A 72,089-nucleotide genomic window follows, 5' to 3' on the forward strand; every position below is an offset into this window, starting at 1 on the left:
TTACATGTAGCTGTCCAGTTTTCCCAGCACCACTTATTGAAGAGACTGTCTTTTCTCCATTGTATATCTTTGCCTCCTTTGTCATAGATTAGTTGACCATAGGTGCGTGGGTTAATGTCTGGGCTTTCTATCTTGTTCCATTGATCTATGTTTCTGTTTTTGTGCCAGTACCATATTGTCTTGATTACTGTAGCTTTGTAGTATAGTCTGAAGTCAGGGAGTCTGATTCCTCCAGCTCCATTTTTTTGCCTCAAGACTGCTTTGCCTATTCGGGGTCTTTTGTGTCTCCATACAAATTTTAAGATGATTTGTTCTAGCTCCGTAAAAAATGCCATTGGTAATTTGATAGGGATTGCATTGAATCTGTAGATTGCTTTGGGTAGTATACTCATTTTCACAATGTTGATTCTTCCAATCCAAGAACATGGTATATCTCTCCATCTGTTGGTATCATCTTTAATTTCTTTCATCAGTGTCTTATAGTTTTCTGCATACAGGTCTTTTGTCTCCCTAGGTAGGTTTATTCCTAGGTATTTTATTCTTTTTGTTGCAATGGTAAATGGGAGTGTTTCCATAATTTCTCTTTCAGATTTTTCATCATTAGTGTATAGGAATGCAAGAGATTTCTGTGCATTAATTTTGTATCCTGCAACTTTACCATATTCATTAATTAGCTCTAGCAGTTTTCTGGTGGCAGTTTTAGGATTCTCTATGTATAGTATCATGTCATCCGCAAACAGTGACAGTTTTACTTCTTCTTTTCCAATTTGTATTCCTTTTATTTCTTTTTCTTCTCTGATTGCCGTGGCTAGGACTTCCAAAACTATGTTGAATAATAGTGGTGAGAGTGGACATCCTTGTCTCGTTCCTGATCTTAGAGGAAATGCTTTCAGTTTTTCACCATTGAGAATGATGTTTGCTGTGGGTTTGTCATATATGGCCTTTATTATGTTGAGGTAGGTTCCCTCTATGCCCACTTTCTGGAGAGTTTTTATCAGAAATGGGTGTTGAATTTTGTCAAAAGCTTTTTCTGCATCTATTGAGATGATCATATGGTTTTTATTCTTCAATTTGTTAATATGGTGTATCACATTGATTGATTTGCGTATATTGAAGAATCCTTGCATCCCTGGGATAAATCCCACTTGATCGTGGTGTATGATCCTTTTAATGTGTTGTTGGATTCTGTTTGCTAGTATTTTGTTGAGGATTTTTGCATCTATATTCATCAGTGATATTGGTCTGTAATTTTCTTTTTTTGTAGTGTCTTTGTCTGGTTTTGGTATCAGGGTGATGGTGGCCTCATAGAATGAGTTTGGGAGTGTTCCTTCCTCTGCAATTTTTTGGAAGAGTTTGAGAAGGATGGGTGTTAGCTCTTCTCTAAATGTTTGATAGAATTCACCTGTGAAGCCATCTGGTCCTGGACTTTTGTTTGTTGGAAGATTTTTAATCACAGTTTCAATTTCATTACTTGTGATTGGTCTGTTCATATTTTCTATTTCTTCCTGGTTCAGTCTTGGAAGGTTATACCTTTCTAAGAATTTGTCCATTTCTTCCAGGTTGTCCATTTTATTGGCATAAAGTTGCTTGTAGTAGTCTCTTAGGATGCTTTGTATTTCTGCAGTGTCTGTTGTAACTTCTCCTTTTTCATTTCTGATTTTATTGATTTGAGTCCTCTCCCTCTTTTTCTTGATGAGTCTGGCTAATGGCTTATCAATTTTGTTTATCTTCTCAAAGAACCAACTTTTAGTTTTATTGATCTTTGCTATTGTTTTCTTTGTTTCTATTTCATTTATTTCTGCTCTGATCTTTATGATTTCTTTCCTTCTGCTAACTTCCTTCTGCTGATTCTCCAAGGAGGGAGATTGCTAGTAAAGCAGCTGGAATGGCGAACCCGAGCCCAAGGAGATGAGAAATGAGGTCCCTTTTAGAAACCTTTCCCGATCACACGGTGTACCATCTTCTGGGTTTCTCATGCATGTTTTCCATGTAGGAAGATGCCCTTGAACCTGGAGATTTGGGACCCATGGGATGGGAACAATGCAGTATTACTTTAAAGGGTCTGCGTTTGCTCACCCAACCTCACCAAACCTCTCAGCCCCAAGAGTGTCCACCCTTATGTCTCAATCAGCTGTGGGTCTAGGTATGGTCAATCCAAGTGGCATCACAGCCCCTGAGCGAATTTAGTAGGAATTTTTCTCTCTTTCACTGTCTTTGTTTCACGGGTTTTTAAAAGTGATTGATTTTTATAAAGGGGTTTAGCTGCTTTTCACTGCTGTGTTTATGCCGCTTTACACCCACTTGACTCACTTACAGAGAGATATCAATACATAGGTTTTAAGATTCTTACTAGTCAGATATATTCTTGGGCGGTGAATTGGGGGTGTTGAGTCCAGTTCAGTGAGCAAGGAGTAGGTCGTGTCTATTACATATTGGGTTTATGGAACGGTATCTGAGCTAATTTGAAACCCTTGTTTTATGCATCACCCCACCTCACCTTTCCCGTTAAGCAGCCATAGTGTGTTTTCTAAACGTGTGACTCTGTTCTGTTTTGTAATTCAGTTCAAGGGTAGCGGTTTTTACATTCCCTCTATAAGTGATATCTTATGATAAGTGTCTTTTTCTGTGTGACTTATTTCACTTAGAATCGTCGTACCTAAATCCACTCATCATGCTGCTACTAGCCTTATGACGTTGATTTCATGGCTGAGTGATATTCCATTGTACATAAGGACCACAACTTCTGTATCCATTTTTCTCTTTCCTGGGATATTTAAGGTGTAACGAAGTGGAGGTTCTTGTCAACAGAGCAGCCCTAAACTTTGGGGTGCCTGTGTCTTGCTGATTTTTAGTTTTCCCAATTTATACGCCCATGAGTGGAAATGCCCTATGCTCTCTAAGCTGAGTTTTTTAGTTGTTTCAGGACACACCGTACACTTCTCCAGAATGGCTGTTGGCAATTTACATCCCGCCCATCATCGTAGCAAGGCTCCCGTTTCTCCATGGCCTGTCCTGCATTTCTGGTTTTGACACTTTATTCAGCATGGCCCTTTTGACCGGTGGGAAGCGAGACTTCTTTGTAGCGCTGATTTGCCTTTCCAGGTTGCTTGGTTGGCCAAAAAGGGCGTATGCGTTTTTTCCTGAATATATTCAGGAAAAAACGCATACGCCCTTTTTGGCCAACGGCATCATTGTCGAGGTTTTGCCGCTTTTCCCGTGCTTTAAAGGCGATTCGAATCTACCTCCTGAAGTCTGTTTCCTGCAATTCTGCCTTGCTTTCAAATCCTCTTCGTTGTCTTCCCTCAATATATTTGTGGACGAGAGTTATCATTTATAACTCTGCAGGTTTGTGAATTGCAGTGCCCCTGAGCTCCATTTTTCAACTCGCTTTCCTGGGACTTGGACGCAAAGGCGCAGGATTGCTTCAGGCCCTATTCTGGTTCCGGGCGGCAGGCTGAGCCTGTGGTTAATTCTTCTTTCTGATGGGAAAATAGAGTGACCTGTGCCTCTCCCAACACCTAGAGCTAGTCTCTCATTGGTTCCCCCTCTTCCCGTTCATCCTCAGGACAAATTGCAACCTGTACGGAACAGGAGGTTAAAGGTGCTGATTCTCCAAGGAGGGAGATTGCTAGTAAAGCGGCTGGAATGGCGAACCCGAGCCCAAGGAGATGAGAAATGAGGTCCCTTTTAGAAACCTTTCCCGATCACACGGTGTACCATCTTCTGGGTTTCTCATGCATGTTTTCCATGTAGGAAGATGCCCTTGAACCTGGAGATTTGGGAACCATGGGATGGGAACAATGCAGTATTACTTTAAAGGGTCTGCGTTTGCTCACCCAACCTCACCAAACCTCTCAGCCCCAAGAGTGTCCACCCTTATGTCTCAATCAGCTGTGTGTCTAGGTATGGTCAATCCAAGTGGCATCACAGCCCCTGAGCGAATTTAGTAGGAATTTCTCTCTCTTTCACTGTCTTTGTTTCACGGGTTTTTAAAAGTGATTGATTTTTATAAAGGGGTTTAGCTGCTTTTCACTGCTGTGTTTATGCCGCTTTACACCCACTTGACTCACTTACAGAGAGATATCAATACATAGGTTTTAAGATTCTTACTAGTCAGATATATTCTTGGGCGGTGAATAGGGGGTGTTGAGTCCAGTTCACTGAGCAAGGAGTAGGTCGTGTCTATTACATATTGGGTTTATGGAACGGTATCTGAGCTAATTTGAAACCCTTGTTTTATGCATCACCCCACCTCACCTTTCCCGTTAAGCAGCCATAGTGTGTTTTCTAAACGTGTGACTCTGTTCTGTTTTGTAATTCAGTTCAAGGGTAGCGGTTTTTACATTCCCTCTATAAGTGATATCTTATGATAAGTGTCTTTTTCTGTGTGACTTATTTCACTTAGAATCGTCGTACCTAAATCCACTCATCATGCTGCTACTAGCCTTATGACGTTGATTTCATGGCTGAGTGATATTCCATTGTACATAAGGACCACAAGTTCTTTATCCATTTTTCTCTTTCCTGGGATGTTTAAGATGTAACGAAGTGGAGGTTCTTGTCAACACAGCAGCCCTAAACTTTGGGGTGCCTGTGTCTTGCTGATTTTTAGTTTTCCCAATTTATACGCCCATGAGTGGAAGTGCCCTATGCTCTCTAAGCTGAGTTTTTTAGATGTTTCAGGACACACCGTACACTTCTTCAGAGTGGCTGTTGGCAATTTACATCCCGCCCTTCAGCGTAGCAAGGCTCCCGTTTCTCCATGGCCTGTCCTGCATTTCTGGTTTTGAAACTTTATTCAGCATGGCCCTTTTGACCGATGGGAAGCGAGACTTCTTTGTAGCGCTGATTTGCCTTTCCAGGTTGCTTGGTTGGCCAAAAAGGGCGTATGCGTTTTTTCCTGAATATATTCAGGAAAAAACGCATACGCCCTTTTTGGCCAAGGGCATCATGGTCGAGGTTTTGCCGCTTTTCCTGTGCTTTAAAGGCGATTCGAATCTACCTCCTGAAATCTGTTTCCTGCAATTCTGCCTTGCTTTCAAGTCCTCTTCGTTGCCTTCCCTCAATATATTTGTGGACGAGAGTTATCATTTATAACTCTGCAGGTTTGTGAATTGCAGTGCCCCTGAGCTCCATTTTTCAACTCGCTTTCTTGGGAGCTGGCCGCAAAAGCGCAGGATTGCTTCAGGCTCTATTCTGGTCCCGAGCGGCAGGCTGAGCCTGTGGTTAATTCTTCTTCCTGATGGGAAAATAGAGTGACCTGTGCCTGCCCCAACACCTAGAGCTAGTGTCTCATTGGTTCCCCCTCTTCCCGTTCATCCTCAGGACAAATTGCAACCTGTACGGAACAGGAGGTTAAAGGTGCTGATTCTCCAAGGAGGGAGATTGCTAGTAAAGCGGCTGGAATGGAGAACCCGAGCACAAGGAGATGAGAAATGAGGTGCGTTTTAGAAACCTTTCCCGATCACACGGTGCACCATCTTCTGGGTTTCTCATGCATGTTTTCGAAGTGGGAAGATGCCCTTGAACCTGGAGATTTGGGACCCATGGGATGGGAACCACGCAGTATTACTTTAAAGGGTCTGCGTTTGCTCACCCAACCTCACCAAACCTCTCAGCCCCAAGAGTGTCCACCCTTATGTCTCAATCAGCTGTGGGTCTAGATATGGTCAATCCAGGTGGCATCACAGCCCCTGAACGAATTTAGTAAGAATTTCTTTCTCTTTCACTGTCTTTGTTTCACGGGTTTTTAAAAGTGAATGATTTTTATAAAGGGGTTTAGCTGCTTTTCACTGCTGTGTTTATGCCGCTTTACACCCACTTGACTCACTTTCAGAGAGATATCAATACATAGGTTTTAAGATTCTTACTAGTCAGATATATTCTTGGGCGGTGAATAGGGGGTGTTGAGTCCAGTTCACTGAGCAAGGAGTAGGTCGTGTCTATTACATATTGCGTTTATGGAACGGTATCTGAGCTAATTTGAACCCCTTGTTTTATGCATCACCCCACCTCACCTTTCCCGTTAAGCAGCCATAGTGTGTTTTCTAAACGTGTGCCTCTGTTCTGTTTTGTAATTCAGTTCAAGGTCGCAGTTTTTACATTCCCTCTATAAGTGATATCTTATGATAAGTGTCTTTTTCTGTGTGACTTATTTCACTTAGAATCGTCGTACCTAAATCCACTCATTATGCTGCTACTAGACTTATGACGTTGATATCATGGCTGAGTGATATTCTATTATACATAAGGACTAATACTTCTTCATCCATTTTTTTCTTTCCTGGGATATTTACGTTGTAACAAAGTAGAGGTTCTTGTCAACACAGCAGCCCTAAACTTTGGGGTGCCTGTGTCTTGCTGATTTTTAGTTTTCCCAATTTATACGCCCATGAGTGGAAGTGCCCTATGCTCTCTAAGCTGAGTTTTTTAGATGTTTCAGGACACACCGTACACTTCTCCAGAGTGGCTGTTGGCAATTTACATCCCGCCCATCAGCGTAGCAAGGCTCCCGTTTCTCCATGGCCTGTCCTGCATTTCTGGTTTTGACACTTTATTCAGCATGGCCCTTTTGACCGGTGGGAAGCGAGACTTCTTTGTAGCGCTGATTTGCCTTTCCAGGTTGCTTGGTTGGCCAAAAAGGGCGTATGCGTTTTTTCCTGAATATATTCAGGAAAAAACGCATACGCCCTTTTTGGCCAAGGGCATCATTGTCGAGGTTTTGCCGCTTTTCCCGTGTTTTAAAGGCGATTCGAATCTACCTCCTGAAATCTGTTTCCTGCAATTCTGCCTTGCTTTCAAATTCTCTTCGTTGCCTTCCCTCAATATATTTGTGGACGAGAGTTATCATTTATAACTCTGCAGGTTTGTGAATTGCAGTGCCCCTGAGCTCCATTTTTCAACTCGCTTTCCTGGGACCTGGACGCAAAAGCGCAGGATTGCTTCAGGCCCTATTCTGGTTCCGGGCGGCAGGCTGAGCCTGTGGTTAATTCTTCTTCCTGATGGGAAAATAGAGTGACCTGTGCCTGTCCCAACACCTAGAGCTAGTCTCTCATTGGTTCCCCCTCTTCCCGTTCATCCTCAGGACAAATTGCAACCTGTACGGAACAGGAGGTTAAAGGTGCTGATTCTCCAAGGAGGGAGATTGCTAGTAAAGCGGCTGGAATGGAGAACCCGAGCACAAGGAGATGAGAAATGAGGTGCGTTTTAGAAACCTTTCCCGATCACACGGTGCACCATCTTCTGGGTTTCTCATGCATGTTTTCGAAGTGGGAAGATGCCCTTGAACCTGGAGATTTGGGACCCATGGGATGGGAACCACGCAGTATTACTTTAAAGGGTCTGCGTTTGCTCACCCAACCTCACGAAACCTCTCAGCCCCAAGAGTGTCCACCCTTATGTCTCAATCAGCTGTGGGTCTAGATATGGTCAATCCAGGTGGCATCACAGCCCCTGAACGAATTTAGTAAGAATTTCTTTCTCTTTCACTGTCTTTGTTTCACGGGTTTTTAAAAGTGATTGATTTTTATAAAGGGGTTTAGCTGCTTTTCACTGCTGTGTTTATGCCGCTTTACACCCACTTGACTCACTTTCAGAGAGATATCAATACATAGGTTTTAAGATTCTTACTAGTCAGATATATTCTTGGGCGGTGAATAGGGGGTGTTGAGTCCAGTTCACTGAGCAAGGAGTAGGTCGTGTCTATTACATATTGGGTTTATGGAACGGTATCTGAGCTAATTTGAAACCCTTGTTTTATGCATCACCCCACCTCACCTTTCCCGTTAAGCAGCCATAGTGTGTTTTCTAAACGTGTGACTCTGTTCTGTTTTGTAATTCAGTTCAAGGGTAGCGGTTTTTACATTCCCTCTATAAGTGATATCTTATGATAAGTGTCTTTTTCTGTGTGACTTATTTCACTTAGAATCGTCGTACCTAAATCCACTCATCATGCTGCTACTAGCCTTATGACGTTGATTTCATGGCTGAGTGATATTCCATTGTACATAAGGACCACAAGTTCTTTATCCATTTTTCTCTTTCCTGGGATGTTTAAGATGTAACGAAGTGGAGGTTCTTGTCAACACAGCAGCCCTAAACTTTGGGGTGCCTGTGTCTTGCTGATTTTTAGTTTTCCCAATTTATACGCCCATGAGTGGAAGTGCCCTATGCTCTCTAAGCTGAGTTTTTTAGATGTTTCAGGACACACCGTACACTTCTTCAGAGTGGCTGTTGGCAATTTACATCCCGCCCTTCAGCGTAGCAAGGCTCCCGTTTCTCCATGGCCTGTCCTGCATTTCTGGTTTTGAAACTTTATTCAGCATGGCCCTTTTGACCGATGGGAAGCGAGACTTCTTTGTAGCGCTGATTTGCCTTTCCAGGTTGCTTGGTTGGCCAAAAAGGGCGTATGCGTTTTTTCCTGAATATATTCAGGAAAAAACGCATACGCCCTTTTTGGCCAAGGGCATCATGGTCGAGGTTTTGCCGCTTTTCCTGTGCTTTAAAGGCGATTCGAATCTACCTCCTGAAATCTGTTTCCTGCAATTCTGCCTTGCTTTCAAATCCTCTTCGTTGCCTTCCCTCAATATATTTGTGGACGAGAGTTATCATTTATAACTCTGCAGGTTTGTGAATTGCAGTGCCCCTGAGCTCCATTTTTCAACTCGCTTTCTTGGGAGCTGGCCGCAAAAGCGCAGGATTGCTTCAGGCTCTATTCTGGTCCCGAGCGGCAGGCTGAGCCTGTGGTTAATTCTTCTTCCTGATGGGAAAATAGAGTGACCTGTGCCTGTCCCAACACCTAGAGCTAGTGTCTCATTGGTTCCCCCTCTTCCCGTTCATCCTCAGGACAAATTGCAACCTGTACGGAACAGGAGGTTAAAGGTGCTGATTCTCCAAGGAGGGAGATTGCTAGTAAAGCGGCTGGAATGGAGAACCCGAGCACAAGGAGATGAGAAATGAGGTGCGTTTTAGAAACCTTTCCCGATCACACGGTGCACCATCTTCTGGGTTTCTCATGCATGTTTTCGAAGTGGGAAGATGCCCTTGAACCTGGAGATTTGGGACCCATGGGATGGGAACCACGCAGTATTACTTTAAAGGGTCTGCGTTTGCTCACCCAACCTCACGAAACCTCTCAGCCCCAAGAGTGTCCACCCTTATGTCTCAATCAGCTGTGGGTCTAGATATGGTCAATCCAGGTGGCATCACAGCCCCTGAACGAATTTAGTAAGAATTTCTTTCTCTTTCACTGTCTTTGTTTCACGGGTTTTTGAAAATGATTGATTTTTATAAAGGGGTTTAGCTGCTTTTCACTGCTGTGTTTATGCCGCTTTACACCCACTTGACTCACTTTCAGAGAGATATCAATACATAGGTTTTAAGATTCTTACTAGTCAGATATATTCTTGGGCGGTGAATAGGGGGTGTTGAGTCCAGTTCACTGAGCAAGGAGTAGGTCGTGTCTATTACATATTGGGTTTATGGAACGGTATCTGAGCTAATTTGAAACCCTTGTTTTATGCATCACCCCACCTCACCTTTCCCGTTAAGCAGCCATAGTGTGTTTTCTAAACGTGTGCCTCTGTTCTGTTTTGTAATTCAGTTCAAGGTCGCAGTTTTTACATTCCCTCTATAAGTGATATCTTATGATAAGTGTCCTTTTCTGTGTGACTTATTTCACTTAGAATCGTCGTACCTAAATCCACTCATCATGCTGCTACTAGACTTATGACGTTGATATCATGGCTGAGTGATATTCTATTATACATAAGGACTAATACTTCTTCATCCATTTTTTTCTTTCCTGGGATATTTACGTTGTAACAAAGTAGAGGTTCTTGTCAACAGAGCAGCCCTAACCTTTGGGGTGCCTGTGTCTTGCTGATTTTTAGTTTTCCCAATTTATACGCCCATGAGTGGAAGTGCCCTATGCTCTCTAAGCTGAGTTTTTTAGATGTTTCAGGACACACCGTACACTTCTCCAGAGTGGCTGTTGGCAATTTACATCCCGCCCATCAGCGTAGCAAGGCTCCCGTTTCTCCATGGCCTGTCCTGCATTTCTGGTTTTGACACCTTATTCAGCATGACCCTTTTGACCGGTGGGAAGCGAGACTTCTTTGTAGCGCTGATTTGCCTTTCCAGGTTGCTTGGTTGGCCAAAAAGGGCGTATGCGTTTTTTCCTGAATATATTCAGGAAAAAACGCATACGCCCTTTTTGGCCAAGGGCATCATTGTCGAGGTTTTGCCGCTTTTCCCGTGCTTTAAAGGCGATTCGAATCTACCTCCTGAAATCTGTTTCCTGCAATTCTGCCTTGCTTTCAAATCCTCTTCGTTGCCTTCCCTCAATATATTTGTGGACGAGAGTTATCATTTATAACTCTGCAGGTTTGTGAATTGCAGTGCCCCTGAGCTCCATTTTTCAACTCGCTTTCCTGGGACCTGGACGCAAAAGCGCAGGATTGCTTCAGGCCCTATTTGGTTCCGGGCGGCAGGCTGAGCCTGTGGTTAATTCTTCTTCCTGATGGGAAAATAGAGTGACCTGTGCCTGTCCCAACACCTAGAGCTAGTCTCTCATTGGTTCCCCCTCTTCCCGTTCATCCTCAGGACAAATTGCAACCTGTACGGAACAGGAGGTTAAAGGTGCTGATTCTCCAAGGAGGGAGATTGCTAGTAAAGCGGCTGGAATGGAGAACCCGAGCACAAGGAGATGAGAAATGAGGTGCGTTTTAGAAACCTTTCCCGATCACACGGTGCACCATCTTCTGGGTTTCTCATGCATGTTTTCGAAGTGGGAAGATGCCCTTGAACCTGGAGATTTGGGACCCATGGGATGGGAACCACGCAGTATTACTTTAAAGGGTCTGCGTTTGCTCACCCAACCTCACGAAACCTCTCAGCCCCAAGAGTGTCCACCCTTATGTCTCAATCAGCTGTGGGTCTAGATATGGTCAATCCAGGTGGCATCACAGCCCCTGAAAGAATTTAGTAAGAATTTCTTTCTCTTTCACTGTCTTTGTTTCACGGGTTTTTAAAAGTGAATGATTTTTATAAAGGGGTTTAGCTGCTTTTCACTGCTGTGTTTATGCCGCTTTACACCCACTTGACTCACTTTCAGAGAGATATCAATACATAGGTTTTAAGATTCTTACTAGTCAGATATATTCTTGGGCGGTTAATAGGGGGTGTTGAGTCCAGTTCACTGAGCAAGGAGTAGGTCGTGTCTATTACATATTGGGTTTATGGAACGGTATCTGAGCTAATTTGAAACCCTTGTTTTATGCATCACCCCACCTCACCTTTCCCGTTAAGCCGCCATAGTGTGTTTTCTAAACGTGTGCCTCTGTTCTGTTTTGTAATTCAGTTCAAGGTCGCAGTTTTTACATTCCCTCTATAAGTGATATCTTATGATAAGTGTCCTTTTCTGTGTGACTTATTTCACTTAGAATCGTCGTACCTAAATCCACTCATCATGCTGCTACTAGACTTATGACGTTGATATCATGGCTGAGTGATATTCTATTATACATAAGGACTAATACTTCTTCATCCATTTTTTTCTTTCCTGGGATATTTACGTTGTAACAAAGTAGAGGTTCTTGTCAACAGAGCAGCCCTAAACTTTGGGGTGCCTGTGTCTTGCTGATTTTTAGTTTTCCCAATTTATACGCCCATGAGTGGAAGTGCCCTATGCTCTCTAAGCTGAGTTTTTTAGATGTTTCAGGACACACCGTACACTTCTCCAGAGTGGCTGTTGGCAATTTACATCCCGCCCATCAGCGTAGCAAGGCTCCCGTTTCTCCATGGCCTGTCCTGCATTTCTGGTTTTGAAACTTTATTCAGCATGGCCCTTTTGACCGGTGGGAAGCGAGACTTCTTTGTAGCGCTGATTTGCCTTTCCAGGTTGCTTGGTTGGCCAAAAAGGGCGTATGCGTTTTTTCCTGAATATATTCAGGAAAAAACGCATACGCCCTTTTTGGCCAAGGGCATCATTGTCGAGGTTTTGCCGCTTTTCCCGTGTTTTAAAGGCGATTCGAATCTACCTCCTGAAATCTGTTTCCTGCAATTCTGCCTTGCTTTCAAATCCTCTTCGTTGCCTTCCCTCAATATATTTGTGGACGAGAGTTATCATTTATAACTCTGCAGGTTTGTGAATTGCAGTGCCCCTGAGCTCCATTTTTCAACTCGCTTTCCTGGGACCTGGACGCAAAAGCGCAGGATTGCTTCAGGCCCTATTCTGGTTCCGGGCGGCAGGCTGAGCCTGTGGTTAATTCTTCTTCCTGATGGGAAAATAGAGTGACCTGTGCCTGTCCCAACACCTAGAGGTAGTCTCTCATTGGTTCCCCCTCTTCCCGTCCATCCTCAGGACAAATTGCAACCTGTACGGAACAGGAGGTTAAAGGTGCTGATTCTCCAAGGAGGGAGATTGCTAGTAAAGCGGCTGGAATGGAGAACCCGAGCACAAGGAGATGAGAAATGAGGTGCGTTTTAGAAACCTTTCCCGATCACACGGTGCACCATCTTCTGGGTTTCTCATGCATGTTTTCCATGTAGGAAGATGCCCTTGAACCTGGAGATTTGGGACCCATGGGATGGGAACCACGCAGTATTACTTTAAAGGGTCTGCGTTTGCTCACCCAACCTCACGAAACCTCTCAGCCCCAAGAGTGTCCACCCTTATGTCTCAATCAGCTGTGGGTCTAGATATGGTCAATCCAGGTGGCATCACAGCCCCTGAACGAATTTAGTAAGAATTTCTTTCTCTTTCACTGTCTTTGTTTCACGGGTTTTTAAAAGTGAATGATTTTTATAAAGGGGTTTAGCTGCTTTTCACTGCTGTGTTTATGCCGCTTTACACCCACTTGACTCACTTTCAGAGAGATATCAATACATAGGTTTTAAGATTCTTACTAGTCAGATATATTCTTGGGCGGTGAATAGGGGGTGTTGAGTCCAGTTCACTGAGCAAGGTGTAGGTCGTGTCTATTACATATTGCGTTTATGGAACGGTATCTGAGCTAATTTGAAACCCTTGTTTTATGCATCACCCCACCTCACCTTTCCCGTTAAGCAGCCATAGTGTGTTTTCTAAACGTGTGCCTCTGTTCTGTTTTGTAATTCAGTTCAAGGTCGCAGTTTTTACATTCCCTCTATAAGTGATATCTTATGATAAGTGTCTTTTTCTGTGTGACTTATTTCACTTAGAATCGTCGTACCTAAATTCACTCATCATGCTGCTACTAGACTTATGACGTTGATTTCATGGCTGAGTGATATTGTATTATACATAAGGACTAATACTTCTTCATCCATTTTTTTCTTTCCTGGGATATTTACGTTGTAACAAAGTAGAGGTTCTTGTCAACAGAGCAGCCCTAAACTTTGGGGTGCCTGTGTCTTGCTGATTTTTAGTTTTCCCAATTTATACGCCCATGAGTGGAAGTGCCCTATGCTCTCTAAGCTGAGTTTTTTAGATGTTTCAGGACACACCGTACACTTCTGCAGAGTGGCTGTTGGCAATTTACATCCCGCCCATCAGCGTAGCAAGGCTCCCGTTTCTCCATGGCCTGTCCTGCATTTCTGGTTTTGAAACCTTATTCAGCATGACCCTTTTGACCGGTCGGAAGCGAGACTTCTTTGTAGCGCTGATTTGCCTTTCCAGGTTGCTTGGTTGGCCAAAAAGGGCGTATGCGTTTTTTCCTGAATATATTCAGGAAAAAACGCATACGCCCTTTTTGGCCAAGGGCATCATTGTCGAGGTTTTGCCGCTTTTCCCGTGCTTTAAAGGCGATTCGAATCTACCTCCTGAAATCTGTTTCCTGCAATTCTGCCTTGCTTTCAAATCCTCTTCGTTGCCTTCCCTCAATATATTTGTGGACGAGAGTTATCATTTATAACTCTGCAGGTTTGTGAATTGCAGTGCCCCTGAGCTCCATTTTTCAACTCGCTTTCCTGGGACCTGGACGCAAAAGCGCAGGATTGCTTCAGGCCCTATTTGGTTCCGGGCGGCAGGCTGAGCCTGTGGTTAATTCTTCTTCCTGATGGGAAAATAGAGTGACCTGTGCCTGTCCCAACACCTAGAGCTAGTCTCTCATTGGTTCCCCCTCTTCCCGTTCATCCTCAGGACAAATTGCAACCTGTACGGAACAGGAGGTTAAAGGTGCTGATTCTCCAAGGAGGGAGATTGCTAGTAAAGCGGCTGGAATGGAGAACCCGAGCACAAGGAGATGAGAAATGAGGTGCGTTTTAGAAACCTTTCCCGATCACACGGTGCACCATCTTCTGGGTTTCTCATGCATGTTTTCGAAGTGGGAAGATGCCCTTGAACCTGGAGATTTCGGACCCATGGGATGGGAACCACGCAGTATTACTTTAAAGGGTCTGCGTTTGCTCACCCAACCTCACGAAACCTCTCAGCCCCAAGAGTGTCCACCCTTATGTCTCAATCAGCTGTGGGTCTAGATATGGTCAATCCAGGTGGCATCACAGCCCCTGAACGAATTTAGTAAGAATTTCTTTCTCTTTCACTGTCTTTGTTTCACGGGTTTTTAAAAGTGATTGATTTTTATAAAGGGGTTTAGCTGCTTTTCACTGCTGTGTTTATGCCGCTTTACACCCACTTGACTCACTTTCAGAGAGATATCAATACATAGGTTTTAAGATTCTTACTAGTCAGATATATTCTTGGGCGGTGAATAGGGGGTGTTGAGTCCAGTTCACTGAGCAAGGAGTAGGTCGTGTCTATTACATATTGGGTTTATGGAACGGTATCTGAGCTAATTTGAAACCCTTGTTTTATGCATCACCCCACCTCACCTTTCCCGTTAAGCAGCCATAGTGTGTTTTCTAAACGTGTGACTCTGTTCTGTTTTGTAATTCAGTTCAAGGGTAGCGGTTTTTACATTCCCTCTATAAGTGATATCTTATGATAAGTGTCTTTTTCTGTGTGACTTATTTCACTTAGAATCGTCGTACCTAAATCCACTCATCATGCTGCTACTAGCCTTATGACGTTGATTTCATGGCTGAGTGATATTCCATTGTACATAAGGACCACAAGTTCTTTATCCATTTTTCTCTTTCCTGGGATGTTTAAGATGTAACGAAGTGGAGGTTCTTGTCAACACAGCAGCCCTAAACTTTGGGGTGCCTGTGTCTTGCTGATTTTTAGTTTTCCCAATTTATACGCCCATGAGTGGAAGTGCCCTATGCTCTCTAAGCTGAGTTTTTTAGATGTTTCAGGACACACCGTACACTTCTTCAGAGTGGCTGTTGGCAATTTACATCCCGCCCTTCAGCGTAGCAAGGCTCCCGTTTCTCCATGGCCTGTCCTGCATTTCTGGTTTTGAAACTTTATTCAGCATGGCCCTTTTGACCGATGGGAAGCGAGACTTCTTTGTAGCGCTGATTTGCCTTTCCAGGTTGCTTGGTTGGCCAAAAAGGGCGTATGCGTTTTTTCCTGAATATATTCAGGAAAAAACGCATACGCCCTTTTTGGCCAAGGGCATCATGGTCGAGGTTTTGCCGCTTTTCCTGTGCTTTAAAGGCGATTCGAATCTACCTCCTGAAATCTGTTTCCTGCAATTCTGCCTTGCTTTCAAATCCTCTTCGTTGCCTTCCCTCAATATATTTGTGGACGAGAGTTATCATTTATAACTCTGCAGGTTTGTGAATTGCAGTGCCCCTGAGCTCCATTTTTCAACTCGCTTTCTTGGGAGCTGGCCGCAAAAGCGCAGGATTGCTTCAGGCTCTATTCTGGTCCCGAGCGGCAGGCTGAGCCTGTGGTTAATTCTTCTTCCTGATGGGAAAATAGAGTGACCTGTGCCTGTCCCAACACCTAGAGCTAGTGTCTCATTGGTTCCCCCTCTTCCCGTTCATCCTCAGGACAAATTGCAACCTGTACGGAACAGGAGGTTAAAGGTGCTGATTCTCCAAGGAGGGAGATTGCTAGTAAAGCGGCTGGAATGGAGAACCCGAGCACAAGGAGATGAGAAATGAGGTGCGTTTTAGAAACCTTTCCCGATCACACGGTGCACCATCTTCTGGGTTTCTCATGCATGTTTTCGAAGTGGGAAGATGCCCTTGAACCTGGAGATTTGGGACCCATGGGATGGGAACCACGCAGTATTACTTTAAAGGGTCTGCGTTTGCTCACCCAACCTCACGAAACCTCTCAGCCCCAAGAGTGTCCACCCTTATGTCTCAATCAGCTGTGGGTCTATATATGGTCAATCCAGGTGGCATCACAGCCCCTGAACGAATTTAGTAAGAATTTCTTTCTCTTTCACTGTCTTTGTTTCACGGGTTTTTAAAAGTGATTGATTTTTATAAAGGGGTTTAGCTGCTTTTCACTGCTGTGTTTATGCCGCTTTACACCCACTTGACTCACTTTCAGAGAGATATCAATACATAGGTTTTAAGATTCTTACTAGTCAGATATATTCTTGGGCGGTGAATAGGGGGTGTTGAGTCCAGTTCACTGAGCAAGGAGTAGGTCGTGTCTATTACATATTGGGTTTATGGAACGGTATCTGAGCTAATTTGAAACCCTTGTTTTATGCATCACCCCACCTCACCTTTCCCGTTAAGCAGCCATAGTGTGTTTTCTAAACGTGTGCCTCTGTTCTGTTTTGTAATTCAGTTCAAGGTCGCAGTTTTTACATTCCCTCTATAAGTGATATCTTATGATAAGTGTCCTTTTCTGTGTGACTTATTTCACTTAGAATCGTCGTACCTAAATCCACTCATCATGCTGCTACTAGACTTATGACGTTGATATCATGGCTGAGTGATATTCTATTATACATAAGGACTAATACTTCTTCATCCATTTTTTTCTTTCCTGGGATATTTACGTTGTAACAAAGTAGAGGTTCTTGTCAACAGAGCAGCCCTAACCTTTGGGGTGCCTGTGTCTTGCTGATTTTTAGTTTTCCCAATTTATACGCCCATGAGTGGAAGTGCCCTATGCTCTCTAAGCTGAGTTTTTTAGATGTTTCAGGACACACCGTACACTTCTCCAGAGTGGCTGTTGGCAATTTACATCCCGCCCATCAGCGTAGCAAGGCTCCCGTTTCTCCATGGCCTGTCCTGCATTTCTGGTTTTGAAACTTTATTCAGCATGGCCCTTTTGACCGGTGGGAAGCGAGACTTCTTTGTAGCGCTGATTTGCCTTTCCAGGTTGCTTGGTTGGCCAAAAAGGGCGTATGCGTTTTTTCCTGAATATATTCAGGAAAAAACGCATACGCCCTTTTTGGCCAAGGGCATCATTGTCGAGGTTTTGCCGCTTTTCCCGTGTTTTAAAGGCGATTCGAATCTACCTCCTGAAATCTGTTTCCTGCAATTCTGCCTTGCTTTCAAATCCTCTTCGTTGCCTTCCCTCAATATATTTGTGGACGAGAGTTATCATTTATAACTCTGCAGGTTTGTGAATTGCAGTGCCCCTGAGCTCCATTTTTCAACTCGCTTTCCTGGGACCTGGACGCAAAAGCGCAGGATTGCTTCAGGCCCTATTCTGGTTCCGGGCGGCAGGCTGAGCCTGTGGTTAATTCTTCTTCCTGATGGGAAAATAGAGTGACCTGTGCCTGTCCCAACACCTAGAGGTAGTCTCTCATTGTTTCCCCCTCTTCCCGTCCATCCTCAGGACAAATTGCAACCTGTACGGAACAGGAGGTTAAAGGTGCTGATTCTCCAAGGAGGGAGATTGCTAGTAAAGCGGCTGGAATGGAGAACCCGAGCACAAGGAGATGAGAAATGAGGTGCGTTTTAGAAACCTTTCCCGATCACACGGTGCACCATCTTCTGGGTTTCTCATGCATGTTTTCGAAGTGGGAAGATGCCCTTGAACCTGGAGATTTGGGACCCATGGGATGGGAACCACGCAGTATTACTTTAAAGGGTCTGCGTTTGCTCACCCAACCTCACGAAACCTCTCAGCCCCAAGAGTGTCCACCCTTATGTCTCAATCAGCTGTGGGTCTAGATATGGTCAATCCAGGTGGCATCACAGCCCCTGAACGAATTTAGTAAGAATTTCTTTCTCTTTCACTGTCTTTGTTTCACGGGTTTTTAAAAGTGATTGATTTTTATAAAGGGGTTTAGCTGCTTTTCACTGCTGTGTTTATGCCGCTTTACACCCACTTGACTCACTTTCAGAGAGATATCAATACATAGGTTTTAAGATTCTTACTAGTCAGATATATTCTTGGGCGGTGAATAGGGGGTGTTGAGTCCAGTTCACTGAGCAAGGAGTAGGTCGTGTCTATTACATATTGGGTTTATGGAACGGTATCTGAGCTAATTTGAAACCCTTGTTTTATGCATCACCCCACCTCACCTTTCCCGTTAAGCAGCCATAGTGTGTTTTCTAAACGTGTGACTCTGTTCTGTTTTGTAATTCAGTTCAAGGGTAGCGGTTTTTACATTCCCTCTATAAGTGATATCTTATGATAAGTGTCTTTTTCTGTGTGACTTATTTCACTTAGAATCGTCGTACCTAAATCCACTCATCATGCTGCTACTAGCCTTATGACGTTGATTTCATGGCTGAGTGATATTCCATTGTACATAAGGACCACAAGTTCTTTATCCATTTTTCTCTTTCCTGGGATGTTTAAGATGTAACGAAGTGGAGGTTCTTGTCAACACAGCAGCCCTAAACTTTGGGGTGCCTGTGTCTTGCTGATTTTTAGTTTTCCCAATTTATACGCCCATGAGTGGAAGTGCCCTATGCTCTCTAAGCTGAGTTTTTTAGATGTTTCAGGACACACCGTACACTTCTTCAGAGTGGCTGTTGGCAATTTACATCCCGCCCTTCAGCGTAGCAAGGCTCCCGTTTCTCCATGGCCTGTCCTGCATTTCTGGTTTTGAAACTTTATTCAGCATGGCCCTTTTGACCGATGGGAAGCGAGACTTCTTTGTAGCGCTGATTTGCCTTTCCAGGTTGCTTGGTTGGCCAAAAAGGGCGTATGCGTTTTTTCCTGAATATATTCAGGAAAAAACGCATACGCCCTTTTTGGCCAAGGGCATCATGGTCGAGGTTTTGCCGCTTTTCCTGTGCTTTAAAGGCGATTCGAATCTACCTCCTGAAATCTGTTTCCTGCAATTCTGCCTTGCTTTCAAATCCTCTTCGTTGCCTTCCCTCAATATATTTGTGGACGAGAGTTATCATTTATAACTCTGCAGGTTTGTGAATTGCAGTGCCCCTGAGCTCCATTTTTCAACTCGCTTTCTTGGGAGCTGGCCGCAAAAGCGCAGGATTGCTTCAGGCTCTATTCTGGTCCCGAGCGGCAGGCTGAGCCTGTGGTTAATTCTTCTTCCTGATGGGAAAATAGAGTGACCTGTGCCTGTCCCAACACCTAGAGCTAGTGTCTCATTGGTTCCCCCTCTTCCCGTTCATCCTCAGGACAAATTGCAACCTGTACGGAACAGGAGGTTAAAGGTGCTGATTCTCCAAGGAGGGAGATTGCTAGTAAAGCGGCTGGAATGGAGAACCCGAGCACAAGGAGATGAGAAATGAGGTGCGTTTTAGAAACCTTTCCCGATCACACGGTGCACCATCTTCTGGGTTTCTCATGCATGTTTTCGAAGTGGGAAGATGCCCTTGAACCTGGAGATTTGGGACCCATGGGATGGGAACCACGCAGTATTACTTTAAAGGGTCTGCGTTTGCTCACCCAACCTCACGAAACCTCTCAGCCCCAAGAGTGTCCACCCTTATGTCTCAATCAGCTGTGGGTCTAGATATGGTCAATCCAGGTGGCATCACAGCCCCTGAACGAATTTAGTAAGAATTTCTTTCTCTTTCACTGTCTTTGTTTCACGGGTTTTTAAAAGTGATTGATTTTTATAAAGGGGTTTAGCTGCTTTTCACTGCTGTGTTTATGCCGCTTTACACCCACTTGACTCACTTTCAGAGAGATATCAATACATAGGTTTTAAGATTCTTACTAGTCAGATATATTCTTGGGCGGTGAATAGGGGGTGTTGAGTCCAGTTCACTGAGCAAGGAGTAGGTCGTGTCTATTACATATTGGGTTTATGGAACGGTATCTGAGCTAATTTGAAACCCTTGTTTTATGCATCACCCCACCTCACCTTTCCCGTTAAGCAGCCATAGTGTGTTTTCTAAACGTGTGCCTCTGTTCTGTTTTGTAATTCAGTTCAAGGTCGCAGTTTTTACATTCCCTCTATAAGTGATATCTTATGATAAGTGTCCTTTTCTGTGTGACTTATTTCACTTAGAATCGTCGTACCTAAATCCACTCATCATGCTGCTACTAGACTTATGACGTTGATATCATGGCTGAGTGATATTCTATTATACATAAGGACTAATACTTCTTCATCCATTTTTTTCTTTCCTGGGATATTTACGTTGTAACAAAGTAGAGGTTCTTGTCAACAGAGCAGCCCTAACCTTTGGGGTGCCTGTGTCTTGCTGATTTTTAGTTTTCCCAATTTATACGCCCATGAGTGGAAGTGCCCTATGCTCTCTAAGCTGAGTTTTTTAGATGTTTCAGGACACACCGTACACTTCTCCAGAGTGGCTGTTGGCAATTTACATCCCGCCCATCAGCGTAGCAAGGCTCCCGTTTCTCCATGGCCTGTCCTGCATTTCTGGTTTTGACACCTTATTCAGCATGACCCTTTTGACCGGTCGGAAGCGAGACTTCTTTGTAGCGCTGATTTGCCTTTCCAGGTTGCTTGGTTGGCCAAAAAGGGCGTATGCGTTTTTTCCTGAATATATTCAGGAAAAAACGCATACGCCCTTTTTGGCCAAGGGCATCATTGTCGAGGTTTTGCCGCTTTTCCCGTGCTTTAAAGGCGATTCGAATCTACCTCCTGAAATCTGTTTCCTGCAATTCTGCCTTGCTTTCAAATCCTCTTCGTTGCCTTCCCTCAATATATTTGTGGACGAGAGTTATCATTTATAACTCTGCAGGTTTGTGAATTGCAGTGCCCCTGAGCTCCATTTTTCAACTCGCTTTCCTGGGACCTGGACGCAAAAGCGCAGGATTGCTTCAGGCCCTATTTGGTTCCGGGCGGCAGGCTGAGCCTGTGGTTAATTCTTCTTCCTGATGGGAAAATAGAGTGACCTGTGCCTGTCCCAACACCTAGAGGTAGTCTCTCATTGGTTCCCCCTCTTCCCGTCCATCCTTAGGACAAATTGCAACCTGTACGGAACAGGAGGTTAAAGGTGCTGATTCTCCAAGGAGGGAGATTGCTAGTAAAGCAGCTGGAATGGCGAACCCGAGCCCAAGGAGATGAGAAATGAGGTCCCTTTTAGAAACCTTTCCCGATCACACGGTGTACCATCTTCTGGGTTTCTCATGCATGTTTTCCATGTAGGAAGATGCCCTTGAACCTGGAGATTTGGGACCCATGGGATGGGAACCACGCAGTATTACTTTAAAGGGTCTGCGTTTGCTCACCCAACCTCACCAAACCTCTCAGCCCCAAGAGTGTCCACCCTTATGTCTCAATCAGCTGTGGGTCTAGATATGGTCAATCCAGGTGGCATCACAGCCCCTGAACGAATTTAGTAAGAATTTCTTTCTCTTTCACTGTCTTTGTTTCACGGGTTTTTAAAAGTGAATGATTTTTATAAAGGGGTTTAGCTGCTTTTCACTGCTGTGTTTATGCCGCTTTACACCCACTTGACTCACTTTCAGAGAGATATCAATACATAGGTTTTAAGATTCTTACTAGTCAGATATATTCTTGGGCGGTTAATAGGGGGTGTTGAGTCCAGTTCACTGAGCAAGGAGTAGGTCGTGTCTATTACATATTGGGTTTATGGAACGGTATCTGAGCTAATTTGAAACCCTTGTTTTATGCATCACCCCACCTCACCTTTCCCGTTAAGCCGCCATAGTGTGTTTTCTAAACGTGTGCCTCTGTTCTGTTTTGTAATTCAGTTCAAGGTCGCAGTTTTTACATTCCCTCTATAAGTGATATCTTATGATAAGTGTCCTTTTCTGTGTGACTTATTTCACTTAGAATCGTCGTACCTAAATCCACTCATCATGCTGCTACTAGACTTATGACGTTGATATCATGGCTGAGTGATATTCTATTATACATAAGGACTAATACTTCTTCATCCATTTTTTTCTTTCCTGGGATATTTACGTTGTAACAAAGTAGAGGTTCTTGTCAACAGAGCAGCCCTAAACTTTGGGGTGCCTGTGTCTTGCTGATTTTTAGTTTTCCCAATTTATACGCCCATGAGTGGAAGTGCCCTATGCTCTCTAAGCTGAGTTTTTTAGATGTTTCAGGACACACCGTACACTTCTCCAGAGTGGCTGTTGGCAATTTACATCCCGCCCATCAGCGTAGCAAGGCTCCCGTTTCTCCATGGCCTGTCCTGCATTTCTGGTTTTTTTTTTTTTTTTTTTTTTTTTTTTTTTTAATGTCTGAAACATTTATATTAACATATTTCCATACATATTTCCATACAAATACAAATATGATTTTTAGAAATTTCATGTAATGTCTGAAACATTTATATTAACATATTTCCATACATATTTCCATACAAATACAAATATAAGATTTTTAGAAATTTCATGTAATGTCTGAAACATTTATATTAACATGTTTCCATACAAATAACCCAATGAAAGTTTAGTATTAGTTGTTTTGTTTGTTTTTTTATACTGCAGGTTCTTATTAGGCATCAGTTTTATACACATCAGTGTATACATGTCAATCCCAATCGCCCAATTCAGCACACCACCATCCCCACCCCACCGCAGTTTTCCCCCCTTGGTGTCCATATGTCCATTCTCTACATCTGTGTCTCAACTTTTGCCCTGCAAACTGGCTCATCTGTACCATTTTTCTAGGTTCCGCATACATGCATTAATATACGATATTTGTTTTTCTCTTTCTGACTTACTTCACTCTGTATGACAGTCTCTAGATCCATCCACGTCTCAACAAATGACTCAATTTCGTTCCTTTTTATGGCTGAGTAATATTCCATTGTATATATGTACCACATCTTCTTTATCCATTCGTCTGTTGATGGGCATTTAGGTTGCTTCCATGACCTGGCTATTGTAAATAGTGCTGCAATGAACATTCGGGTGCATGTGTCTTTTTGAATTACGGTTTTCTCTGGGTATATGCCCAGTAGTGGGATTGCTGGGTCATATGGTAATTCTATTTTTAGTTTTTTAAGGAACCTCCATATTGTTCTCCATAGTGGCTGTATCAATTTACATTCCCACCAACAGTGCAAGAGGGTTCCCTTTTCACCACACCCTCTCCAGCATTTGTTGTTTGTAGATTTTCTGATGATGCCCATTCTAACAGGAGTGAGGTGATACCTCATTGTAGTTTTGATTTGCATTTCTCTAATAATTAGTGATGTTGAGCATCTTTTCATGTGCTTCGTGGCCGTCTGTATGTCTTCTTTGGAGAAATGTCTATTTAGGTCTTCTGCCCATTTTTGGATTGGGGTGTTTGTTTCTTTGATATTGAGCTGAATGAGCTGTTTATATATTTTGGAGATTAATCCTTTGTCCGTTGATTCATTTGCAAATATTTTCTCCCATTCTGAGGGTTGTCTTTTCGTCTTGTTTATGGTTTCCTTTGCTGTGCAAAAGCTTTGAAGTTTCATTAGGTCCCACTTGTTTATTTTTGTTTTTATTTCCATTACTCTAGGAGGTGGATCAAAAAAGATCTTGCTGTGATTTATGTCAAAGAGTGTTCTTCCTATGTTTTCCTCTAAGAGTTTTATAGTGTCCAGTCTTATATTTAGGTCTCTAATCCATTTTGAGTTTATTTTTGTGTATGGTGTTAGGGAGTATTCTAATTTCATTCTTTTACATGTAGCTGTCCAGTTTTCCCAGCACCACTTATTGAAGAGACTGTCTTTTCTCCATTGTATATCTTTGCCTCCTTTGTCATAGATTAGTTGACCATAGGTGCGTGGGTTAATGTCTGGGCTTTCTATCTTGTTCCATTGATCTATGTTTCTGTTTTTGTGCCAGTACCATATTGTCTTGATTACTGTAGCTTTGTAGTATAGTCTGAAGTCAGGGAGTCTGATTCCTCCAGCTCCATTTTTTTGCCTCAAGACTGCTTTGCCTATTCGGGGTCTTTTGTGTCTCCATACAAATTTTAAGATGATTTGTTCTAGCTCCGTAAAAAATGCCATTGGTAATTTGATAGGGATTGCATTGAATCTGTAGATTGCTTTGGGTAGTATACTCATTTTCACAATGTTGATTCTTCCAATCCAAGAACATGGTATATCTCTCCATCTGTTGGTATCATCTTTAATTTCTTTCATCAGTGTCTTATAGTTTTCTGCATACAGGTCTTTTGTCTCCCTAGGTAGGTTTATTCCTAGGTATTTTATTCTTTTTGTTGCAATGGTAAATGGGAGTGTTTCCATAATTTCTCTTTCAGATTTTTCATCATTAGTGTATAGGAATGCAAGAGATTTCTGTGCATTAATTTTGTATCCTGCAACTTTACCATATTCATTAATTAGCTCTAGCAGTTTTCTGGTGGCAGTTTTAGGATTCTCTATGTATAGTATCATGTCATCCGCAAACAGTGACAGTTTTACTTCTTCTTTTCCAATTTGTATTCCTTTTATTTCTTTTTCTTCTCTGATTGCCGTGGCTAGGACTTCCAAAACTATGTTGAATAATAGTGGTGAGAGTGGACATCCTTGTCTCGTTCCTGATCTTAGAGGAAATGCTTTCAGTTTTTCACCATTGAGAATGATGTTTGCTGTGGGTTTGTCATATATGGCCTTTATTATGTTGAGGTAGGTTCCCTCTATGCCCACTTTCTGGAGAGTTTTTATCAGAAATGGGTGTTGAATTTTGTCAAAAGCTTTTTCTGCATCTATTGAGATGATCATATGGTTTTTATTCTTCAATTTGTTAATATGGTGTATCACATTGATTGATTTGCGTATATTGAAGAATCCTTGCATCCCTGGGATAAATCCCACTTGATCGTGGTGTATGATCCTTTTAATGTGTTGTTGGATTCTGTTTGCTAGTATTTTGTTGAGGATTTTTGCATCTATATTCATCAGTGATATTGGTCTGTAATTTTCTTTTTTTGTAGTGTCTTTGTCTGGTTTTGGTATCAGGGTGATGGTGGCCTCATAGAATGAGTTTGGGAGTGTTCCTTCCTCTGCAATTTTTTGGAAGAGTTTGAGAAGGATGGGTGTTAGCTCTTCTCTAAATGTTTGATAGAATTCACCTGTGAAGCCATCTGGTCCTGGACTTTTGTTTGTTGGAAGATTTTTAATCACAGTTTCAATTTCATTACTTGTGATTGGTCTGTTCATATTTTCTATTTCTTCCTGGTTCAGTCTTGGAAGGTTATACCTTTCTAAGAATTTGTCCATTTCTTCCAGGTTGTCCATTTTATTGGCATAAAGTTGCTTGTAGTAGTCTCTTAGGATGCTTTGTATTTCTGCAGTGTCTGTTGTAACTTCTCCTTTTTCATTTCTGATTTTATTGATTTGAGTCCTCTCCCTCTTTTTCTTGATGAGTCTGGCTAATGGCTTATCAATTTTGTTTATCTTCTCAAAGAACCAACTTTTAGTTTTATTGATCTTTGCTATTGTTTTCTTTGTTTCTATTTCATTTATTTCTGCTCTGATCTTTATGATTTCTTTCCTTCTGCTAACTTCCTTCTGCTGATTCTCCAAGGAGGGAGATTGCTAGTAAAGCAGCTGGAATGGCGAACCCGAGCCCAAGGAGATGAGAAATGAGGTCCCTTTTAGAAACCTTTCCCGATCACACGGTGTACCATCTTCTGGGTTTCTCATGCATGTTTTCCATGTAGGAAGATGCCCTTGAACCTGGAGATTTGGGACCCATGGGATGGGAACAATGCAGTATTACTTTAAAGGGTCTGCGTTTGCTCACCCAACCTCACCAAACCTCTCAGCCCCAAGAGTGTCCACCCTTATGTCTCAATCAGCTGTGGGTCTAGGTATGGTCAATCCAAGTGGCATCACAGCCCCTGAGCGAATTTAGTAGGAATTTTTCTCTCTTTCACTGTCTTTGTTTCACGGGTTTTTAAAAGTGATTGATTTTTATAAAGGGGTTTAGCTGCTTTTCACTGCTGTGTTTATGCCGCTTTACACCCACTTGACTCACTTACAGAGAGATATCAATACATAGGTTTTAAGATTCTTACTAGTCAGATATATTCTTGGGCGGTGAATTGGGGGTGTTGAGTCCAGTTCAGTGAGCAAGGAGTAGGTCGTGTCTATTACATATTGGGTTTATGGAACGGTATCTGAGCTAATTTGAAACCCTTGTTTTATGCATCACCCCACCTCACCTTTCCCGTTAAGCAGCCATAGTGTGTTTTCTAAACGTGTGACTCTGTTCTGTTTTGTAATTCAGTTCAAGGGTAGCGGTTTTTACATTCCCTCTATAAGTGATATCTTATGATAAGTGTCTTTTTCTGTGTGACTTATTTCACTTAGAATCGTCGTACCTAAATCCACTCATCATGCTGCTACTAGCCTTATGACGTTGATTTCATGGCTGAGTGATATTCCATTGTACATAAGGACCACAACTTCTGTATCCATTTTTCTCTTTCCTGGGATATTTAAGGTGTAACGAAGTGGAGGTTCTTGTCAACAGAGCAGCCCTAAACTTTGGGGTGCCTGTGTCTTGCTGATTTTTAGTTTTCCCAATTTATACGCCCATGAGTGGAAATGCCCTATGCTCTCTAAGCTGAGTTTTTTAGTTGTTTCAGGACACACCGTACACTTCTCCAGAATGGCTGTTGGCAATTTACATCCCGCCCATCATCGTAGCAAGGCTCCCGTTTCTCCATGGCCTGTCCTGCATTTCTGGTTTTGACACTTTATTCAGCATGGCCCTTTTGACCGGTGGGAAGCGAGACTTCTTTGTAGCGCTGATTTGCCTTTCCAGGTTGCTTGGTTGGCCAAAAAGGGCGTATGCGTTTTTTCCTGAATATATTCAGGAAAAAACGCATACGCCCTTTTTGGCCAAGGGCATCATTGTCGAGGTTTTGCCGCTTTTCCCGTGCTTTAAAGGCGATTCGAATCTACCTCCTGAAGTCTGTTTCCTGCAATTCTGCCTTGCTTTCAAATCCTCTTCGTTGTCTTCCCTCAATATATTTGTGGACGAGAGTTATCATTTATAACTCTGCAGGTTTGTGAATTGCAGTGCCCCTGAGCTCCATTTTTCAACTCGCTTTCCTGGGACTTGGACGCAAAGGCGCAGGATTGCTTCAGGCCCTATTCTGGTTCCGGGCGGCAGGCTGAGCCTGTGGTTAATTCTTCTTTCTGATGGGAAAATAGAGTGACCTGTGCCTCTCCCAACACCTAGAGCTAGTGTCTCATTGGTTCCCCCTCTTCCCGTTCATCCTCAGGACAAATTGCAACCTGTACGGAACAGGAGGTTAAAGGTGCTGATTCTCCAAGGAGGGAGATTGCTAGTAAAGCGGCTGGAATGGCGAACCCGAGCCCAAGGAGATGAGAAATGAGGTCCCTTTTAGAAACCTTTCCCGATCACACGGTGTACCATCTTCTGGGTTTCTCATGCATGTTTTCCATGTAGGAAGATGCCCTTGAACCTGGAGATTTGGGAACCATGGGATGGGAACAATGCAGTATTACTTTAAAGGGTCTGCGTTTGCTCACCCAACCTCACCAAACCTCTCAGCCCCAAGAGTGTCCACCCTTATGTCTCAATCAGCTGTGGGTCTAGGTATGGTCAATCCAAGTGGCATCACAGCCCCTGAGCGAATTTAGTAGGAATTTCTCTCTCTTTCACTGTCTTTGTTTCACGGGTTTTTAAAAGTGATTGATTTTTATAAAGGGGTTTAGCTGCTTTTCACTGCTGTGTTTATGCCGCTTTACACCCACTTGACTCACTTACAGAGAGATATCAATACATAGGTTTTAAGATTCTTACTAGTCAGATATATTCTTGGGCGGTGAATAGGGGGTGTTGAGTCCAGTTCACTGAGCAAGGAGTAGGTCGTGTCTATTACATATTGGGTTTATGGAACGGTATCTGAGCTAATTTGAAACCCTTGTTTTATGCATCACCCCACCTCACCTTTCCCGTTAAGCAGCCATAGTGTGTTTTCTAAACGTGTGACTCTGTTCTGTTTTGTAATTCAGTTCAAGGGTAGCGGTTTTTACATTCCCTCTATAAGTGATATCTTATGATAAGTGTCTTTTTCTGTGTGACTTATTTCACTTAGAATCGTCGTACCTAAATCCACTCATCATGCTGCTACTAGCCTTATGACGTTGATTTCATGGCTGAGTGATATTCCATTGTACATAAGGACCACAACTTCTTTATCCATTTTTCTCTTTCCTGGGATGTTTAAGATGTAACGAAGTGGAGGTTCTTGTCAACACAGCAGCCCTAAACTTTGGGGTGCCTGTGTCTTGCTGATTTTTAGTTTTCCCAATTTATACGCCCATGAGTGGAAGTGCCCTATGCTCTCTAAGCTGAGTTTTTTAGATGTTTCAGGACACACCGTACACTTCTTCAGAGTGGCTGTTGGCAATTTACATCCCGCCCTTCAGCGTAGCAAGGCTCCCGTTTCTCCATGGCCTGTCCTGCATTTCTGGTTTTGAAAGTTTATTCAGCATGGCCCTTTTGACCGATGGGAAGCGAGACTTCTTTGTAGCGCTGATTTGCCTTTCCAGGTTGCTTGGTTGGCCAAAAAGGGCGTATGCGTTTTTTCCTGAATATATTCAGGAAAAAACGCATACGCCCTTTTTGGCCAAGGGCATCATGGTCGAGGTTTTGCCGCTTTTCCTGTGCTTTAAAGGCGATTCGAATCTACCTCCTGAAATCTGTTTCCTGCAATTCTGCCTTGCTTTCAAATCCTCTTCGTTGCCTTCCCTCAATATATTTGTGGACGAGAGTTATCATTTATAACTCTGCAGGTTTGTGAATTGCAGTGCCCCTGAGCTCCATTTTTCAACTCGCTTTCTTGGGAGCTGGCCGCAAAAGCGCAGGATTGCTTCAGGCTCTATTCTGGTCCCGAGCGGCAGGCTGAGCCTGTGGTTAATTCTTCTTCCTGATGGGAAAATAGAGTGACCTGTGCCTGCCCCAACACCTAGAGCTAGTGTCTCATTGGTTCCCCCTCTTCCCGTTCATCCTCAGGACAAATTGCAACCTGTACGGAACAGGAGGTTAAAGGTGCTGATTCTCCAAGGAGGGAGATTGCTAGTAAAGCGGCTGGAATGGAGAACCCGAGCACAAGGAGATGAGAAATGAGGTGCGTTTTAGAAACCTTTCCCGATCACACGGTGCACCATCTTCTGGGTTTCTCATGCATGTTTTCGAAGTGGGAAGATGCCCTTGAACCTGGAGATTTGGGACCCATGGGATGGGAACCACGCAGTATTACTTTAAAGGGTCTGCGTTTGCTCACCCAACCTCACCAAACCTCTCAGCCCCAAGAGTGTCCACCCTTATGTCTCAATCAGCTGTGGGTCTAGATATGGTCAATACAGGTGGCATCACAGCCCCTGAACGAATTTAGTAAGAATTTCTTTCTCTTTCACTGTCTTTGTTTCACGGGTTTTTAAAAGTGAATGATTTTTATAAAGGGGTTTAGCTGCTTTTCACTGCTGTGTTTATGCCGCTTTACACCCACTTGACTCACTTTCAGAGAGATATCAATACATAGGTTTTAAGATTCTTACTAGTCAGATATATTCTTGGGCGGTGAATAGGGGGTGTTGAGTCCAGTTCACTGAGCAAGGAGTAGGTCGTGTCTATTACATATTGGGTTTATGGAACGGTATCTGAGCTAATTTGAAACCCTTGTTTTATGCATCACCCCACCTCACCTTTCCCGTTAAGCAGCCATAGTGTGTTTTCTAAACGTGTGCCTCTGTTCTGTTTTGTAATTCAGTTCAAGGTCGCAGTTTTTACATTCCCTCTATAAGTGATATCTTATGATAAGTGTCTTTTTCTGTGTGACTTATTTCACTTAGAATCGTCGTACCTAAATCCACTCATTATGCTGCTACTAGACTTATGACGTTGATATCATGGCTGAGTGATATTCTATTATACATAAGGACTAATACTTCTTCATCCATTTTTTTCTTTCCTGGGATATTTACGTTGTAACAAAGTAGAGGTTCTTGTCAACACAGCAGCCCTAAACTTTGGGGTGCCTGTGTCTTGCTGATTTTTAGTTTTCCCAATTTATACGCCCATGAGTGGAAGTGCCCTATGCTCTCTAAGCTGAGTTTTTTAGATGTTTCAGGACACACCGTACACTTCTCCAGAGTGGCTGTTGGCAATTTACATCCCGCCCATCAGCGTAGCAAGGCTCCCGTTTCTCCATGGCCTGTCCTGCATTTCTGGTTTTGACACTTTATTCAGCATGGCCCTTTTGACCGGTGGGAAGCGAGACTTCTTTGTAGCGCTGATTTGCCTTTCCAGGTTGCTTGGTTGGCCAAAAAGGGCGTATGCGTTTTTTCCTGAATATATTCAGGAAAAAACGCATACGCCCTTTTTGGCCAAGGGCATCATTGTCGAGGTTTTGCCGCTTTTCCCGTGTTTTAAAGGCGATTCGAATCTACCTCCTGAAATCTGTTTCCTGCAATTCTGCCTTGCTTTCAAATTCTCTTCGTTGCCTTCCCTCAATATATTTGTGGACGAGAGTTATCATTTATAACTCTGCAGGTTTGTGAATTGCAGTGCCCCTGAGCTCCATTTTTCAACTCGCTTTCCTGGGACCTGGACGCAAAAGCGCAGGATTGCTTCAGGCCCTATTCTGGTTCCGGGCGGCAGGCTGAGCCTGTGGTTAATTCTTCTTCCTGATGGGAAAATAGAGTGACCTGTGCCTGTCCCAACACCTAGAGCTAGTCTCTCATTGGTTCCCCCTCTTCCCGTTCATCCTCAGGACAAATTGCAACCTGTACGGAACAGGAGGTTAAAGGTGCTGATTCTCCAAGGAGGGAGATTGCTAGTAAAGCGGCTGGAATGGAGAACCCGAGCACAAGGAGATGAGAAATGAGGTGCGTTTTAGAAACCTTTCCCGATCACACGGTGCACCATCTTCTGGGTTTCTCATGCATGTTTTCGAAGTGGGAAGATGCCCTTGAACCTGGAGATTTGGGACCCATGGGATGGGAACCACGCAGTATTACTTTAAAGGGTCTGCGTTTGCTCACCCAACCTCACGAAACCTCTCAGCCCCAAGAGTGTCCACCCTTATGTCTCAATCAGCTGTGGGTCTAGATATGGTCAATCCAGGTGGCATCACAGCCCCTGAACGAATTTAGTAAGAATTTCTTTCTCTTTCACTGTCTTTGTTTCACGGGTTTTTAAAAGTGATTGATTTTTATAAAGGGGTTTAGCTGCTTTTCACTGCTGTGTTTATGCCGCTTTACACCCACTTGACTCACTTTCAGAGAGATATCAATACATAGGTTTTAAGATTCTTACTAGTCAGATATATTCTTGGGCGGTGAATAGGGGGTGTTGAGTCCAGTTCACTGAGCAAGGAGTAGGTCGTGTCTATTACATATTGGGTTTATGGAACGGTATCTGAGCTAATTTGAAACCCTTGTTTTATGCATCACCCCACCTCACCTTTCCCGTTAAGCAGCCATAGTGTGTTTTCTAAACGTGTGACTCTGTTCTGTTTTGTAATTCAGTTCAAGGGTAGCGGTTTTTACATTCCCTCTATAAGTGATATCTTATGATAAGTGTCTTTTTCTGTGTGACTTATTTCACTTAGAATCGTCGTACCTAAATCCACTCATCATGCTGCTACTAGCCTTATGATGTTGATTTCATGGCTGAGTGATATTCCATTGTACATAAGGACCACAAGTTCTTTATCCATTTTTCTCTTTCCTGGGATGTTTAAGATGTAACGAAGTGGAGGTTCTTGTCAACACAGCAGCCCTAAACTTTGGGGTGCCTGTGTCTTGCTGATTTTTAGTTTTCCCAATTTATACGCCCATGAGTGGAAGTGCCCTATGCTCTCTAAGCTGAGTTTTTTAGATGTTTCAGGACACACCGTACACTTCTTCAGAGTGGCTGTTGGCAATTTACATCCCGCCCTTCAGCGTAGCAAGGCTCCCGTTTCTCCATGGCCTGTCCTGCATTTCTGGTTTTGAAACTTTATTCAGCATGGCCCTTTTGACCGATGGGAAGCGAGACTTCTTTGTAGCGCTGATTTGCCTTTCCAGGTTGCTTGGTTGGCCAAAAAGGGCGTATGCGTTTTTTCCTGAATATATTCAGGAAAAAACGCATACGCCCTTTTTGGCCAAGGGCATCATGGTCGAGGTTTTGCCGCTTTTCCTGTGCTTTAAAGGCGATTCGAATCTACCTCCTGAAATCTGTTTCCTGCAATTCTGCCTTGCTTTCAAATCCTCTTCGTTGCCTTCCCTCAATATATTTGTGGACGAGAGTTATCATTTATAACTCTGCAGGTTTGTGAATTGCAGTGCCCCTGAGCTCCATTTTTCAACTCGCTTTCTTGGGAGCTGGCCGCAAAAGCGCAGGATTGCTTCAGGCTCTATTCTGGTCCCGAGCGGCAGGCTGAGCCTGTGGTTAATTCTTCTTCCTGATGGGAAAATAGAGTGACCTGTGCCTGTCCCAACACCTAGAGCTAGTGTCTCATTGGTTCCCCCTCTTCCCGTTCATCCTCAGGACAAATTGCAACCTGTACGGAACAGGAGGTTAAAGGTGCTGATTCTCCAAGGAGGGAGATTGCTAGTAAAGCGGCTGGAATGGAGAACCCGAGCACAAGGAGATGAGAAATGAGGTGCGTTTTAGAAACCTTTCCCGATCACACGGTGCACCATCTTCTGGGTTTCTCATGCATGTTTTCGAAGTGGGAAGATGCCCTTGAACCTGGAGATTTGGGACCCATGGGATGGGAACCACGCAGTATTACTTTAAAGGGTCTGCGTTTGCTCACCCAACCTCACGAAACCTCTCAGCCCCAAGAGTGTCCACCCTTATGTCTCAATCAGCTGTGGGTCTATATATGGTCAATCCAGGTGGCATCACAGCCCCTGAACGAATTTAGTAAGAATTTCTTTCTCTTTCACTGTCTTTGTTTCACGGGTTTTTAAAAGTGATTGATTTTTATAAAGGGGTTTAGCTGCTTTTCACTGCTGTGTTTATGCCGCTTTACACCCACTTGACTCACTTTCAGAGAGATATCAATACATAGGTTTTAAGATTCTTACTAGTCAGATATATTCTTGGGCGGTGAATAGGGGGTGTTGAGTCCAGTTCACTGAGCAAGGAGTAGGTCGTGTCTATTACATATTGGGTTTATGGAACGGTATCTGAGCTAATTTGAAACCCTTGTTTTATGCATCACCCCACCTCACCTTTCCCGTTAAGCAGCCATAGTGTGTTTTCTAAACGTGTGCCTCTGTTCTGTTTTGTAATTCAGTTCAAGGTCGCAGTTTTTACATTCCCTCTATAAGTGATATCTTATGATAAGTGTCCTTTTCTGTGTGACTTATTTCACTTAGAATCGTCGTACCTAAATCCACTCATCATGCTGCTACTAGACTTATGACGTTGATATCATGGCTGAGTGATATTCTATTATACATAAGGACTAATACTTCTTCATCCATTTTTTTCTTTCCTGGGATATTTACGTTGTAACAAAGTAGAGGTTCTTGTCAACAGAGCAGCCCTAACCTTTGGGGTGCCTGTGTCTTGCTGATTTTTAGTTTTCCCAATTTATACGCCCATGAGTGGAAGTGCCCTATGCTCTCTAAGCTGAGTTTTTTAGATGTTTCAGGACACACCGTACACTTCTCCAGAGTGGCTGTTGGCAATTTACATCCCGCCCATCAGCGTAGCAAGGCTCCCGTTTCTCCATGGCCTGTCCTGCATTTCTGGTTTTGACACCTTATTCAGCATGACCCTTTTGACCGGTCGGAAGCGAGACTTCTTTGTAGCGCTGATTTGCCTTTCCAGGTTGCTTGGTTGGCCAAAAAGGGCGTATGCGTTTTTTCCTGAATATATTCAGGAAAAAACGCATACGCCCTTTTTGGCCAAGGGCATCATTGTCGAGGTTTTGCCGCTTTTCCCGTGCTTTAAAGGCGATTCGAATCTACCTCCTGAAATCTGTTTCCTGCAATTCTGCCTTGCTTTCAAATCCTCTTCGTTGCCTTCCCTCAATATATTTGTGGACGAGAGTTATCATTTATAACTCTGCAGGTTTGTGAATTGCAGTGCCCCTGAGCTCCATTTTTCAACTCGCTTTCCTGGGACCTGGACGCAAAAGCGCAGGATTGCTTCAGGCCCTATTTGGTTCCGGGCGGCAGGCTGAGCCTGTGGTTAATTCTTCTTCCTGATGGGAAAATAGAGTGACCTGTGCCTGTCCCAACACCTAGAGCTAGTCTCTCATTGGTTCCCCCTCTTCCCGTTCATCCTCAGGACAAATTGCAACCTGTACGGAACAGGAGGTTAAAGGTGCTGATTCTCCAAGGAGGGAGATTGCTAGTAAAGCGGCTGGAATGGAGAACCCGAGCACAAGGAGATGAGAAATGAGGTGCGTTTTAGAAACCTTTCCCGATCACACGGTGCACCATCTTCTGGGTTTCTCATGCATGTTTTCGAAGTGGGAAGATGCCCTTGAACCTGGAGATTTGGGACCCATGGGATGGGAACCACGCAGTATTACTTTAAAGGGTCTGCGTTTGCTCACCCAACCTCACGAAACCTCTCAGCCCCAAGAGTGTCCACCCTTATGTCTCAATCAGCTGTGGGTCTAGATATGGTCAATCCAGGTGGCATCACAGCCCCTGAAAGAATTTAGTAAGAATTTCTTTCTCTTTCACTGTCTTTGTTTCACGGGTTTTTAAAAGTGAATGATTTTTATAAAGGGGTTTAGCTGCTTTTCACTGCTGTGTTTATGCCGCTTTACACCCACTTGACTCACTTTCAGAGAGATATCAATACATAGGTTTTAAGATTCTTACTAGTCAGATATATTCTTGGGCGGTTAATAGGGGGTGTTGAGTCCAGTTCACTGAGCAAGGAGTAGGTCGTGTCTATTACATATTGGGTTTATGGAACGGTATCTGAGCTAATTTGAAACCCTTGTTTTATGCATCACCCCACCTCACCTTTCCCGTTAAGCCGCCATAGTGTGTTTTCTAAACGTGTGCCTCTGTTCTGTTTTGTAATTCAGTTCAAGGTCGCAGTTTTTACATTCCCTCTATAAGTGATATCTTATGATAAGTGTCCTTTTCTGTGTGACTTATTTCACTTAGAATCGTCGTACCTAAATCCACTCATCATGCTGCTACTAGACTTATGACGTTGATATCATGGCTGAGTGATATTCTATTATACATAAGGACTAATACTTCTTCATCCATTTTTTTCTTTCCTGGGATATTTACGTTGTAACAAAGTAGAGGTTCTTGTCAACAGAGCAGCCCTAAACTTTGGGGTGCCTGTGTCTTGCTGATTTTTAGTTTTCCCAATTTATACGCCCATGAGTGGAAGTGCCCTATGCTCTCTAAGCTGAGTTTTTTAGATGTTTCAGGACACACCGTACACTTCTCCAGAGTGGCTGTTGGCAATTTACATCCCGCCCATCAGCGTAGCAAGGCTCCCGTTTCTCCATGGCCTGTCCTGCATTTCTGGTTTTGAAACTTTATTCAGCATGGCCCTTTTGACCGGTGGGAAGCGAGACTTCTTTGTAGCGCTGATTTGCCTTTCCAGGTTGCTTGGTTGGCCAAAAAGGGCGTATGCGTTTTTTCCTGAATATATTCAGGAAAAAACGCATACGCCCTTTTTGGCCAAGGGCATCATTGTCGAGGTTTTGCCGCTTTTCCCGTGTTTTAAAGGCGATTCGAATCTACCTCCTGAAATCTGTTTCCTGCAATTCTGCCTTGCTTTCAAATCCTCTTCGTTGCCTTCCCTCAATATATTTGTGGACGAGAGTTATCATTTATAACTCTGCAGGTTTGTGAATTGCAGTGCCCCTGAGCTCCATTTTTCAACTCGCTTTCCTGGGACCTGGACGCAAAAGCGCAGGATTGCTTCAGGCCCTATTCTGGTTCCGGGCGGCAGGCTGAGCCTGTGGTTAATTCGTCTTCCTGATGGGAAAATAGAGTGACCTGTGCCTGTCCCAACACCTAGAGGTAGTCTCTCATTGGTTCCCCCTCTTCCCGTCCATCCTCAGGACAAATTGCAACCTGTACGGAACAGGAGGTTAAAGGTGCTGATTCTCCAAGGAGGGAGATTGCTAGTAAAGCGGCTGGAATGGAGAACCCGAGCACAAGGAGATGAGAAATGAGGTGCGTTTTAGAAACCTTTCCCGATCACACGGTGCACCATCTTCTGGGTTTCTCATGCATGTTTTCGAAGTGGGAAGATGCCCTTGAACCTGGAGATTTGGGACCCATGGGATGGGAACCACGCAGTATTACTTTAAAGGGTCTGCGTTTGCTCACCCAACCTCACGAAACCTCTCAGCCCCAAGAGTGTCCACCCTTATGTCTCAATCAGCTGTGGGTCTAGATATGGTCAATCCAGGTGGCATCACAGCCCCTGAACGAATTTAGTAAGAATTTCTTTCTCTTTCACTGTCTTTGTTTCACGGGTTTTTAAAAGTGAATGATTTTTATAAAGGGGTTTAGCTGCTTTTCACTGCTGTGTTTATGCCGCTTTACACCCACTTGACTCACTTTCAGAGAGATATCAATACATAGGTTTTAAGATTCTTACTAGTCAGATATATTCTTGGGCGGTGAATAGGGGGTGTTGAGTCCAGTTCACTGAGCAAGGAGTAGGTCGTGTCTATTACATATTGCGTTTATGGAACGGTATCTGAGCTAATTTGAAACCCTTGTTTTATGCATCACCCCACCTCACCTTTCCCGTTAAGCAGCCATAGTGTGTTTTCTAAACGTGTGCCTCTGTTCTGTTTTGTAATTCAGTTCAAGGTCGCAGTTTTTACATTCCCTCTATAAGTGATATCTTATGATAAGTGTCTTTTTCTGTGTGACTTATTTCACTTAGAATCGTCGTACCTAAATCCACTCATCATGCTGCTACTAGACTTATGACGTTGATATCATGGCTGAGTGATATTCTATTATACATAAGGACTAATACTTCTTCATCCATTTTTTTCTTTCCTGGGATATTTACGTTGTAACAAAGTAGAGGTTCTTGTCAACAGAGGAGCCCTAAACTTTGGGGTGCCTGTGTCTTGCTGATTTTTAGTTTTCCCAATTTATACGCCCATGAGTGGAAGTGCCCTATGCTCTCTAAGCTGAGTTTTTTAGATGTTTCAGGACACACCGTACACTTCTCCAGAGTGGCTGTTGGCAATTTACATCCCGCCCATCAGCGTAGCAAGTCTCCCGTTTCTCCATGGCCTGTCCTGCATTTCTGGTTTTGACACTTTATTCAGCATGGCCCTTTTGACCGGTGGGAAGCGAGACTTCTTTGTAGCGCTGATTTGCCTTTCCAGGTTACTTGGTTGGCCAAAAAGGGCGTATGCGTTTTTTCCTGAATATATTCAGGAAAAAACGCATACGCCCTTTTTGGCCAAGGGCATCATTGTCGAGGTTTTGCCGCTTTTCCCGTGTTTTAAAGGCGATTCGAATCTACCTCCTGAAATCTGTTTCCTGCAATTCTGCCTTGCTTTCAAATCCTCTTCGTTGCCTTCCCTCAATATATTTGTGGACGAGAGTTATCATTTATAACTCTGCAGGTTTGTGAATTGCAGTGCCCCTGAGCTCCATTTTTCAACTCGCTTTCCTGGGACCTGGACGCAAAAGCGCAGGATTGCTTCAGGCCCTATTCTGGTTCCGGGCGGCAGGCTGAGCCTGTGGTTAATTCTTCTTCCTGATGGGAAAATAGAGTGACCTGTGCCTGTCCCAACACCTAGAGGTAGTCTCTCATTGGTTCCCCCTCTTCCCGTCCATCCTCAGGACAAATTGCAACCTGTACGGAACAGGAGGTTAAAGGTGCTGATTCTCCAAGGAGGGAGATTGCTAGTAAAGCAGCTGGAATGGCGAACCCGAGACCAAGGAGATGAGAAATGAGGTCCCTTTTAGAAACCTTTCCCGATCACACGGTGTACCATCTTCTGGGTTTCTCATGCATGTTTTCCATGTAGGAAGATGCCCTTGAACCTGGAGATTTGGGACCCATGGGATGGGAACCACGCAGTATTACTTTAAAGGGTCTGCGTTTGCTCACCCAACCTCACGAAACCTCTCAGCCCCAAGAGTGTCCACCCTTATGTCTCAATCAGCTGTGGGTCTAGATATGGTCAATCCAGGTGGCATCACAGCCCCTGAACGAATTTAGTAAGAATTTCTTTCTCTTTCACTGTCTTTGTTTCACGGGTTTTTAAAAGTGAATGATTTTTATAAAGGGGTTTAGCTGCTTTTCACTGCTGTGTTTATGCCGCTTTACACCCACTTGACTCACTTTCAGAGAGATATCAATACATAGGTTTTAAGATTCTTACTAGTCAGATATATTCTTGGGCGGTGAATAGGGGGTGTTGAGTCCAGTTCACTGAGCAAGGTGTAGGTCGTGTCTATTACATATTGCGTTTATGGAACGGTATCTGAGCTAATTTGAAACCCTTGTTTTATGCATCACCCCACCTCACCTTTCCCGTTAAGCAGCCATAGTGTGTTTTCTAAACGTGTGCCTCTGTTCTGTTTTGTAATTCAGTTCAAGGTCGCAGTTTTTACATTCCCTCTATAAGTGATATCTTATGATAAGTGTCTTTTTCTGTGTGACTTATTTCACTTAGAATCGTCGTACCTAAATTCACTCATCATGCTGCTACTAGACTTATGACGTTGATTTCATGGCTGAGTGATATTGTATTATACATAAGGACTAATACTTCTTCATCCATTTTTTTCTTTCCTGGGATATTTACGTTGTAACAAAGTAGAGGTTCTTGTCAACAGAGCAGCCCTAAACTTTGGGGTGCCTGTGTCTTGCTGATTTTTAGTTTTCCCAATTTATACGCCCATGAGTGGAAGTGCCCTATGCTCTCTAAGCTGAGTTTTTTAGATGTTTCAGGACACACCGTACACTTCTGCAGAGTGGCTGTTGGCAATTTACATCCCGCCCATCAGCGTAGCAAGGCTCCCGTTTCTCCATGGCCTGTCCTGCATTTCTGGTTTTGAAACCTTATTCAGCATGACCCTTTTGACCGGTCGGAAGCGAGACTTCTTTGTAGCGCTGATTTGCCTTTCCAGGTTGCTTGGTTGGCCAAAAAGGGCGTATGCGTTTTTTCCTGAATATATTCAGGAAAAAACGCATACGCCCTTTTTGGCCAAGGGCATCATTGTCGAGGTTTTGCCGCTTTTCCCGTGCTTTAAAGGCGATTCGAATCTACCTCCTGAAATCTGTTTCCTGCAATTCTGCCTTGCTTTCAAATCCTCTTCGTTGCCTTCCCTCAATATATTTGTGGACGAGAGTTATCATTTATAACTCTGCAGGTTTGTGAATTGCAGTGCCCCTGAGCTCCATTTTTCAACTCGCTTTCCTGGGACCTGGACGCAAAAGCGCAGGATTGCTTCAGGCCCTATTTGGTTCCGGGCGGCAGGCTGAGCCTGTGGTTAATTCTTCTTCCTGATGGGAAAATAGAGTGACCTGTGCCTGTCCCAACACCTAGAGCTAGTCTCTCATTGGTTCCCCCTCTTCCCGTTCATCCTCAGGACAAATTGCAACCTGTACGGAACAGGAGGTTAAAGGTGCTGATTCTCCAAGGAGGGAGATTGCTAGTAAAGCGGCTGGAATGGAGAACCCGAGCACAAGGAGATGAGAAATGAGGTGCGTTTTAGAAACCTTTCCCGATCACACGGTGCACCATCTTCTGGGTTTCTCATGCATGTTTTCGAAGTGGGAAGATGCCCTTGAACCTGGAGATTTCGGACCCATGGGATGGGAACCACGCAGTATTACTTTAAAGGGTCTGCGTTTGCTCACCCAACCTCACGAAACCTCTCAGCCCCAAGAGTGTCCACCCTTATGTCTCAATCAGCTGTGGGTCTAGGTATGGTCAATCCAAGTGGCATCACAGCCCCTGAGCGAATTTAGTAGGAATTTCTCTCTCTTTCACTGTCTTTGTTTCACGGGTTTTTAAAAGTGATTGATTTTTATAAAGGGGTTTAGCTGCTTTTCACTGCTGTGTTTATGCCGCTTTACACCCACTTGACTCACTTACAGAGAGATATCAATACATAGGTTTTAAGATTCTTACTAGTCAGATATATTCTTGGGCGGTGAATAGGGGGTGTTGAGTCCAGTTCACTGAGCAAGGAGTAGGTCGTGTCTATTACATATTGGGTTTATGGAACGGTATCTGAGCTAATTTGAAACCCTTGTTTTATGCATCACCCCACCTCACCTTTCCCGTTAAGCAGCCATAGTGTGTTTTCTAAACGTGTGACTCTGTTCTGTTTTGTAATTCAGTTCAAGGGTAGCGGTTTTTACATTCCCTCTATAAGTGATATCTTATGATAAGTGTCTTTTTCTGTGTGACTTACTTCACTTACAATCGTCGTACCTAAATCCACTCATCATGCTGCTACTAGCCTTATGACGTTGATTTCATGGCTGAGTGATATTCCATTGTACATAAGGACCACAAGTTCTTTATCCATTTTTCTCTTTCCTGGGATGTTTAAGATGTAACGAAGTGGAGGTTCTTGTCAACACAGCAGCCCTAAACTTTGGGGTGCCTGTGTCTTGCTGATTTTTAGTTTTCCCAATTTATACGCCCATGAGTGGAAGTGCCCTATGCTCTCTAAGCTGAGTTTTTTAGATGTTTCAGGACACACCGTACACTTCTTCAGAGTGGCTGTTGGCAATTTACATCCCGCCCTTCAGCGTAGCAAGGCTCCCGTTTCTCCATGGCCTGTCCTGCATTTCTGGTTTTGAAACTTTATTCAGCATGGCCCTTTTGACCGATGGGAAGCGAGACTTCTTTGTAGCGCTGATTTGCCTTTCCAGGTTGCTTGGTTGGCCAAAAAGGGCGTATGCGTTTTTTCCTGAATATATTCAGGAAAAAACGCATACGCCCTTTTTGGCCAAGGGCATCATGGTCGAGGTTTTGCCGCTTTTCCTGTGCTTTAAAGGCGATTCGAATCTACCTCCTGAAATCTGTTTCCTGCAATTCTGCCTTGCTTTCAAATCCTCTTCGTTGCCTTCCCTCAATATATTTGTGGACGAGAGTTATCATTTATAACTCTGCAGGTTTGTGAATTGCAGTGCCCCTGAGCTCCATTTTTCAACTCGCTTTCTTGGGAGCTGGCCGCAAAAGCGCAGGATTGCTTCAGGCTCTATTCTGGTCCCGAGCGGCAGGCTGAGCCTGTGGTTAATTTTTCTTCCTGATGGGAAAATAGAGTGACCTGTGCCTGTCCCAACACCTAGAGCTAGTGTCTCATTGGTTCCCCCTCTTCCCGTTCATCCTCAGGACAAATTGCAACCTGTACGGAACAGGAGGTTAAAGGTGCTGATTCTCCAAGGAGGGAGATTGCTAGTAAAGCGGCTGGAATGGAGAACCCGAGCACAAGGAGATGAGAAATGAGGTGCGTTTTAGAAACCTTTCCCGATCACACGGTGCACCATCTTCTGGGTTTCTCATGCATGTTTTCGAAGTGGGAAGATGCCCTTGAACCTGGAGATTTGGGACCCATGGGATGGGAACCACGCAGTATTACTTTAAAGGGTCTGCGTTTGCTCACCCAACCTCACGAAACCTCTCAGCCCCAAGAGTGTCCACCCTTATGTCTCAATCAGCTGTGGGTCTAGATATGGTCAATCCAGGTGGCATCACAGCCCCTGAACGAATTTAGTAAGAATTTCTTTCTCTTTCACTGTCTTTGTTTCACGGGTTTTTAAAAGTGATTGATTTTTATAAAGGGGTTTAGCTGCTTTTCACTGCTCTGTTTATGCCGCTTTACACCCACTTGACTCACTTTCAGAGAGATATCAATACATAGGTTTTAAGATTCTTACTAGTCAGATATATTCTTGGGCGGTGAATAGGGGGTGTTGAGTCCAGTTCACTGAGCAAGGAGTAGGTCGTGTCTATTACATATTGGGTTTATGGAACGGTATCTGAGCTAATTTGAAACCCTTGTTTTATGCATCACCCCACCTCACCTTTCCCGTTAAGCAGCCATAGTGTGTTTTCTAAACGTGTGACTCTGTTCTGTTTTGTAATTCAGTTCAAGGGTAGCGGTTTTTACATTCCCTCTATAAGTGATATCTTATGATAAGTGTCTTTTTCTGTGTGACTTATTTCACTTAGAATCGTCGTACCTAAATCCACTCATCATGCTGCTACTAGCCTTATGACGTTGATTTCATGGCTGAGTGATATTCCATTGTACATAAGGACCACAACTTCTGTATCCATTTTTCTCTTTCCTGGGATATTTAAGGTGTAACGAAGTGGAGGTTCTTGTCAACAGAGCAGCCCTAAACTTTGGGGTGCCTGTGTCTTGCTGATTTTTATTTTTCCCAATTTATACGCCCATGAGTGGAAATGCCCTATGCTCTCTAAGCTGAGTTTTTTAGTTGTTGCAGGACACACCGTACACTTCTCCAGAATGGCTGTTGGCAATTTACATCCCGCCCATCATCGTAGCAAGGCTCCCGTTTCTCCATGGCCTGTCCTGCATTTCTGGTTTTGACACTTTATTCAGCATGGCCCTTTTGACCGGTGGGAAGCGAGACTTCTTTGTAGCGCTGATTTGCCTTTCCAGGTTGCTTGGTTGGCCAAAAAGGGCGTATGCGTTTTTTCCTGAATATATTCAGGAAAAAACGCATACGCCCTTTTTGGCCAAGGGCATCATTGTCGAGGTTTTGCCGCTTTTCCCGTGCTTTAAAGGCGATTCGAATCTACCTCCTGAAGTCTGTTTCCTGCAATTCTGCCTTGCTTTCAAATCCTCTTCGTTGTCTTCCCTCAATATATTTGTGGACGAGAGTTATCATTTATAACTCTGCAGGTTTGTGAATTGCAGTGCCCCTGAGCTCCATTTTTCAACTCGCTTTCCTGGGACTTGAACGCAAAGGCGCAGGATTGCTTCAGGCCCTATTCTGGTTCCGGGCGGCAGGCTGAGCCTGTGGTTAATTCTTCTTTCTGATGGGAAAATAGAGTGACCTGTGCCTGTCCCAACACCTAGAGCTAGTGTCTCATTGGTTCCCCCTCTTCCCGTTCATCCTCAGGACAAATTGCAACCTGTACGGAACAGGAGGTTAAAGGTGCTGATTCTCCAAGGAGGGAGATTGCTAGTAAAGCGGCTGGAATGGCGAACCCGAGCCCAAGGAGATGAGAAATGAGGTCCCTTTTAGAAACCTTTCCCGATCACACGGTGTACCATCTTCTGGGTTTCTCATGCATGTTTTCCATGTAGGAAGATGCCCTTGAACCTGGAGATTTGGGAACCATGGGATGGGAACAATGCAGTATTACTTTAAAGGGTCTGCGTTTGCTCACCCAACCTCACCAAACCTCTCAGCCCCAAGAGTGTCCACCCTTATGTCTCAATCAGCTGTGGGTCTAGGTATGGTCAATCCAAGTGGCATCACAGCCCCTGAGCGAATTTAGTAGGAATTTCTCTCTCTTTCACTGTCTTTGTTTCACGGGTTTTTAAAAGTGATTGATTTTTATAAAGGGGTTTAGCTGCTTTTCACTGCTCTGTTTATGCCGCTTTACACCCACTTGACTCACTTACAGAGAGATATCAATACATAGGTTTTAAGATTCTTACTAGTCAGATATATTCTTGGGCGGTGAATAGGGGGTGTTGAGTCCAGTTCACTGAGCAAGGAGTAGGTCGTGTCTATTACATATTGGGTTTATGGAACGGTATCTGAGCTAATTTGAAACCCTTGTTTTATGCATCACCCCACCTCACCTTTCCCGTTAAGCAGCCATAGTGTGTTTTCTAAACGTGTGACTCTGTTCTGTTTTGTAATTCAGTTCAAGGGTAGCGGTTTTTACATTCCCTCTATAAGTGATATCTTATGATAAGTGTCTTTTTCTGTGTGACTTATTTCACTTACAATCGTCGTACCTAAATCCACTCATCATGCTGCTACTAGCCTTATGACGTTGATTTCATGGCTGAGTGATATTCCATTGTACATAAGGACCACAAGTTCTTTATCCATTTTTCTCTTTCCTGGGATGTTTAAGATGTAACGAAGTGGAGGTTCTTGTCAACACAGCAGCCCTAAACTTTGGGGTGCCTGTGTCTTGCTGATTTTTAGTTTTCCCAATTTATACGCCCATGAGTGGAAGTGCCCTATGCTCTCTAAGCTGAGTTTTTTAGATGTTTCAGGACACACCGTACACTTCTTCAGAGTGGCTGTTGGCAATTTACATCCCGCCCTTCAGCGTAGCAAGGCTCCCGTTTCTCCATGGCCTGTCCTGCATTTCTGGTTTTGAAACTTTATTCAGCATGGCCCTTTTGACCGATGGGAAGCGAGACTTCTTTGTAGCGCTGATTTGCCTTTCCAGGTTGCTTGGTTGGCCAAAAAGGGCGTATGCGTTTTTTCCTGAATATATTCAGGAAAAAACGCATACGCCCTTTTTGGCCAAGGGCATCATGGTCGAGGTTTTGCCGCTTTTCCTGTGCTTTAAAGGCGATTCGAATCTACCTCCTGAAATCTGTTTCCTGCAATTCTGCCTTGCTTTCAAATCCTCTTCGTTGCCTTCCCTCAATATATTTGTGGACGAGAGTTATCATTTATAACTCTGCAGGTTTGTGAATTGCAGTGCCCCTGAGCTCCATTTTTCAACTCGCTTTCTTGGGAGCTGGCCGCAAAAGCGCAGGATTGCTTCAGGCTCTATTCTGGTCCCGAGCGGCAGGCTGAGCCTGTGGTTAATTTTTCTTCCTGATGGGAAAATAGAGTGACCTGTGCCTGTCCCAACACCTAGAGCTAGTGTCTCATTGGTTCCCCCTCTTCCCGTTCATCCTCAGGACAAATTGCAACCTGTACGGAACAGGAGGTTAAAGGTGCTGATTCTCCAAGGAGGGAGATTGCTAGTAAAGCGGCTGGAATGGAGAACCCGAGCACAAGGAGATGAGAAATGAGGTGCGTTTTAGAAACCTTTCCCGATCACACGGTGCACCATCTTCTGGGTTTCTCATGCATGTTTTCGAAGTGGGAAGATGCCCTTGAACCTGGAGATTTGGGACCCATGGGATGGGAACCACGCAGTATTACTTTAAAGGGTCTGCGTTTGCTCACCCAACCTCACCAAACCTCTCAGCCCCAAGAGTGTCCACCCTTATGTCTCAATCAGCTGTGGGTCTATATATGGTCAATCCAGGTGGCATCACAGCCCCTGAACGAATTTAGTAAGAATTTCTTTCTCTTTCACTGTCTTTGTTTCACGGGTTTTTAAAAGTGATTGATTTTTATAAAGGGGTTTAGCTGCTTTTCACTGCTGTGTTTATGCCGCTTTACACCCACTTGACTCACTTTCAGAGAGATATCAATACATAGGTTTTAAGATTCTTACTAGTCAGATATATTCTTGGGTGGTGAATAGGGGGTGTTGAGTCCAGTTCACTGAGCAAGGAGTAGGTCGTGTCTATTACATATTGGGTTTATGGAACGGTATCTGAGCTAATTTGAAACCCTTGTTTTATGCATCACCCCACCTCACCTTTCCCGTTAAGCAGCCATAGTGTGTTTTCTAAACGTGTGACTCTGTTCTGTTTTGTAATTCAGTTCAAGGGTAGCGGTTTTTACATTCCCTCTATAAGTGATATCTTATGATAAGTGTCTTTTTCTGTGTGACTTATTTCACTTAGAATCGTCGTACCTAAATCCACTCATCATGCTGCTACTAGCCTTATGACGTTGATTTCATGGCTGAGTGATATTCCATTGTACATAAGGACCACAACTTCTGTATCCATTTTTCTCTTTCCTGGGATATTTAAGGTGTAACGAAGTGGAGGTTCTTGTCAACAGAGCAGCCCTAAACTTTGGGGTGCCTGTGTCTTGCTGATTTTTATTTTTCCCAATTTATACGCCCATGAGTGGAAATGCCCTATGATCTCTAAGCTGAGTTTTTTAGTTGTTGCAGGACACACCGTACACTTCTCCAGAATGGCTGTTGGCAATTTACATCCCGCCCATCATCGTAGCAAGGCTCCCGTTTCTCCATGGCCTGTCCTGCATTTCTGGTTTTGACACTTTATTCAGCATGGCCCTTTTGACCGGTGGGAAGCGAGACTTCTTTGTAGCGCTGATTTGCCTTTCCAGGTTGCTTGGTTGGCCAAAAAGGGCGTATGCGTTTTTTCCTGAATATATTCAGGAAAAAACGCATACGCCCTTTTTGGCCAAGGGCATCATTGTCGAGGTTTTGCCGCTTTTCCCGTGCTTTAAAGGCGATTCGAATCTACCTCCTGAAGTCTGTTTCCTGCAATTCTGCCTTGCTTTCAAATCCTCTTCGTTGTCTTCCCTCAATATATTTGTGGACGAGAGTTATCATTTATAACTCTGCAGGTTTGTGAATTGCAGTGCCCCTGAGCTCCATTTTTCAACTCGCTTTCTTGGGAGCTGGCCGCAAAAGCGCAGGATTGCTTCAGGCCCTATTCTGGTTCCGGGCGGCAGGCTGAGCCTGTGGTTAATTCTTCTTCCTGATGGGAAAATAGAGTGACCTGTGCCTGTCCCAACACCTAGAGCTAGTGTCTCATTGGTTCCCCCTCTTCCCGTTCATCCTCAGGACAAATTGCAACCTGTACGGAACAGGAGGTTAAAGGTGCTGATTCTCCAAGGAGGGAGATTGCTAGTAAAGCGGCTGGAATGGAGAACCCGAGCACAAGGAGATGAGAAATGAGGTGCGTTTTAGAAACCTTTCCCGATCACACGGTGCACCATCTTCTGGGTTTCTCATGCATGTTTTCGAAGTGGGAAGATGCCCTTGAACCTGGAGATTTGGGACCCATGGGATGGGAACCACGCAGTATTACTTTAAAGGGTCTGCGTTTGCTCACCCAACCTCACGAAACCTCTCAGCCCCAAGAGTGTCCACCCTTATGTCTCAATCAGCTGTGGGTCTATATATGGTCAATCCAGGTGGCATCACAGCCCCTGAACGAATTTAGTAAGAATTTCTTTCTCTTTCACTGTCTTTGTTTCACGGGTTTTTAAAAGTGATTGATTTTTATAAAGGGGTTTAGCTGCTTTTCACTGCTGTGTTTATGCCGCTTTACACCCACTTGACTCACTTTCAGAGAGATATCAATACATAGGTTTTAAGATTCTTACTAGTCAGATATATTCTTGGGCGGTGAATAGGGGGTGTTGAGTCCAGTTCGCTGAGCAAGGAGTAGGTCGTGTCTATTACATATTGGGTTTATGGAACGGTATCTGAGCTAATTTGAAACCCTTGTTTTATGCATCACCCCACCTCACCTTTCCCGTTAAGCAGCCATAGTGTGTTTTCTAAACGTGTGCCTCTGTTCTGTTTTGTAATTCAGTTCAAGGGTAGCGGTTTTTACATTCCCTCTATAAGTGATATCTTATGATAAGTGTCTTTTTCTGTGTGACTTATTTCACTTAGAATCGTCGTACCTAAATCCACTCATCATGCTGCTGCTAGCCTTATGACGTTGATTTCATGGCTGAGTGATATTCCATTGTACATAAGGACCACAACTTCTTTATCCATTTTTCTCTTTCCTGGGATATTTAAGGTGTAACGAAGTGGAGGTTCTTGTCAACACAGCAGCCCTAAACTTTGGGGTGCCTGTGTCTTGCTGATTTTTAGTTTTCCCAATTTATACGCCCATGAGTGGAAGTGCCCTATGCTCTCTAAGCTGAGTTTTTTAGATGTTTCAGGACACACCGCACACTTCTTCAGAGTGGCTGTTGGCAATTTACATCCCGCCCTTCAGCGTAGCAAGGCTCCCGTTTCTCCATGGCCTGTCCTGCATTTCTGGTTTTGAAACTTTATTCAGCATGGCCCTTTTGACCGATGGGAAGCGAGAATTCTTTGTAGCGCTGATTTGCCTTTCCAGGTTGCTTGGTTGGCCAAAAAGGGCGTATGCGTTTTTTCCTGAATATATTCAGGAAAAAACGCATACGCCCTTTTTGGCCAAGGGCATCATGGTCGAGGTTTTGCCGCTTTTCCTGTGCTTTAAAGGCGATTCGAATCTACCTCCTGAAATCTGTTTCCTGCAATTCTGCCTTGCTTTCAAATCCTCTTCGTTGCCTTCCCTCAATATATTTGTGGACGAGAGTTATCATTTATAACTCTGCAGGTTTGTGAATTGCGGTGCCCCTGAGCTCCATTTTTCAACTCGCTTTCTTGGGAGCTGGCCGCAAAAGCGCAGGATTGCTTCAGGCTCTATTCTGGTCCCGAGCGGCAGGCTGAGCCTGTGGTTAATTCTTCTTCCTGATGGGAAAATAGAGTGACCTGTGCCTGTCCCAACACCTAGAGCTAGTGTCTCATTGGTTCCCCCTCTTCCCGTTCATCCTCAGGACAAATTGCAACCTGTACGGAACAGGAGGTTAAAGGTGCTGATTCTCCAAGGAGGGAGATTGCTAGTAAAGCGGCTGGAATGGAGAACCCGAGCACAAGGAGATGAGAAATGAGGTGCGTTTTAGAAACCTTTCCCGATCACACGGTGCACCATCTTCTGGGTTTCTCATGCATGTTTTCGAAGTGGGAAGATGCCCTTGAACCTGGAGATTTGGGACCCATGGGATGGGAACCACGCAGTATTACTTTAAAGGGTCTGCGTTTGCTCACCCAACCTCACGAAACCTCTCAGCCCCAAGAGTGTCCACCCTTATGTCTCAATCAGCTGTGGGTCTATATATGGTCAATCCAGGTGGCATCACAGCCCCTGAACGAATTTAGTAAGAATTTCTTTCTCTTTCACTGTCTTTGTTTCACGGGTTTTTAAAAGTGATTGATTTTTATAAAGGGGTTTAGCTGCTTTTCACTGCTGTGTTTATGCCGCTTTACACCCACTTGACTCACTTTCAGAGAGATATCAATACATAGGTTTTAAGATTCTTACTAGTCAGATATATTCTTGGGCGGTGAATAGGGGGTGTTGAGTCCAGTTCACTGAGCAAGGAGTAGGTCGTGTCTATTACATATTGGGTTTATGGAACGGTATCTGAGCTAATTTGAAACCCTTGTTTTATGCATCACCCCACCTCACCTTTCCCGTTAAGCAGCCATAGTGTGTTTTCTAAACGTGTGCCTCTGTTCTGTTTTGTAATTCAGTTCAAGGTCGCAGTTTTTACATTCCCTCTATAAGTGATATCTTATGATAAGTGTCTTTTTCTGTGTGACTTATTTCACTTAGAATCGTCGTACCTAAATCCACTCATCATGCTGCTACTAGACTTATGACGTTGATATCATGGCTGAGTGATATTCTATTATACATAAGGACTAATACTTCTTCATCCATTTTTTTCTTTCCTGGGATATTTACATTGTAACAAAGTAGAGGTTCTTGTCAGCAGAGCAGCCGTAAACTTTGGGGTGCCTGTGTCTTGCTGATTTTTAGTTTTCCCAATTTATACGCCCATGAGTGGAAGTGCCCTATGCTCTCTAAGCTGAGTTTTTTAGATGTTTCAGGACACACCGTACACTTCTCCAAAGTGGCTGTTGGCAATTTACATCCCGCCCATCAGCGTAGCAAGGCTCCCGTTTCTCCATGGCCTGTCCTGCATTTCTGGTTTTGACACTTTATTCAGCATGGCCCTTTTGATCGGTGGGAAGCGAGACTTCTTTGTAGCGCTGATTTGCCTTTCCAGGTTGCTTGGTTGGCCAAAAAGGGCGTATGCGTTTTTTCCTGAATATATTCAGGAAAAAACGCATACGCCCTTTTTGGCCAAGGGCATCATTGTCGAGGTTTTGCCGCTTTTCCCGTGCTTTAAAGGCGATTCGAATCTACCTCCTGAAATCTGTTTCCTGCAATTCTGCCTTGCTTTCAAATCCTCTTCGTTGCCTTCCCTCAATATATTTGTGGACGAGAGTTATCATTTATAACTCTGCAGGTTTGTGAATTGCAGAGCCCCTGAGCTCCATTTTTCAAATCCCTTTCTTGGGAGCCGGCCGCAAAAGCGCAGGATTGCTTCAGGCCCTATACTGGTCACGGGCGGCAGGCTGAGCCTGTGGTTAATTCTTCTTCCTGATGGGAAAATAGAGTGACCTGTGCCTGTCCCAACACCTAGAGCTAGTGTCTCATTGGTTCCCCCTCTTCCCGTTCATCCTCAGGACAAATTGCAACCTGTACGGAACAGGAGGTTAAAGGTGCTGATTCTCCAAGGAGGGAGATTGCTAGTAAAGCGGCTGGAATGGAGAACCCGAGCACAAGGAGATGAGAAATGAGGTGCGTTTTAGAAACCTTTCCCGATCACACGGTGCACCATCTTCTGGGTTTCTCATGCATGTTTTCGAAGTGGGAAGATGCCCTTGAACCTGGAGATTTGGGACCCATGGGATGGGAACCACGCAGTATTACTTTAAAGGGTCTGCGTTTGCTCACCCAACCTCACGAAACCTCTCAGCCCCAAGAGTGTCCACCCTTATGTCTCAATCAGCTGTGGGTCTATATATGGTCAATCCAGGTGGCATCACAGCCCCTGAACGAATTTAGTAAGAATTTCTTTCTCTTTCACTGTCTTTGTTTCACGGGTTTTTAAAAGTGATTGATTTTTATAAAGGGGTTTAGCTGCTTTTCACTGCTGTGTTTATGCCGCTTTACACCCACTTGACTCACTTTCAGAGAGATATCAATACATAGGTTTTAAGATTCTTACTAGTCAGATATATTCTTGGGCGGTGAATAGGGGGTGTTGAGTCCAGTTCACTGAGCAAGGAGTAGGTCGTGTCTATTACATATTGGGTTTATGGAACGGTATCTGAGCTAATTTGAAACCCTTGTTTTATGCATCACCCCACCTCACCTTTCCCGTTAAGCAGCCATAGTGTGTTTTCTAAACGTGTGCCTCTGTTCTGTTTTGTAATTCAGTTCAAGGGTAGCGGTTTTTACATTCCCTCTATAAGTGATATCTTATGATAAGTGTCTTTTTCTGTGTGACTTATTTCACTTAGAATCGTCGTACCTAAATCCACTCATCATGCTGCTGCTAGCCTTATGACGTTGATTTCATGGCTGAGTGATATTCCATTGTACATAAGGACCACAACTTCTTTATCCATTTTTCTCTTTCCTGGGATATTTAAGGTGTAACGAAGTGGAGGTTCTTGTCAACACAGCAGCCCTAAACTTTGGGGTGCCTGTGTCTTGCTGATTTTTAGTTTTCCCAATTTATACGCCCATGAGTGGAAGTGCCCTATGCTCTCTAAGCTGAGTTTTTTAGATGTTTCAGGACACACCGCACACTTCTTCAGAGTGGCTGTTGGCAATTTACATCCCGCCCTTCAGCGTAGCAAGGCTCCCGTTTCTCCATGGCCTGTCCTGCATTTCTGGTTTTGAAACTTTATTCAGCATGGCCCTTTTGACCGATGGGAAGCGAGAATTCTTTGTAGCGCTGATTTGCCTTTCCAGGTTGCTTGGTTGGCCAAAAAGGGCGTATGCGTTTTTTCCTGAATATATTCAGGAAAAAACGCATACGCCCTTTTTGGCCAAGGGCATCATGGTCGAGGTTTTGCCGCTTTTCCTGTGCTTTAAAGGCGATTCGAATCTACCTCCTGAAATCTGTTTCCTGCAATTCTGCCTTGCTTTCAAATCCTCTTCGTTGCCTTCCCTCAATATATTTGTGGACGAGAGTTATCATTTATAACTCTGCAGGTTTGTGAATTGCGGTGCCCCTGAGCTCCATTTTTCAACTCGCTTTCTTGGGAGCTGGCCGCAAAAGCGCAGGATTGCTTCAGGCTCTATTCTGGTCCCGAGCGGCAGGCTGAGCCTGTGGTTAATTCTTCTTCCTGATGGGAAAATAGAGTGACCTGTGCCTGTCCCAACACCTAGAGCTAGTGTCTCATTGGTTCCCCCTCTTCCCGTTCATCCTCAGGACAAATTGCAACCTGTACGGAACAGGAGGTTAAAGGTGCTTATTCTCCAAGGAGGGAGATTGCTAGTAAAGCGGCTGGAATGGAGAACCCGAGCACAAGGAGATGAGAAATGAGGTGCGTTTTAGAAACCTTTCCCGATCACACGGTGCACCATCTTCTGGGTTTCTCATGCATGTTTTCGAAGTGGGAAGATGCCCTTGAACCTGGAGATTTGGGACCCATGGGATGGGAACCACGCAGTATTACTTTAAAGGGTCTGCGTTTGCTCACCCAACCTCACGAAACCTCTCAGCCCCAAGAGTGTCCACCCTTATGTCTCAATCAGCTGTGGGTCTATATATGGTCAATCCAGGTGGCATCACAGCCCCTGAACGAATTTAGTAAGAATTTCTTTCTCTTTCACTGTCTTTGTTTCACGGGTTTTTAAAAGTGATTGATTTTTATAAAGGGGTTTAGCTGCTTTTCACTGCTGTGTTTATGCCGCTTTACACCCACTTGACTCACTTTCAGAGAGATATCAATACATAGGTTTTAAGATTCTTACTAGTCAGATATATTCTTGGGCGGTGAATAGGGGGTGTTGAGTCCAGTTCACTGAGCAAGGAGTAGGTCGTGTCTATTACATATTGGGTTTATGGAACGGTATCTGAGCTAATTTGAAACCCTTGTTTTATGCATCACCCCACCTCACCTTTCCCGTTAAGCAGCCATAGTGTGTTTTCTAAACGTGTGCCTCTGTTCTGTTTTGTAATTCAGTTCAAGGTCGCAGTTTTTACATTCCCTCTATAAGTGATATCTTATGATAAGTGTCTTTTTCTGTGTGACTTATTTCACTTAGAATCGTCGTACCTAAATCCACTCATCATGCTGCTACTAGACTTATGACGTTGATATCATGGCTGAGTGATATTCTATTATACATAAGGACTAATACTTCTTCATCCATTTTTTTCTTTCCTGGGATATTTACATTGTAACAAAGTAGAGGTTCTTGTCAGCAGAGCAGCCGTAAACTTTGGGGTGCCTGTGTCTTGCTGATTTTTAGTTTTCCCAATTTATACGCCCATGAGTGGAAGTGCCCTATGCTCTCTAAGCTGAGTTTTTTAGATGTTTCAGGACACACCGTACACTTCTCCAAAGTGGCTGTTGGCAATTTACATCCCGCCCATCAGCGTAGCAAGGCTCCCGTTTCTCCATGGCCTGTCCTGCATTTCTGGTTTTGACACTTTATTCAGCATGGCCCTTTTGATCGGTGGGAAGCGAGACTTCTTTGTAGCGCTGATTTGCCTTTCCAGGTTGCTTGGTTGGCCAAAAAGGGCGTATGCGTTTTTTCCTGAATATATTCAGGAAAAAACGCATACGCCCTTTTTGGCCAAGGGCATCATTGTCGAGGTTTTGCCGCTTTTCCCGTGCTTTAAAGGCGATTCGAATCTACCTCCTGAAATCTGTTTCCTGCAATTCTGCCTTGCTTTCAAATCCTCTTCGTTGCCTTCCGTCAATATATTTGTGGACGAGAGTTATCATTTATAACTCTGCAGGTTTGTGAATTGCAGAGCCCCTGAGCTCCATTTTTCAAATCCCTTTCTTGGGAGCCGGCCGCAAAAGCGCAGGATTGCTTCAGGCCCTATACTGGTCACGGGCGGCAGGCTGAGCCTGTGGTTAATTCTTCTTCCTGATGGGAAAATAGAGTGACCTGTGCCTGTCCCAACACCTAGAGCTAGTGTCTCATTGGTTCCCCCTCTTCCCGTTCATCCTCAGGACAAATTGCAACCTGTACGGAACAGGAGGTTAAAGGTGCTGATTCTCCAAGGAGGGAGATTGCTAGTAAAGCGGCTGGAATGGAGAACCCGAGCACAAGGAGATGAGAAATGAGGTGCGTTTTAGAAACCTTTCCCGATCACACGGTGCACCATCTTCTGGGTTTCTCATGCATGTTTTCGAAGTGGGAAGATGCCCTTGAACCTGGAGATTTGGGACCCATGGGATGGGAACCACGCAGTATTACTTTAAAGGGTCTGCGTTTGCTCACCCAACCTCACGAAACCTCTCAGCCCCAAGAGTGTCCACCCTTATGTCTCAATCAGCTGTGGGTCTATATATGGTCAATCCAGGTGGCATCACAGCCCCTGAACGAATTTAGTAAGAATTTCTTTCTCTTTCACTGTCTTTGTTTCACGGGTTTTTAAAAGTGATTGATTTTTATAAAGGGGTTTAGCTGCTTTTCACTGCTGTGTTTATGCCGCTTTACACCCACTTGACTCACTTTCAGAGACATATCAATACATAGGTTTTAAGATTCTTACTAGTCAGATATATTCTTGGGTGGTTAATAGGGGGTGTTGAGTCCAGTTCACTGAGCAAGGAGTAGGTCGTGTGTATTACATATTGGGTTTATGGAACGGTATCTGAGCTAATTTGAAACCCTTGTTTTATGCATCACCCCACCTCACCTTTCCCGTTAAGCAGCCATAGTGTGTTTTCTAAACGTGTGCCTCTGTTCTGTTTTGTAATTCAGTTCAAGGTCGCAGTTTTTACATTCCCTCTATAAGTGATATCTTATGATAAGTGTCTTTTTCTGTGTGACTTATTTCACTTAGAATCGTCGTACCTAAATCCACTCATCATGCTGCTACTAGACTTATGACGTTGATATCATGGCTGAGTGATATTCTATTATACATAAGGACTAATACTTCTTCATCCATTTCTTTCTTTCCTGGGATATTTACGTTGTAACAAAGTAGAGGTTCTTGTCAACAGAGTAGCCCTAATCTTTGGGGTGCCTGTGTCTTGCTGATTTGTAGTTTTCCCAATTTATACGCCCATGAGTGGAAGTGCCCTATGCTCTCTAAGCTGAGTTTTTTATATGTTTCAGGACACACCGTACACTTCTCCAAAGTGGCTGTTGGCAATTTACATCCCGCCCATCAGCGTAGCAAGGCTGCTGTTTCTCCATGGCCTGTCCTGCATTTCTGGTTTTGACACTTTATTCAGCATGACCCTTTTGACCGGTGGGAAGCGAGCCTTCTTTGTAGCGCTGATTTGCCTTTCCAGGTTGCTTGGTTGGCCAAAAAGGGCGTATGCATTTTTTCCTGAATATATTAAGGAAAAAACGCATACGCCCTTTTTGGCCAAGGGCATCATTGTCGAGGTTTTGCCGCTTTTCCCGTGCTTTAAAGGCGATTCGAATCTACCTCCTGAAATCTGTTTCCTGCAATTCTGCCTTGCTTTCAAATCCTCTTCGTTGCCTTCCCTCAATATATTTGTGGACGAGAGTTATCATTTATAACTCTGCAGGTTTGTGAATTGCAGTGCCCCTGAGCTCCATTTTTCAACTCGCTTTCCTGGGACCTGGACGCAAAAGCGCAGGATTGCTTCAGGCCCTATAATGGTTCCGGGCGGCAGGCTGAGCCTGTGGATAATTCTTCTTCCTGATGGGAAAATAGAGTGACCTGTGCCTGTCCCAACACCTAGAGCTAGTGTCTCATTGGTTCCCCCTCTTCCCGTTCATCCTCAGGACAAATTGCAACCTGTACGGAACAGGAGGTTAAAGGTGCTGATTCTCCAAGGAGGGAGATTGCTAGTAAAGCGGCTGGAATGGAGAACCCGAGCACAAGGAGTTGAGAAATGAGGTGCGTTTTAGAAACCTTTCCCGATCACACGGTGCACCATCTTCTGGGTTTCTCATGCATGTTTTCGAAGTGGGAAGATGCCCTTGAACCTGGAGATTTGGGACCCATGGGATGGGAACCACGCAGTATTACTTTAAAGGGTCTGCGTTTGCTCACCCAACCTCACGAAACCTCTCAGCCCCAAGAGTGTCCACCCTTATGTCTCAATCAGCTGTGGGTCTAGATATGGTCAATCCAGGTGGCATCACAGCCCCTGAACGAATTTAGTAAGAATTTCTTTCTCTTTCACTGTCTTTGTTTCACGGGTTTTTAAAAGTGATTGATTTTTATAAAGGGGTTTAGCTGCTTTTCACTGCTGTGTTTATGCCGCTTTACACCCACTTGACTCACTTACAGAGAGATATCAATACATAGGTTTTAAGATTCTTACTAGTCAGATATATTCTTGGGCGGTGAATAGGGGGTGTTGAGTCCAGTTCACTGAGCAAGGAGTAGGTCGTGTCTATTACATATTGGGTTTATGGAACGGTATCTGAGCTAATTTGAAACACTTGTTTTATGCATCACCCCACCTCACCTTTCCCGTTAAGCAGCCATAGTGTGTTTTCTAAACGTGTGACTCTGTTCTGTTTTGTAATTCAATTCAAGGGTAGCGGTTTTTACATTCCCTCTATAAGTGATATCTTATGATAAGTGTCTTTTTCTGTGTGACTTATTTCACTTAGAATCGTCGTACCTAAATCCACTCATCATGCTGCTACTAAACTTATGACGTTGATATCATGGCTGAGTGATATTCTATTATACATAAGGACTAATACTTCTTCATCCATTTTTTTCTTTCCTGGGATATTTATGTTGTAACAAAGTAGAGGTTCTTGTCAACAGAGCAGCCCTAAACTTTGGGGTGCCTGTGTCTTGCTGATTTTTAGTTTTCCCAATTTATACGCCCATGAGTGGAAGTGCCCTATGCTCTCTAAGCTGAGTTTTTTAGGTGTTTCAGGACACACCGTACAATTCTCCAAAGTGGCTGTTGGCAATTTACATCCCGCCCATCAGCGTAGCAAGGCTCCCGTTTCTCCATGGCCTGTCCTGCATTTCTGGTTTTGACACTTTATTCAGCATGGCCCTTTTGACCGGTGGGAAGCGAGACTTCTTTGTAGCGCTGATTTGCCTTTCCAGGTTGCTTGGTTGGCCAAAAAGGGCGTATGCGTTTTTTCCTGAATATATTCAAAACGCATACGCCCTTTTTGGCCAAGGGCATCATGGTCGAGGTTTTGCCGCTTTTCCCGTGCTTTAAAGGCGATTCGAATCTACCTCCTGAAATCTGTTTCCTGCAATTCTGCCTTGCTTTCAAATCCTCTTCGTTGCCTTCCCTCAATATATTTGTGGACGAGAGTTATCATTTATAACTCTGCAGGATTGTGAATTGCAGTGCCCCTGAGCTCCATTTTTCAACTCGCTTTCCTGGGACTTGGACGCAAAAGCGCAGGATTGCTTCAGGCCCTATTCTGGTTCCGGGCGGCAGGCTGAGCCTGTGGTTAATTCTTCTTCCTGATGGGAAAATAGAGTGACCTGTGCCTGTCCCAACACCTAGAGCTAGTCTCTCATTGGTTCCCCCTCTTCCCGTTCATCCTCAGGACAAATTGCAACCTGTACGGAACAGGAGGTTAAAGGTGCTGATTCTCCAAGAAGGGAGATTGCTAGTAAAGCGGCTGGAATGGCGAACCCGAGCCCAAGGAGATGAGAATTGAGGTCCCTTTTAGAAACCTTTCCCGATCACACGGTGTACCATCTTCTGGGTTTCTCATGCATGTTTTCCATGTAGGAAGATGCCCTTGAACCTGGAGATTTGGGACCCATGGGATGGGAACAATGCAGTATTACTTTAAAGGGTCTGCGTTTGCTCACCCAACCTCACCAAACCTCTCAGCCCCAAGAGTGTCCACCCTTATGTCTCAATCAGCTGTGGGTCTAGGTATGGTCAATCCAAGTGGCATCACAGCCCCTGAGCGAATTTAGTAGGAATTTCTCTCTCTTTCACTGTCTTTGTTTCACGGGTTTTTAAAAGTGATTGATTTTTATAAAGGGGTTTAGATGCTTTTCACTGCTGTGTTTATGCCGCTTTACACCCACTTGAGTCACTTACAGAGAGATATCAATACATAGCTTTTAAGATTCTTACTAGTCAGATATATTCTTGGGCGGTGAATAGGGGGTGTGGAGTCCAGTTCACAGAGCAAGGTGTAGGTCGTATCTATTACATATTGGGTTTATGGAACGGTATCTGAGCTAATATGAAACCCTTGTTTTATGCATCACCCCACCTCACCTTTCCCGTTAAGCAGCCATAGTGTGTTTTCTAAACGTGTGACTCTGTTCTGTTTTGTAATTCAGTTCAAGGGTAGCGGTTTTCACATTCCCTCTATAAGTGATATCTTATGATAAGTGTCTTTTTCTGTGTGACTTATTTCACTTAGAATCGTCGTACCTAAATCCACTCATCATGCTGCTACTAGACTTATGACGTTGATTTCATGGCTGAGTGATATTCTATTATACATAAGGACTAATACTTCTTTATCCATTTTTTCTTTCCTGGGATATTTACGTTGTAACAAAGTGGAGGTTCTTGTCAACAGAGCAGCCCTAAACTTTGGGGTGCCTGTGTCTTGCTGATTTTTAGTTTTCCCAATTTATACGCCCATGAGTGGAAGTGTCCTATGCTCTCTAAGCTGAATTTTTTAGATGTTTCAGGACACACCGTACACTTCTCCAGAGTGGCTGTTGGCAATTTACATCCCGCCCTTCAGCGTAGCAAGGCTCCCGTTTCTCCATGGCCTGTCCTGCATTTCTGGTTTTGACACTTTATTCAGCATGGCCCTTTTGACCGATGGGAAACGAGCCTTCTTTGTAGCGCTGATTTGCCTTTCCAGGTTGCTTGGTTGGCCAAAAAGGGCGTATGCGTTTTTTTTTTTTTTTTTTTTTCTTTTTTTTTTTATGGCTGTGTTGGGTCTTCGTTTCTGTGCGAGGGCTTTCTCTAGTTGTGGCAAGCGGGGGCCACTCTTCATCACGGCGCGCGGGCCTCTCACTATCGCGGCCTCTCTTGTTGCGGAGCACAGGCTCCAGATGCGCAAGCTCAGTAATTGTGGCTCACGGGCCCAGTTGCTCCACGGCCTGTGGGATCTTCCCAGACCAGGGCTCGAACCCGTGTCCCCTGCATTGGCAGGCAGACTCTCAACCACTGCGCCACCAGGGAAGCCCGCGTATGCGTTTTTTCCTGAATATATTCAGGAAAAAACGCATACGCCCTTTTTGGCCAAGGGCATCATGGTCGAGGCTTTTCCGCTTTTCCTGTGCTTTAAAGGCGATTCGAATCTACCTCCTGAAATCTGTTTCCTGCAATTCTGCCTTGCTTTCAAATCCTCTTCGTTGCCTTCCCTCAATATATTTGTGGACGAGAGTTATCATTTATAACTCTGCAGGTTTGTGAATTGCAGTGCCCCTGAGCTCCATTTTTCAACTCGCTTTCTTGGGAGCTGGCTGCAAAAGCGCAGGATTGCTTCAGGCTCTATTCTGGTCCCGAGCGGCAGGCTGAGCCTGTGGTTAATTCTTCTTCCTGATGGGAAAATAGAGTGACCTGTGCCTGTCCCAACACCTAGAGATAGTGTCTCATTGGTTCCCCCTCTTCCCGTTCATCCTCAGGACAAATTGCAACCTGTACGGAACAGGAGGTTAAAGGTGCTGATTCTCCAAGGAGGGAGATTGCTAGTAAAGCGGCTGGAATGGAGAACCCGAGCACAAGGAGTTGAGAAATGAGGTGCGTTTTAGAAACCTTTCCCGATCACACGGTGCACCATCTTCTGGGTTTCTCATGCATGTTTTCGAAGTGGGAAGATGCCCTTGAACCTGGAGATTTGGGACCCATGGGATGGGAACCACGCAGTATTACTTTAAAGGGTCTGCGTTTGCTCACCCAACCTCACCAAACCTCTCAGCCCCAAGAGTGTCCACCCTTATGTCTCAATCAGCTGTGGGTCTAGATATGGTCAATCCAGGTGGCATCACAGCCCCTGAACGAATTCAGTAAGAATTTCTCTCTCTTTCACTGTCTTTGTTTCACGGGTTTTTAAAAGTAATTGGTTTTTATAAAGGGGTTTAGCTGCTTTTCACTGCTGTGTTTATGCCGCTTTACACCCACTTGACTCACTTACAGAGAGATATCAGTACATAGGTTTTAAGATTCTTACTAGTCAGATATATTCTTGGGCGGTGAATAGGGGGTGTTGTGTCCAGTTCACTGAGCAAGGAGTAGGTCGTGTCTATTACATATTGGGTTTATGGAACGGTATCTGAGCTAATTTGAAACCCTTGTTTTATGCATCACCCCACCTCACCTTTCCCGTTAAGCAGCCATAGTGTGTTTTCTAAACGTGTGACTCTGTTCTGTGTTGTAATTCAGTTCAAGGGTAGCGGTTTTTACATTCCCTCTATAAGAGATATCTTATGATAAGTGTCTTTTTCTGTGTGACTTATTTCACTTAGAATCGTCGTACCTAAATCCACTCATCATGCTGCTACTAGCCTTATGACGTTAATTTCATGGCTGAGTGATATTCCATTGTACATAAGGACCACAACTTCTTTATCCATTTTTCTCTTTCCTGGGATATTTAAGGTGTAACGAAGTGGAGGTTCTTGTCAACAGAGCAGCCTTAAACTTTGGGATGCCTGTGTCTTGCTGATTTTTAGTTTTCCCAATTTATACGCCCATGAGTGGAAGTGCCCTATGCTCTCTAAGCTGAGTTTTTTAGATGTTTCAGGACACACCGTACACTTCTTCAGAGTGGCTGTTGGCAATTTACATCCCGCCCTTCAGCGTAGCAAGGCTCCCGTTTCTCCATGGCCTGTTCTGCATTTCTGGTTTTGAAACTTTATTCAGCATGGCCCTTTTGACCGATGGGAAGCGAGACTTCTTTGTAGCGCTGATTTGCCTTTCCAGGTTGCTTGGTTGGCCAAAAAGGGCGTATGCGTTTTTTCCTGAATATATTCAGGAAAAAACGCATACGCCCTTTTTGGCCAAGGGCATCATGGTCGAGGTTTTGCCGCTTTTCCCGTGCTTTAAAGGCGATTCGAATCTACCTCCTGAAATCTGTTTCCTGCAATTCTGCCTTGCTTTCAAATCCTCTTCGTTGCCTTCCCTCAATATATTTGTGGACGAGAGTTATCATTTATAACTCTGCAGGTTTGTGAATTGCAGTGCCCCTGAGCTCCATTTTTCAACTCGCTTTCTTGGGAGCTGGCCGCAAAAGCGCAGGATTGCTTCAGGCTCTATTGTGGTCCCGAGCGGCAGGCTGAGCCTGTGGTTAATTCTTCTTCCTGATGGGAAAATAGAGTGACCTGTGCATGTCCCAACACCTAGAACTAGTGTCTCATTGGTTCCCCCTCTTCCCGTTCATCCTCAGGACAAATTGCAACCTGTACGGAACAGGAGGTTAAAGGTGCTGATTCTCCAAGGAGGGAGATTGCTAGTAAAGCGGCTGGAATGGAGAACCCGAGCACAAGGAGATGAGAAATGAGGTGCGTTTTAGAAACCTTTCCCGATCACACGGTGCACCATCTTCTGGGTTTCTCATGCATGTTTTCGAAGTGGGAAGATGCCCTTGAACCTGGAGATTTGGGACCCATGGGATGGGAACCACGCAGTATTACTTTAAAGGGTCTGCGTTTGCTCACCCAACCTCACGAAACCTCTCAGCCCCACGAGTGTCCACCCTTATGTCTCAATCAGCTGTGGGTCTATATATGGTCAATCCAGGTGGCATCACAGCCCCTGAACGAATTTAGTAAGAATTTCTTTCTCTTTCACTGTCTTTGTTTCACGGGTTTTTAAAAGTGATTGATTTTTATAAAGGGGTTTAGCTGCTTTTCACTGCTGTGTTTATGCCGCTTTACACCCACTTGACTCACTTTCAGAGACATATCAATACATAGGTTTTAAGATTCTTACTAGTCAGATATATTCTTGGGTGGTTAATAGGGGGTGTTGAGTCCAGTTCACTGAGCAAGGAGTAGGTCGTGTCTATTACATATTGGGTTTATGGAACGGTATCTGAGCTAATTTGAAACCCTTGTTTTATGCATCACCCCACCTCACCTTTCCCGTTAAGCAGCCATAGTGTGTTTTCTAAACGTGTGCCTCTGTTCTGTTTTGTAATTCAGTTCAAGGTCGCAGTTTTTACATTCCCTCTATAAGTGATATCTTATGATAAGTGTCTTTTTCTGTGTGACTTATTTCACTTAGAATCGTCGTACCTAAATCCACTCATCATGCTGCTACTAGACTTATGACGTTGATATCATGGCTGAGTGATATTCTATTATACATAAGGACTAATACTTCTTCATCCATTTTTTTCTTTCCTGGGATATTTACGTTGTAACAAAGTAGAGGTTCTTGTCAACAGAGCAGCCCTAAACTTTGGGGTGCCTGTGTCTTGCTGATTTTTAGTTTTCCCAATTTATACGCCCATGAGTGGAAGTGCCCTATGCTCTCTAAGCTGAGTTTTTTAGATGTTTCAGGACACACCGTACACTTCTTCAGAGTGGCTGTTGACAATTTACATCCCGCCCTTCAGCGTAGCAAGGCTCCCGTTTCTCCATGGCCTGTCCTGCATTTCTGGTTTTGAAACTTTATTCAGCATGGCCCTTTTGACCGATGCGAAGCGAGACTTCTTTGTAGCGCTGATTTGCCTTTCCAGGTTGCTTGGTTGGCCAAAAAGGGCGTATGCGTTTTTTCCTGAGTATATTCAGGAAAAAACGCATACGCCCTTTTTGGCCAAGGGCATCATGGTCGAGGTTTTGCCGCTTTTCCCGTGCTTTAAAGGCGATTCGAATCTACCTCCTGAAATCTGTTTCCTGCAATTCTGCCTTGCTTTCAAATCCTCTTCGTTGCCTTCCGTCAATATATTTGTGGACGAGAGTTATGATTTATAACTCTGCAGGTTTGTGAATTGCAGTGCCCCTGAGCTCCATTTTTCAACTCGCTTTCTTGGGAGCTGGCCGCAAAAGCGCAGGATTGCTTCAGGCTCTATTCTGGTCCCGAGCGGCAGGCTGAGCCTGTGGTTAATTCTCCTTCCTGATGGGAAAATAGAGTGACCTGTGCCTGTCCCAACACCTAGAGCTAGTGTCTCATTGGTTCCCCCTCTTCCCGTTCATCCTCAGGACAAATTGCAACCTGTACGGAACAGGAGGTTAAAGGTGCTGATTCTCCAAGGAGAGAGATTGCTAGTAAAGCGGCTGGAATGGAGAACCCGAGCCCAAGGAGATGAGAAATGAGGTCCCTTTTAGAAACCTTTCCCGATCACACGGTGCACCATCTTCTGGGTTTCTCATGCATGTTTTCGAACTGGGAAGATGCCCTTGAACCTGGAGATTTGGGACCCATGGGATGGGAACCACGCAGTATTACTTTAAAGGGTCTGCGTTTGCTCACCCAACCTCACCAAACCTCTCAGCCCCAAGAGTGTCCACCCTTATGTCTCAATCAGCTGTGGGTCTATATATGGTCAATCCAGGTGGCATCACAGCCCCTGAACGAATTTAGTAAGAATTTCTTTCTCTTTCACTGTCTTTGTTTCACGGGTTTTTAAAAGTGATTGATTTTTATAAAGGGGTTTAGCTGCTTTTCACTGCTGTGTTTATGCCGCTTTACACCCACTTGACTCACTTTCAGAGAGATATCAATACATAGGTTTTAAGATTCTTACTAGTCAGATATATTCTTGGGCGGTGAATAGGAGGTGTTGAGTCCAGTTCACTGAGCAAGGAGTAGGTCGTGTCTATTACATATTGGGTTTATGGAACGGTATCTGAGCTAATTTGAAACCCTTGTTTTATGCATCACCCCACCTCACCTTTCCCGTTAAGCAGCCATAGTGTGTTTTCTAAACGTGTGCCTCTGTTCTGTTTTGTAATTCAGTTCAAGGTCGCAGTTTTTACATTCCCTCTATAAGTGATATCTTATGATAAGTGTCTTTTTCTGTGTGACTTATTTCACTTAGAATCGTCGTACCTAAATCCACTCATCATGCTGCTACTAGACTTATGACGTTGATATCATGGCTGAGTGATATTCTATTATACATAAGGACTAATACTTCTTCATCCATTTCTTTCTTTCCTGGGATATTTACGTTGTAACAAAGTAGAGGTTCTTGTCAACAGAGCAGCCCTAAACTTTGGGGTGCCTGTGTCTTGCTGATTTGTAGTTTTCCCAATTTATACGCCCATGAGTGGAAGTGCCCTATGCTCTCTAAGCTGAGTTTTTTAGATGTTTCAGGACACACCGTACACTTCTCCAGAGTGGCTGTTGGCAATTTACATCCCGCCCTTCAGCGTAGCAAGGCTCCCGTTTCTCCATGGCCTGTCCTGCATTTCTGGTTTTGAAACTTTATTCAGCATGGCCCTTTTGACCGGTGGGAAGCGAGACTTCTTTGTAGCGCTGATTTGCCTTTCCAGGTTGCTTGGTTGGCCAAAAAGGGCGTATGCGTTTTTTCCTGAATATATTCAGGAAAAAACGCATACGCCCTTTTTGGCCAAGGGCATCATGGTCGAGGTTTTGCCGCTTTTCCCGTGCTTTAAAGGCGATTCGAATCTACCTCCTGAAATCTGTTTCCTGCAATTCTGCCTTGCTTTCAAATCCTCTTCGTTGCCTTCCCTCAATATATTTGTGGACGAGAGTTATCATTTATAACTCTGCAGGTTTGTGAATTGCAGTGCCCCTGAGCTCCATTGTTCAACTCGCTTTCTTGGGAGCTGGCCGCAAAAGCGCAGGATTGCTTCAGGCCCTATTCTGGTTCCGGGCGGCAGGCTGAGCCTGTGGTTAATTCTTCTTCCTGATGGGAAAATAGAGTGACCTGTGCCTGTCCCAACACCTAGAGCTAGTGTCTCATTGGTTCCCTCTCTTCCCGTTCATCCTCAGGACAAATTGCAACCTGTACGGAACAGGAGGTTAAAGGTGCTGATTCTCCAAGGAGGGAGATTGCTAGTAAAGCGGCTGGAATGGCGAACCCGAGCCCAAGGAGATGAGAAATGAGGTCCCTTTTAGAAACCTTTCCCGATCACACGGTGTACCATCTTCTGGGTTTCTCATGCATGTTTTCCATGTAGGAAGATGCCCTTGAACCTGGAGATTTGGGACCCATGGGATGGGAACAATGCAGTATTACTTTAAAGGGTCTGCGTTTGCTCACCCAACCTCACCAAACCTCTCAGCCCCAAGAGTGTCCACCCTTATGTCTCAATCAGCTGTGGGTCTAGGTATGGTCAATCCAAGTGGCATCACAGCCCCTGAGCGAATTTAGTAGGAATTTCTCTCTCTTTCACTGTCTTTGTTTCACGGGTTTTTAAAAGTGATTGATTTTTATAAAGGGGTTTAGATGCTTTTCACTGCTGTGTTTATGCCGCTTTACACCCACTTGAGTCACTTACAGAGAGATATCAATACATAGCTTTTAAGATTCTTACTAGTCAGATATATTCTTGGGCGGTGAATAGGGGGTGTGGAGTCCAGTTCACAGAGCAAGGTGTAGGTCGTATCTATTACATATTGGGTTTATGGAACGGTATCTGAGCTAATTTGAAACCCTTGTTTTATGCATCACCCCACCTCACCTTTCCCGTTAAGCAGCCATAGTGTGTTTTCTAAACGTGTGACTCTTCTGTTTTGTAATTCAGTTCAAGGGTAGCGGTTTTCACATTCCCTCTATAAGTGATATCTTATGATAAGTGTCTTTTTCTGTTTGACTTATTTCACTTAGAATCGTCGTACCTAAATCCACTCATCATGCTGCTACTAGACTTATGACGTTGATTTCATGGCTGAGTGATATTCTATTATACATAAGGACTAATACTTCTTTATCCATTTTTTTCTTTCCTGGGATATTTACGTTGTAACAAAGTGGAGGTTCTTGTCAACAGAGCAGCCCTAAACTTTGGGGTGCCTGTGTCTTGCTGATTTTTAGTTTTCCCAATTTATACACCCATGAGTGGAAGTGTCCTATGCTCTCTAAGCTGAATTTTTTAGATGTTTCAGGACACACCGTACACTTCTACAGAGTGGCTGTTGGCAATTTACATCCCGCCCTTCAGCGTAGCAAGGCTCCTGTTTCTCCATGGCCTGTCCTGCATTTCTGGTTTTGACACTTTATTCAGCATGGCCCTTTTGACCGATGGGAAACGAGCCTTCTTTGTAGCGCTGATTTGCCTTTCCAGGTTGCTTGGTTGGCCAAAAAGGGCGTATGCGTTTTTTCCTGAATATATTCAGGAAAAAACGCATACGCCCTTTTTGGCCAAGGGCATCATGGTCGAGGCTTTTCCGCTTTTCCTGTGCTTTAAAGGCGATTCGAATCTACCTCCTGAAATCTGTTTCCTGCAATTCTGCCTTGCTTTCAAATCCTCTTCGTTGCCTTCCCTCAATATATTTGTGGACGAGAGTTATCATTTATAACTCTGCAGGTTTGTGAATTGCAGTGCCCCTGAGCTCCATTGTTCAACTCGCTTTCTTGGGAGCTGGCTGCAAAAGCGCAGGATTGCTTCAGGCTCTATTCTGGTCCCGAGCGGCAGGCTGAGCCTGTGGTTAATTCTTCTTCCTGATGGGAAAATAGAGTGACCTGTGCCTGTCCCAACACCTAGAGCTAGTGTCTCATTGGTTACCCCTCTTCCCGTTCATCCTCAGGACAAATTGCAACCTGTACGGAACAGGAGGTTAAAGGTGCTGATTCTCCAAGGAGGGAGATTGCTAGTAAAGCGGCTGGAATGGAGAACCCGAGCACAAGGAGTTGAGAAATGAGGTGCGTTTTAGAAACCTTTCCCGATCACACGGTGCACCATCTTCTGGGTTTCTCATGCATGTTTTCGAAGTGGGAAGATGCCCTTGAACCTGGAGATTTGGGACCCATGGGATGGGAACCACGCAGTATTACTTTAAAGGGTCTGCGTTTGCTCACCCAACCTCACCAAACCTCTCAGCCCCAAGAGTGTCCACCCTTATGTCTCAATCAGCTGTGGGTCTATATATGGTCAATCCAGGTGGCATCACAGCCCCTGAACGAATTCAGTAAGAATTTCTCTCTCTTTCACTGTCTTTGTTTCACGGGTTTTTAAAAGTAATTGGTTCTTATAAAGGGGTTTAGCTGCTTTTCACTGCTGTGTTTATGCCGCTTTAAACCCACTTGACTCACTTACAGAGAGATATCAGTACATAGGTTTTAAGATTCTTACTAGTCAGATATATTCTTGGGCGGTGAATAGGGGGTGTTGTGTCCAGTTCACTGAGCAAGGAGTAGGTCGTGTCTATTACATATTGGGTTTATGGAACGGTATCTGAGCTAATTTGAAACCCTTGTTTTATGCATCACCCCACCTCACCTTTCCCGTTAAGCAGCCATAGTGTGTTTTCTAAACGTGTGACTCTGTTCTGTGTTGTAATTCAGTTCAAGGGTAGCGGTTTTTACATTCCCTCTATAAGAGATATCTTATGATAAGTGTCTTTTTCTGTGTGACTTATTTCACTTAGAATCGTCGTACCTAAATCCACTCATCATGCTGCTACTAGCCTGATGACGTTGATTTCATGGCTGAGTGATATTCCACTGTACATAAGGACCACAACTTCTTTATCCATTTTTCTCTTTCCTGGGATATTTAAGGTGTAACGAAGTGGAGGTTCTTGTCAACAGAGCAGCCTTAAACTTTGGGATGCCTGTGTCTTGCTGATTTTTAGTTTTCCCAATTTATACGCCCTTGAGTGGAAGTGCCCTATGCTCTCTAAGCTGAGTTTTTTAGATGTTTCAGGACACACCGTACACTTCTTCAGAGTGGCTGTTGGCAATTTACATCCCGCCCATCAGCGTAGCAAGGCTCCCGTTTCTCCATGGCCTGTCCTGCATTTCTGGTTTTGACACTTTATCCAGCATGGCCTTTTTGACCGGTGGGAAGCGAGACTTCTTTGTAGCGCTGATTTGCCTTTCCAGGTTGCTTGGTTGGCCAAAAAGGGCGTATGCGTTTTTCCTGAATATATTCAGGAAAAAGCGCATACGCCCTTTTTGGCCAAGGGCATCATTGTCGAGGTTTTGCCGCTTTTCCCGTGCTTTAAAGGCGATTCGAATCTACCTCCTGAAATCTGTTTCCTGCAATTCTGCCTTGCTTTCAAATCCTCTTCGTTGCCTTCCCTCAATATATTTGTGGACGAGAGTTATCATTTATAACTCTGCAGGTTTGTGAATTGCAGTGCCCCTGAGCTCCATTTTTCAACTCGCTTTCCTGGTAGCTGGCCGCAAAAGCGCAGGATTGCTTCAGGCCCTATTCTGGTTCCGGGCGGCAGCCTGAGCCTGTGGTTAATTCTTCTTCCTGATGGGAAAATAGAGTGACCTGTGCCTGTCCCAACACCTAGAGCTAGTCTCTCATTGGTTCCCCTCTTCCCGTTCATCCTCAGGACAAATTGCAACCTGTACCGAACAGGAGGTTAAAGGTGCTGAGTCTCCAAGGAGGGAGATTGTTAGTAAAGCGGCTGGAATGGCGAACCCGAGCACAAGGAGATGAGAAATGAGGTGCGTTTTAGAAACCTTTCCCGATCACACGGTGCACCATCTTCTGGGTTTCTCATGCATGTTTTCGAAGTAGGAAGATGCCCTTGAACCTGGAGATTTGGGACCCATGGGATGGGAACCACGCAGTATTACTTTAAAGGGTCTGCGTTTGCTCACCCAACCTCACTAAACCTCTCCGCCCCAAGAGTGTCCACCCTTAAGTCTCAATCAGCTGTGGGTCTAGGTATGGTCAATCCAAGTGGCATCACAGCCCCTGAGCGAATTTAGTAGGAATTTCTCTCTCTTTCACTGTCTTTGTTTCACGGGTTTTTAAAAGTGATTGATTTTTATAAAGGGGTTTAGCTGCTTTTCACTGCTGTGTTTATGCCGATTTACACCCACTTGACTCACTTACAGAGAGATATCAATACATAGGTTTTAAGATTCTTACTAGTCAGATATATTCTTGGGCGGTTAATAGGGGGTGTTGAGTCCAGTTCACTGAGCAAGGAGTAGGTCGTGTCTGTTACATATTGGGTTTATGGAACGGTATCTGAGCTAATTTGAAACCCTTGTTTTATGCATCACCCCACCTCACCTTTCCCGTTAAGCAGCCATAGTGTGTTTTCTAAACGTGTGCCTCTGTTCTGTTTTGTAATTCAGTTCAAGGTCGCAGTTTTTACATTCCCTCTATAAGTGATATCTTATGATAAGTGTCTTTTTCTGTGTGACTTATTTCACTTAGAATCGTCGTACCTAAATCCACTCATCATGCTGCTACTAGACTTATGACGTTGATATCATGGCTGAGTGATATTCTATTATACATAAGGACTAATAGTTCTTCATCCATTTTTTTCTTTCCTGGGATATTTACGTTGTAACAAAGTAGAGGTTCTTGTCAACAGATCAGCCCTAAACTTTGGGGTGCCTGTGTCTTGCTGATTTTTAGTTTTCCCAATTTATACGCCCATGAGTGGAAGTGCCCTATGCTCTCTAAGCTGAGTTTTTTAGATGTTTCAGGACACACCGTACACTTCTCCAGAGTGGCTGTTGGCAATTTACATCCCGCCCATCAGCGTAGCAAGGCTCCCGTTTCTCCATGGCCTGTCCTGCATTTCTGGTTTTGACACTTTATTCAGCATGGCCCTTTTGACCGGTGGGAAGCGAGACTTCTTTGTAGCGCTGATTTGCCTTTCCAGGTTGCTTGGTTGGCCAAAAAGGGCGTATGCGTTTTTTCCTGAATATATTCAGGAAAAAACGCATACGCCCTTTTTGGCCAAGGGCATCATGGTCGAGGTTTTGCCGCTTTTCCCGTGCTTTAAAGGCGATTCGAATCTACCTCCTGAAATCTGTTTCCTGCAATTCTGCCTTGCTTTCAAATCCTCTTCGTTGCCTTCCCTCAATATATTTGTGGACGAGAGTTATCATTTATAACTCTGCAGGTTTGTGAATTGCAGTGCCCCTGAGCTCCATTGTTCAACTCGCTTTCTTGGGAGCTGGCCGCAGAAGCGCAGGATTGCTTCAGGCCCTATTTTGGTTCCGGGCGGCAGGCTGAGCCTGTGGTTAATTCTTCTTCCTGATGGGAAAATAGAGTGACCTGTGCCTGTCCCAACACCTAGAGCTAGTCTCTCATTGGTTCCCTCTCTTCCCGTTCATCCTCAGGACAAATTGCAACCTGTACGGAACAGGAGGTTAAAGGTGCTGATTCTCCAAGGAGGGAGATTGGTAGTAAAGCGGCTGGAATGGCGAACCCGAGCCCAAGGAGATGAGAAATGAGGTCCCTTTTAGAAACCTTTCCCGATCACACGGTGTACCATCTTCTGGGTTTCTCATGCATGTTTTCCATGTAGGAAGATGCCCTTGAACCTGGAGATTTGGGACCCATGGGAAGGGAACAATGCAGTATTACTTTAAAGGGTCTGCGTTTGCTCATCCAACCTCACCAAAACTCTCAGCCCCAAGAGTGTCCACCCTTATGTCTCAATCAGCTGTGGGTCTAGGTATGGTCAATCCAAGTGGCATCACAGCCCCTGAGCGAATTTAGTAGGAATTTCTCTCTCTTTCACTGTCTTTGTTTCACGGGTTTTAAAAAGTGATTGATTTTTATAAAGGGGTTTAGATGCTTTTCACTGCTGTGTTTATGCCGCTTTACACACACTTGACTCACTTACAGAGAGATATCAATACATAGCTTTTAAGATTCTTACTAGTCAGATATATTCTTGGGCGGTGAATAGGGGGTGTGGAGTCCAGTTCACAGAGCAAGGTGTAGGTCGTATCTATTACATATTGGGTTTATGGTACGGTATCTGAGCTAATTCGAAACCCTTGTTTTATGCATCACCCCACCTCACCTTTCCCGTTAAGCAGCCATAGTGTGTTTTCTAAACGTGTGCCTCTGTTCTGTTTTGTAATTCAGTTCAAGGTCGCAGTTTTTACATTCCCTCTATAAGTGATATCTTATGATAAGTGTCTTTTTCTGTGTGACTTATTTCACTTAGAATCGTCGTACCTAAATCCACTCATCATGCTGCTACTAGACTTATGACGTTGATATCATGGCTGAGTGATATTCTATTATACATAAGGACTAATAGTTCTTCATCCATTTTTTTCTTTCCTGGGATATTTACGTTGTAACAAAGTAGAGGTTCTTGTCAACAGATCAGCCCTAAACTTTGGGGTGCCTGTGTCTTGCTGATTTTTAGTTTTCCCAATTTATACGCCCATGAGTGGAAGTGCCCTATGCTCTCTAAGCTGAGTTTTTTAGATGTTTCAGGACACACCGTACACTTCTCCAGAGTGGCTGTTGGCAATTTACATCCCGCCCATCAGCGTAGCAAGGCTCCCGTTTCTCCATGGCCTGTCCTGCATTTCTGGTTTTGACACTTTATTCAGCATGGCCCTTTTGACCGGTGGGAAGCGAGACTTCTTTGTATCGCTGATTTGCCTTTCCAGGTTGCTTGGTTGGCCAAAAAGGGCGTATGCGTTTTTTCCTGAATATATTCAGGAAAAAACGCATACGCCCTTTTTGGCCAAGGGCATCATGGTCGAGGTTTTGCCGCTTTTCCCGTGCTTTAAAGGCGATTCGAATCTACCTCCTGAAATCTGTTTCCTGCAATTCTACCTTGCTTTCAAATCCTCTTCGTTGCCTTCCCTCAATATATTTGTGGACGAGAGTTATCATTTATAACTCTGCAGGTTTGTGAATTGCAGTGCCCCTGAGCTCCATTGTTCAACTCGCTTTCTTGGGAGCTGGCCGCAGAAGCGCAGGATTGCTTCAGGCCCTATTTTGGTTCCGGGCGGCAGGCTGAGCCTGTGGTTAATTCTTCTTCCTGATGGGAAAATAGAGTGACCTGTGCCTGTCCCAACACCTAGAGCTAGTCTCTCATTGGTTCCCTCTCTTCCCGTTCATCCTCAGGACAAATTGCAACCTGTACGGAACAGGAGGTTAAAGGTGCTGATTCTCCAAGGAGGGAGATTGGTAGTAAAGCGGCTGGAATGGCGAACCCGAGCCCAAGGAGATGAGAAATGAGGTCCCTTTTAGAAACCTTTCCCGATCACACGGTGTACCATCTTCTGGGTTTCTCATGCATGTTTTCCATGTAGGAAGATGCCCTTGAACCTGGAGATTTGGGACCCATGGGAAGGGAACAATGCAGTATTACTTTAAAGGGTCTGCGTTTGCTCATCCAACCTCACCAAAACTCTCAGCCCCAAGAGTGTCCACCCTTATGTCTCAATCAGCTGTGGGTCTAGGTATGGTCAATCCAAGTGGCATCACAGCCCCTGAGCGAATTTAGTAGGAATTTCTCTCTCTTTCACTGTCTTTGTTT

Source organism: Balaenoptera ricei, chromosome 9, assembly GCF_028023285.1.
Source record: "Balaenoptera ricei isolate mBalRic1 chromosome 9, mBalRic1.hap2, whole genome shotgun sequence".
Taxonomy (NCBI): Eukaryota; Metazoa; Chordata; class Mammalia; order Artiodactyla; family Balaenopteridae; genus Balaenoptera; species Balaenoptera ricei.